Below are 68312 nucleotides of genomic sequence, written 5' to 3'. Positions count from 1 at the left end.
TGCAGCTCCTGCCTGGAATCTGAGCTGTAATGTCATCTGGCGTGCGTCAGCCATCTCCTTCCCATGTTTACGAGGTGCTTTTCCACCGAGTGTGGACCCGGGATGGAGAAGCTTTAAATCACCTTTAACTTGAGGCTCACACTCTCTTTGCTTTGGGGATCTCAGAACAGCAACAGCAGTTAGACGGAGGAATGATCCACGTGCTAACATGTCAGCAGAGGTAGCGGGAGAAGCAGCCTGGGCAACAACAGGGACAAAGGTGTCATGTCACATGGCGTTTAGAGAGAACAGTGGAGCATTCTAAAGGGGATGCATGGATCCAGTTAGCAGAGCAGGGGATGCTGGTCTTTTTCTCACTTAACATTTCCTCCTTCAACAAACACAGGATTGAACAGTCTCTGTGCCTGACACTCTGCAAGCTGCAGGAGGCAGACAAGGAGTGATACTCGCTCGTCAGGCACACTCTGGCCAGTGCCCGTTACAGGGAGGTTGCACAAAGGCGTCTGGCAGATCCCTCAGGAAAATGAAATTATTATAGAAGGTATATGGCCTGTGCGAGATGGACCCCCTCCTGCTGGTTTTTTGGAGGAACAACGAAGAAAAATTTTAGATATTTAAGATGCACAGCACAAATAGTTGTTTTGTGAGTGTACTGTGAAACAATTAGCTTCAGCTAGTGAACACTTCCAGAATCTCTTATGGATGTTGTGTATATAATATGAACAAAAATGTGAATTTTTGAAAGAACAAGACTATGCTATATTTGTCAAAGTATAAACTAAAGGGGAAGACAAGACTCCGTAGTTTAAGATGAGATAAAAAAGCAAGGCAAGAGAAAAACATAAAAGCTGATTGCTGGCGTGCCTTAGCTTGAGCGTGAGCTTGATCCAGTCTTAACCACTTACTTATATACTATTTGCGTAAAGACTATTTTTAAAACATATAATGGTGGCTTTGGAAACTTTACCTCTTCAAAGACTTCTCGTAATGGTGACGGCAAGAAACAGCTAGGGTTTTAGAACCCTCCAATTCTCACCAGAGCCTGTTTGGCCTTAAACCATATTCATCATCAAGGAAACGGATTTCTCGTAACTTCATGGCAAACATCTGCAAGCCCCATGCCCAGCTCTGCCACATCCCACCTTGATCTGCCAGGCTGGAGCATCCATATCTCTCCCCAGGTGGTTATCTAGGATGCTTGAATCTGGATGGCACTCTACAGAAGTTCAGAAGTGGTGCTTTTGTGAGGTGTGAGGAACTGGGGATGACGCGGGATTCAGTGATGGCCCCCAGAACTCCCTCCTGCCCAGAATCATAGGATGGGGTCTTATTGGAGAATGGATTCTTTATAGATAGCAACTATTTAAGTTAAGGACATATTGGATTAGGACAGGCCCTGGTGTCCTTATAAGGTGACCATGAGGAGACACACACACACACACACACACACACACACACGACTAGTAGGTGAAGGTAGCTTTGGAGTGTGATGTTACCACAGTCTCCAGAGCCATAGGAAGTTGGAGAGAAAAGAAGGATTCTTCTCAGCAGGCTTTGAAAGGAATATCACCCTGACTGTAACTTGATGTCAGATTTCTGGGTCCATGAATTGGGAGAGTAAAAAAAAAAATTCAGTTGCTTGTCTGTGATACTTTTCTTATTTTTTAAAGGAGCACAAGGGAACTAATAGACGCAAGAAGGATTGCAGTTTACAAACTAAAAGCAACGAACGTCGGCTGGATAAGGAGAACGGCTGGCATCCGTGAACTGATGCATGGCAGGGTCTGGTTCTGTCTGCCACAGGGAGACACAATGGGCAGGAGAGAGCTGCCTGCACAGGTTGGTAGCTGTGATTTACCTCAGTCCTAGAAGGTTCGAGGGAAGTCTGGTGTTTGCAGCTTCTCTTCTGTTTGCCTCAGGATAGACCCCAGAACTGGCCATCTCCTGGCTGCCACCATCTTCCCAGGCACTCAGCAAGAAGTATGGTTCAAGTGGGCCCATGGTGGCAGTGAACTCCAGGCCAGGGAAGAACAGGTGTCCCGGGCCTATCTGCTGCCCCAAAGCTGGGGCTAGAACAAGTTCTCTGGAGCCTCAAGAAAAAAGTCAAGTTGAAGTCTTGGAAATCACTCTAAAAAAAAATTACAGCACACAGACCTGGGTTGGGGTTCTCAGTCTACTGTAGAAATTACCGCGCAACCTCAAGCATGCAATTATTTACTTCCTGTCTTTCGGTTTTTTGTTTGTTTGTTTTTTGGGGTTTTTTTTTTTTTTTGGCCTGGTTCTCTGCAAATTAGGAACAAAAAAAATAATAAGTTCACACTAACTGAATATTTGCTATAAAATTTGCAAAGAATTTTTTGCTGAATTTGTATTCTAAGTTGCAGAATTAACCATGTATCTCCCTCTGACCCCAGACAATTCATTTTAGATATCGTTAGAGATCACATTTTTCTTGGAGGAAGGGGGATGAGATTTCATTCCGTAACCTAGACTAGGCTTGAAATTGGCATCCTCTTGCATCTACCTCCCAAATTTTGGGATTGCAAGTGTGTCCCACAACACCTGGCTCCAGTGTAGTAATAGTAATAATAAAGAGCTATTCTTTCCACCAAAAAATGGCCTGCCCTACTTGACCACACATAACATGGTCACCCAAACTATCAGGGCATTCCCGGGCACACAACAGAGGAAAACATTCAAGTTTAGACCTGAGCCTGGGCTAGTTTTCTGTAGAAAACACAGAGGTAAGAAGTCAACCATTCTCCCTGGAGGAGGGCACTCTGTGTATCTACCACTAACATACACACACATTATTTTCATTACATTTCATTTCAGGGTAGAGGGAAAATGTCGTCGGTATATGATACTGTAGGAGTTGGGTTTCAAATACAAAATATCCAGTGCTCTGCTTAATAATTAGATGATTGGTTTCCTAATGCTCTACATGATGCAGAAATCCTTGGTATATTATTCCACAGCTGTTCAAGCTGTGCTGTGGTATTTGAGCAAATTGATTGCAATTTTTGGATATGCCTGGAATTCATTATATTTTGTTTTACATTTACAATAATGGAATATAGTCATCCTCATCCCCTCCTCCAACCAAGTCTCTGGCACACTTTCAGGAAAAAGTTGCATTGCGAATGAGAGGTGCTGGCCTTCTTGGATTGTGCAGATGAACTGGAACAGACTGTAGCACACAGTGGGTGCCCTCCCCCTAATGAACATGAAAATGTTATTATATGGCAAGTAGGAGTGTGGGTCCCCAAGCTCAGTGCCCAAGAAGATCACCTTATTTCTATGTCAAGGGGCCATTTAGCCTTGGTGACAGCAATTTAATCGTAGTTAGAGGGAATTCTGGGGTACGCCTGGCACTCCGGGTCTTGGGTGTAGGAGCCCACTGGGTCTTCGGTCACAAGCGCATTTGTGTCACTGCCAAGGTCTTTCTGGTCCCTGAGTGTGTTCCTTCAGGTCTCTGCTGACTCCGTCTGGGGCACAGAAGACTTGCTGCACAGCCAGCTGTGATCTTTGCCTCAACAAGCCATGTTAGTTTTTGAGTGCTGTTGTCACAGAAGGCCACAACCCCAGCTGTTTCCGAGCCACAGATACACTACATTACAGGTCCAGCGATCAGAAGTCCCACATGAGTGGCACAGACTCAAACAAGGTCTCTCTTTGGGAAGCTGTGCAGAAGAATCCATGGGCTTGCTGTTGTCACATTTGGAGGCCATCTGCACTTACTGACTCAGAGCCCCGTCCTGCACCTTCAAAGACCGCAACCAAGCAGCATCTTGCATCCTCCGGGATTATGTTTTACAGCCTCCCACCCAGAAAGAACCTGGACCACACTGGCTCCACCTGGAGACTTAAACACCCCTGCGGTCTCTTTCACTGCATAAAGCCATATAGTCTTGGATCCCAAGGACGGGGATGTGGTATTTGGTGGGACCTTTCAGCACCCTTGCAGATTCCACATGGCTGCTGTTAAGTTTCAAACCCAGGACAAATGGCTGACATGCCTACTTAACATATCAAAGCAGACCTGGCCTCCAGGTTCTCCCAGCATCCCTCAGCCCTTACCCTTTGCCAGGTATGGCTGGCATACCCAGAACTTCCCAGCCCAGGGGCTGGGCTGCCCTTCCCTCAGAGGTTCTTCTTTATAACATCCAGTTACTTCTGTTACCCACCCCTTTATGTACCTTCAGCCTCTTGGCCGCTGCATTTGGTTCCTCTCTCTCCCTTCTCCTCTCTGTCCCCTACATGGCCCAGCTCAGTCTGGCCATGTCCACTCAAGACTCTTCCAGATGCCTCTGCCTTTGACTATGCTCTCCCAGCTGTCTACGATAAAACTTGCTCCTCCACCATACCGAGGGCGGTCATGTCCTTTCCTTTCCTATCCTTTTTATTTAGTTTTCATTCATCTTCTAGTCTCTAGGGCCTCACTTCCCCCACAAGGCTCTCTTGACATCATCACTCAGTCTCCAGTCTGGGGTGCACACGCCTCTCTGCTTTTATATCTTCACATCCCCATTAGCTCTCCCCACCCCAACTTCAGTCCTGGGGGGAGTGAGTATTTCAAGTTTGGATGTGGAAGATATGACTCCTCTCTCTCCTAAACATTTCCCCAAACCTATAATCTTCTAAGTGTTCCCAAATATTTAGGCTTTTGAAACACACACACACACACACACACACACACACACACACACACACACCACACACAAACTAACTTATTGTCTGTTTCTGATTTTTGGTCGGCCACTCCCTCTTCCTGAGATTATAGGCCAGGGCTAACTCATAGACAGAAGGGATGGAAGCAAAGGGTTGATTTGAAGTATGGGAAGAAGAAAAACCTATAAATTGGTATCTTATGTACTAATTTAAATACAGAAACTTTTGAAGCCGAGCATTAAGGCCTTCGGTGGGAACAGGGCATGGGATCTGGCAGTGTAAGCTGGGCTCCCAAACTCCACTTCCCTTTGCTGTCTTCTCACCCTGCTCCCTTTCCCTCCGCACAGGATCAACCCAACTCCTTTCAAACCAGTGCTTAAGATCTACAGAGAAACCCTCATCCACATCCTGCTTTTAGCACGACCAAGACAAGTGGCATTTTCACCAGAAACTGTGCTCCCCAAGACAGACAAAGCTAAGCCAACCCACTTTACAGCCGGGGAAGACTGTCTGGCTTTCTCCCTTCATTCTTATCCCGTCTGCCATTTTTATCTTTGTCCATTACTCCAGATAGGCACCCCATTATTCTCTGACACCGCAAAGAGCCAGGAAACTCCTCTTCTCCCTGGTAACTGTTAGAGCCCACATTGGCAAATCTGCCCATCTGCTCTTCCACTTGACTCCCCCAGCCTGAGGCATCACCCCATTAAGGATAGATGGAAGCACCCAGTCTTCGAACCTTAGGCTGTCTGCCTCCCCACACACAGCATATGAAAAACAATATAAAAGCATTTCAAGAATGTAGTAACTATACAGTTGGGGAGCAGAAAAGTACATTTTTCAATCACACATGTGGAATTTTAATGAAGAAAAGTGCTCTAGTTTGTTGTCTGGTGTTGTGATAAATACCATGACCAAAAGCAACTTGAGAAAGGAAGACTTTATTTTAGTTTCTAGATTATAATTCATAATTGAGAGGAGGCGGGACTAAACTCAAGGCAGGAGTTCGAAACAGAAGCTATGGCGGAACATTGCTTCCTGGTTTGCTCTTGGGTCATCATCCATTTTCAGCTAGCCCTCTTATGAAGTCCAGGTCCCAGATGCTCAGAGATGGCGCCACCCACAGTGGACTGGGTCTTTCTACATTAATTAGCAATTAAGGCATTAATAAGCAATGAATGCCCCACAGGTCAATCTGATGGAGGCAAATCCTTAGTTGAGATTCTCTCTTCCAAGGTATGTCATGTTGACAACCAAGATTAGAGATGATATGGGGCTGGGAATATAGATTATGGAGAGAGTCATTGTTCTGCATGTGTGAGGTCCTAGATTTCAATCCTTAGCTCTGGAAGGAAGGAAAGAAGGAAGGAAGGAAGGAAGGAAGGAAGGGAGGGAGGGAGGGAGGGAGGGAAGGAGGGAGGGAGGGAGGAAGGGAGGAAGGAAGGAAAAAAAGGAGAAGAAGAAATAGGGCAATCTAACTTAGAGGCCTTCAGTAGACATTTGCATATGGCAAACTGTGCATAGAAGTTGCTCAACATTAGCTCAACATTATGTACTGGAAAAGCACAAATCCAAACTTCAAGGAAGTGTATCCCTATAGCTACCAAGATGGTTACTATCCACCGTATACCACATATACAGTAATAGGCATTGCTGAGGACATGGAAACCTGGAGCTTCACATGCACGTAAAATGTAAATGTGCTGGACACCGAAGAATATATTTCAGTAGCTCCTCAAAAGTTAAAAACTGAATTACTATATGACCCAGAAACTCCACCCCTAGGTCAACAGGCAGAAACTCTGAAAAGAGGTTCTCAAATATAATGGCATATGTGCTTACAAACAACGTTGGAAAGAACACTAAAGAGGAAGCAATCTGCATATCCATCAACAGACATTATGATGCATTCATAAATGGAGCTTATCATTTGTAAAAGGACTGGAACATAGCCAAAAGTATTGGCAATAGCCTATAATACTTGGAGGTCTATGTGACTGCATTGGTCACCAACTCAAAAAAGAGGAAACTCATTCCTGATACTTGGGTTTTTATTTGCTAGCATGAGGTGTTTAGTTGGGGTACTGTCCTCCTCCATTGTAGAGCAATTTCATTAAACCTCTTTTTACATATGTATATATTTTAGGAAGGTTCTACAGTAGTAGGTTTCACACGGGCTCTTTTGAAAGGCCGTTAGTGTTAACCGTCCCTTCCATAGTCCCTCATCTGTTACCCCACCCCCTTTCCTACCTTCCCCGTTACATTATTTCCCTTTAGTCCTTTATACTACAGTGTTCTAGCTCCCTTCCCTTGAAGGATCCTCCCAATTCCACAGTCCCTTACTAACTTCCTGACCTCTGAGGGTATCCCAAATGGAGCACATATATCTGAAGACTCAAAGTTAACATCCACAAATGAGACAAAATTTGTAACATTTGTCTTTCTGAATGAATGATCGTTCATTTCTAGATCCATTCATTTACCTGTGAATTTCATAATTTGTTTTTCTTAATATCTAAACAAGGTTCCATTGTCTAAATAGACTACATTTTCATTATCCATTCATCAATTGTTAAATAGTTAGGCTGTTTCCGTTTCCTGGCTATTATGAATAAAGCAAAAATTCTTCTTATTCTAGCTGTTGAAATAATGGTCGCTAAAATATATGCTCAATAAGAAAACCGAGAGCTTCTTTTTTTTACATTTTAAGATCCAAGTTGTGATAAATGTACCTTTCTACTTTGAGCTTGTATATTGCATGATAATGTAGTATATCATTTTGATTTGTGAGTATGCAACATTTAAAAATGTACTCCATGATATCAACTCTCATCAGAAAAGTGGACTTAGGGAAAGAAGATGAAATACACATCACACATTTATGGACAGGTGACAGAAGTGTGAGTCTGCCATATATCCAACAAGCACAAATAACACCTGGATATTTATGATCTATCAGTCTTCCTCCCCAGAGTAATGAGGAAAATATGGGGCAAAGAAACCTGAAAACTTTTAGTTTAAAACATTTAGGATTTATTCTATTGTCCCAAGGGCTTAGTGTTTCATTACCATATTAGTGAAAAAATGTCCCTTCCCCACATCAAGATGATAATTTAGCTTTAAAATATATAATAAATGAAACATCATCAATATGCTAAAGAGTTTAAGAAACATCACTAAAAGATTCTATCTATCACATATCAATTATCTATTACGCATCAATCATCTATCAATCATCTATCTACCTATCTATCATCTATCTATCTACTATCTACTATCATCTATCTATATATCATCTATCTATCTATCTATCTATCTATCATCTATCATCTATCTATCATCTATCTATCTATCTATCTATCTATCTATCTATCTATCTATCATCTATCTATCATCTATCTATCCATCTCTCTCTCCCTTTCTCCCCACCTCCTAATTAAGATCTTTATAGTATGTTTGTGAGACTGATAAATAGCCTTCCCACACCCCCCCGTGTCTAAATTTTATTTTATTTTTTGTATATAGAATCACTATGTAGCTTAGGCTGGCCTCAAAGTTGTTGCATCTCTCCGGACTCTAGTAAAATAGTCTAGAGCTCCCTCTTGACCGTATTTATGAGATTCTATACCTCAGTAACTTGAGTCATATACAGAAAAGAAGCACTGATATTGAACCTGGAGGCATGGTGCAGAGGTTAACAGCACTGGCTACTCTTTCAGAGGTCCCAATTTCAGTTCCCAGCACCCAGGCAGCTCACAACGGCCTGTAACTCAGTTTCAGAGGCTCCAGTGTCCTCTTCTGGCCTCCACAGGCAATTCATTCATATTCACACAGGCAAACATTCATACATATAAAATTAAAAGAAACATTTGCTATTGAACATCCACAGCATGCTAGATTTTGCAGCATGGATGTATGGTGGATAAACATAGTCTGTTGCATATATATAAGTCCTCATTTAATACTCACCCAAATCTCATGAATAAGTACAGCATCTCATTTGTAGAGGTGAGAACCCTGAGGCTGAGAGAGTATACTTATCTAAGGTCCCATAGCTAACAGCTAATCAAGCACAGGGTCTTCAGCCTTCAAGAGCAAGGCTTGAGAATACAAGTCAATGAGTTAATGAAGAACCTAGCATGCCAACAGCAAACCAGACTCCTGTAGGTTGAGGATGGAAAGCAGTCCCAGCCTGGATTTCAGGGATGACTACTAACCTTCTCACAAGAATTTTTCACACATACTCCGAGCTTCGTTCCTGCCTTAACGGAGCTTCCAGTCTAGAGGCTGGCTAAGTCATCCAGCCAGTGATCCAGTGGCTCTGAAATGCTGTGAAAGTGAGTGAAAACATAGTCCAGAAGGACCTTCTGACTTCCAAGTAGACTCTCGAGATGATGGGGAAGAGGTGAAAAGACATCGTTTAACAACAGCCAACAGAATGATTTTAACAAGAGGTCTTTGATGGCTTCCATAGGCATTGACAGGGTGGACACCAGCTCCACCCAAAGCAACAAGCTCTGTTTCATAAGACGTTCCAATGTGCCGTGGCCTATCTTCTGTTTCATAAATAAAAGCATCTCCCAAGAGAAGGTTGCCTTCTGTTAAAAGATCACAGGGCATTCAAAGATTGCATTATTATCTTAAAAGGGACACAGAGATAAGATACCCTTCCATGTAGGGAGCCTGGTTAACTCAAGGGCACAGGGCGGGGTGCTCCATACCAGATTACATATAGGCAAGGACCACAGAATTGGGGCATTCAGGTCGTGTCTCACTCCAATGCATCTAACTGTGGAAACTCAATCAGGTCCAGAAATGAATCAATTTCCTTTGCCTGTGTCCTTAAATTTGATGAATAGAGCCTTTGCTTAGAGCTACTGAAGCTGCTATTCATCTCAGTTAGTTGCTAAATAAAACGTTGTTCTTGGATGTAATTCTGGTGGATATGACTTTGGAGATTTTTTTTTTCGTTTAACTATGTAAGCCCAAATTATTCCCCAAGTGATTCTACACTTGAGCTATTTTTGCTACACACTCTCCATATTTCTTTCCACCTTGGACTAGCAACTCAGAAGACCACATTTTCTTGTTGGATATAAGGGAAAATCTAGCACAAGTACACACTTTTGTGATCAACAGCCAACGTCATCCTTATTGAGAATTACTTTTCTTTCTTACATGTATACATATGTGTGCAGTATGTGTGTGCATACATTATGCGTATATGCAAGCAGCAGTGGTGTGTGTGTGTGTGTGTGTGTGTGTGTGTGTGTGTGTGGTCGATGTTTGCTATCTTCCTATATTCCTCAATTGCTCTCCACCTTGTTTTGAGACAGGGTCTTTCATGGAACCGGAAGCTCGCAGAATCGAGGCAGAGCAGCGGGGCAGAGATTTCCAGAGGTCCGCCCTCTCTCTTCCCTGCCCTCAGCACTTGGGTTACAGATGGGCAAAGCTGTACCTGGCTTTTCCATGGGAGCTAGGAATCCAAACTCAGGCCTGTGAGCCTGCTTAGAAGCATTTGACCCACTGAGCCATCTCCCCAGCCCCTAAGAATCATAAATACTTTTCTAATCAGTGCAGCTTGATAACCTGGGGAAAGTTTCGAGCCTTTAGACGTACACAGCTTCAAGTCACAAAGAAAGATAAAGCTTAAGTAAACATTCTGGCCAGAGAATTAGCAATGTCGAGCTGAAGTAGGGTGGAATGGAACCCTTTTCTCACAAACATCCATACTCTGCTGACTTCCGTGGTGAAAGATGAGCTCAGGCATGGAACTAGTGGATGGTAGGATGTAACTGGGTTGAAAGTATTTTACTCCCCTTTCTTTACGTTTTTAAATAAAATGTTATTTGTAATGTCAGCGAGGCATGTTTACAGCTTAGAAACAAATGTGATGAGTAAAAGCCTCACTACAGGCTCGCTTTCTGTCTTCAAAGAATAGCCTTTGTGAGCCTTTGTGAGCAGTTTCCAGAACTTCTATTTCTTAATCTTTCTAAACCATAGGACTAAGGTTTATAGTAGGTGAAGAATAGGATGATCTGGAGAGTGAGACCCATGTACCCAGAGGTCACACAGTTTCTGGCAACATGTGAGTCCATTTAAATTGGATGTTATCAAGACTGTGCGTGAAGTAAACCATCTTGTTAGTTGCTTATAGTCTTCGTGAATTTTACATGCATGGACGGCTGTACAGTGAATGCTATCCTAGACTTCAGGGGGCAAGCAGTGCAGTGTTGGGTGGAAGATTTCAAAGAAGAAATTCCTGATTCTGCTGGCCTGGAGGTTTCAGTGCGCTTGGCTAAAGAATTTCTGTTGTTTCGTTGAGAGTCACAGAAGCTTAGGCACGTTGCTGGTCACTTAGAGAAATGTAAGATATTCAATTGTTTAATTATTAAAGATATTTTAGGGACTAAAAATGTAGGAATGATAGGTTATGCTTGCCTTGTAGGTGTGAGTCCCTAGTTTTTATCTCCAGAGCTGCCAAGAAAGGAAGCAATGGTATGTTGGTGTGTCTTCTTCTATGTGTGTGTGTATGTGTGTGTGTGTGTGTGTGTGTGTATGTATGTGTTTTAACATAAGAATGCTACCAATAAAAAATAGAGTAACAATCATAAATGACATATAAATAACTTACATAAATATAAATATATGTATTTATATGAGTATAAAGATAAATGTAAGTTGAATCTCTGTTAAGTAAAAATTCAAGAGTTAAAGGGAAAGAAAATCTCAAGTGGAGAGCCCCAAAGAATTTTTGCCTTAAAAATCTTGATTTCTGATGCCTGCATAGGAGACGCCATTTCCTTAGTTCCTCCCATCCCAGGTGTGCACACACTGATGCTAGGCATATCCTCGAAGCTGCCAGGCTGAGATCAGCAGAGAGTCTTAACATCTTCAAGAAATGTTTCTACCTTGACCAAATGCTAGGCATATCCTCGATGCTACCAGGCTGAGATCAGCAGAGAGTTCGAACATCTTCCAGGAACGTTCCTACCTTGACACAATGGTGTCCACAAAACTTGATTCACTGGCTTCACTTCTCCAACCAGCTTGCCTGGTCTTTAGTCGTAGACCTTAATGTTCGTTTCTGCTGGCTTAACCGGCCCTGTCCATTGGCTCTTCAACCCAGGCTCTTTGAATTCTAAAGTCACACCTGCTTTAGTCTCGCTATGGAGCTGAAGGTACAAATGAGGATCAAAAGCTTTGCAGCTGCTCAATCAAACTTGCGCTATGGTGTTCCAACGCGCTTTGCTAAGAGGGATCTCTCCAATGGGTAGAGAGATTCAGGACCATTCTGTATTAGTAATGGTTCTTTCTTACAGGTGACAGACTCCACATCAGCTAGCTTAAGTAACAAATAGCTCATTAGAAGGAATCAGGTACCTTGTAGAATTTCCGGGAAGGCTAGAGAAGTAGATCTGAGACCCCCAAAATCTCTAACTGTGCCCCAAATCTGGGTGCCTCACTCACTGCGCTTAACAGTCTGGCCTCCGTCTGCAGAGCCACCACTCTCTGGCAGCAAGGTTTCTTGGCGACAGGCAGGCTGCATGTGGAGGTTCAGTGCAAGGATGCTGCACTACAACCTTTGGAGCACAAAAAGGAAAAGCGAAAGGGAACCGACATTGTATTGCAGAGCCATTTTTAATATGTGCCATATGCTAAAAAGGGAAGGAGATTCCCGTATTACTCACAGGGCATGACGAACCCCAGCCGTGAATGTGGAAATTTGGAGCCTAGGCAGAAGGAAGCTCCAATGAAATGGAGAAAGAACCTAGCTCAAGTGACAGGGGGCCGGGGCAGCAGGAAAAGAGAACCATGCCAGGAGTCATTGTGAATAACTCAGGCGGCTGTGCAGTGTAGACACAGACTACAGTCACAGGTCAGACTTCTAGGTGTGATTATTATCCCCACTTACTAGTTACAGGACTTGAGGTTTTTTGTTTGTTTGTTTGTTTGTTTTGTGTGTGTGTGTTTGTGCACGCATGTGTGAGTGTGTGTTTTAAATTGAGTTTTGTTTTTGTAAGTCTGAAGGTTAAACCCAGGGCCTCACACATGTCAGTCAAACTTTCTCACTGATCCATATCCATATATATGTATGCATATATAATATAATATATAATTGTCTGTTGATGGCCCAAGAAAAGAACAACTTGAAAATGTGAAGTATTGCATGTATCACCTTTGCACCACAAGAAAATGTTTAAAAATTATCATGTAAGTACAATGTCTTATGAATTGTCCCACTTGTGCCTCATATTTTAAAAATTTCTAGTTACAATATTGTAACTTGATGTATGTGTGTGAGTGTGTGTGTGTGTGTGTGTGTGTGTGTGTGTGTGAGAGAGAGAGAGAGAGAGGAGAGAGAGAGAGAGAGAGAGAGAGAGAGAGAGGAGAGAAGGAATTTACCCTTTATTTCCTGCTTAACTGTTAATCTTGGGACCTCTCAAGCTCTTGCACTAGGATTTAGGATTTATAACAAATCCCAGCTTTAGGCTTTTGGATTCAGACTGAATTATGTACTACCAGCTAACCTGGGGTTCCAACCGACAAAGCGTAAATTGGAAGATTTAGACTCCATAATCACATGAACAGGTTCTTCACATACTTTTTCTTTCAACCTCTCTCCCTCCCTCTCCCTATGTGTGGCTCTCTTTGTCTTACTTAACAAAAATATGTTAATATTTGTATATTAAACCAAAACTCATAAGTTGGAAGGATCTCAGAAAAAAAATGGTTTATATTTTTATAATGATTTTATTGATTTTTTGGGGGGAATTTCATACAAGGTATTTTGATCATATTCACCCCTCCCCCAACTCCTTTCAGAGTCTACCACCTCGCTACTCATCGAACTTTATTTCTCTCTCTCTCTATCTCTCTCTTCCACCAATTCCCCCAAAGGGTTTTGTTGTTGTTTTATTTTTATGTTATTTATCTTTATTTTGTGTATATGATTATTTTTATCTGCATGTATGTGTGTGCACCATACCCATGCAGTGCCCATGGAGGCCAGAAGAGGACTTCAGAGCCCCTTGGAGCTGGAGCTAGAGACAGTAGGTAGCTGCCATGTGGGTTGCCGGAAACAAACCCGGCTCTCTGGAAGGGCTCAGTGCTATCTTTGTGTAGCCTCTTGGGATGAAGCAGTCCCTTAGAAAAAGAAATGGATACCAGGATGGGGTGGGGGGCTGGATCAGGGGGTGATGGCTATTTTGGTACTACATGGGCAAATCTAGAACAGGGGCAGATAAGCATTCAGTGCCTACTGTGATCTGAAGGTGTACCCCCAAAATTCACACATTGACTAGCGTATGGAGACGTGGAGCCATTTCGGTTGGATGGGCCCACAGACCTTATACAAGGGCTGTAGACAGTTGCTGCTTTCTGTCCTCTGAGCCACACAGCAAGAAAGCCACACAGGAAGCCTGCTAGTGACCAGCCTCAAGAACTGTGAGAAATAAATACCTGTCATGCATACATTATCCAGTTTCAAGTATTTTGATGCAGTAGAAGGAATGGAGTAAGAGAGGGCTAACACAGTAATCCAATGGTCCGTTTCCATCTACTCAATAAGGCCAACACACATATCATCATGATTTAGCCTTTCTTGTTGCTTTATAACTTCGGTGTGAAATAATTAAAAGAATTATATAATAGCTGTCTTAAAGTTAAAGGCAGGAATTTATTTTTTACATTTATTTATATATTCATTTCTGTATTGGGGGTCTGTATTTTTGAGGGTTAGACTCAGGTCATCAAGCTTGGTGGCAAGTGCCTTTAGCCACTGAGCCATCCTTCTGGCCCAGGAAGACAGGAAATTTTAATAACGTCTTGGTGATGGACTTAATAACTTAATGTTGTGCCTTTTAAAACTATAATTTAAAAAATTATATAAGAAATTATATAATTGTATAAGAAAATCTTTATAAAGACCTTCTAGCCACCAACTGTTTAAAATTCCCAGATCTATATACGTGCAGAATTTTTTTTTGAGTCCTGTTATTGAGAGTTTTCATGTTCCCATTTTCTGTCATTTCCTGTTCTCAAGGATGGAAACTTAAGAGATTTTTCAGAGTCATCCAATGGATATGTGTGTCCCGAGTGGAAAGGGCAGTCAAGATGCTTCTCTGGTTAAGAACATTCACACATTCGCATTCTTAAACACAGGCTAACTTTGGTTCCCAATGCTAAGCAGTTCTAGAAAGTAACGAGAGGCTCCAGAACCACCTGGGAAGGAAAGTGGGCATTTTTCTCCAGACCCTTGCCTGGCAACAGAGCCAGTCCTGTATGGGTTACTTCACTTCTCTGTGGCTTTATCTGTTGTTATCCAAAAGGCAAGCTAGGCTGGAGCTAGTTCTGCAATGATACAGTTAAGGATAGAGACTAGAAGCAGGGTGGATGCTGCAGGCCAGACCTTTGACATTTTGTGCTGGTTCTGGGGCTGTAGGCCGTGCTCTGTGTATACAGGATCGGTGCAGTAAGGCTTCTACCAAGCCTGGTGCCCCAGGAGCTGGAAGGCAACATTGTTGCCCACCTGAGAAGTGAGGGAGTCCTTCCATTCTTCCCCAGTAAGGTCCTACTATCTTTTCAAGCTCCGTATAGTTCCTATACTTAAAACTACTGTGTGTTGTTTGCAAGCTTTGGAAAAAAAAACTTTCCTTTTGAGCAACTTTGCCATTGCAGGAAAGATGATCTTTAATTTTTTTCACTTAACATCTTCAAAAAACCATGGTTTTTCAGAATTTATACTTCACCATAATAGGTAACCCAAAGCATTGTATTAAGTTAATTATAATAAATTATAATAAAACATTAAATACAAAGTCTGATGAGATTTAGGATAGTAGAAAGAATGAAAAGAAAACAACAAAACATCAGCAGTATCTATTTGGGGCAGGGCAGTGGCGGGGGTAAGTGGTAGGGTGGGGTGGAGATAGAAACATTTCTCCTGTTTGCCTTCCAGAACTAACATGAATTAAACACAATACTACAGACATGCACACCCAAGAGTTACTACAATAGCCCCTCAGCCACAGCGGCATGTTTAAAAAGCAATTAAGATTTTTGTTTCCACTCCTAAAATAATTTATAAGTTTGCAAAGGTTGATGTAAAAACAGTGAGCTGCAGCTCCTCTTACAGTTGACTCCAATTTTATGGCCACGGATTATCCGTATGATAGTGGACGCAGCTGGATTTATGGTGAGCGCCTTTTTCTTCAAGGAAAGTATATTAAACTGACAGTCGAACACCCCAATCACCTCTTCCTGGAAGATCAGTAGCCCTTAACTTACCTTCAAATACGAAGTCAGAAGCAAAGTTAAAAACCCAAAACAACAACAACAGCAGCAGCCACAACAACAAATCAAGAGGAGAAGGCACAGTTTCTGCAACAATTCCAAATATGCACTATCAGCTTGCTTTCTCCAACAGCAGCCTGCACCAGAATCCTAACAGAGACTCACTTATCGCCAGATGGGGTAAAGATACCCCACGAGAAATCCGCAGCCCCTGTCAGCCGGTGGCCAGGACAGAGCACACAAAATGATAAGAATGCCAGTGTTTAAAAGAGCTGTGACTTTCTGAAGCACAGGGGCACATGGACTTTGTCAGCCTGATGTTTTAACGAGGAGACGGATGCCACCCTTTTGGTCCGCCAACTTTTTTCTTGGGGGTGGGGGTGGGGAGGCTTCTGACGATACTAATTATATATGAAGGTGCAACCAAGAGAAATTTGGCCTCTAGATTACTGTCCTGACCAGCAATGGACCTTAGGATTGGGTATTTACTACTACTACTACTACTACTACTACTACTACTACTACTAATAATAATAATAATAATAATAATAAATTTTGTGAAAGTATAGTGCTAGAAGCATTTTACTATTATTTAATACTGATAATTTGAGTTTTCCAAATTCTGATGAAAAAAAGCTATTCAGGAAATTTCTGTGAAGAAGGTGAATAACAAATAGTTTGAAGCAGAATTTCTCTCTTCAACAGCAGTGAGGCTTTTGTTAATAACATGAGAAGACGTTACCATGAGGAGTCGATTTGTATCTTACCTTTTAAATGTAATGAATACTATGATTCAATTCCACAAAACAGGTTTTGAAGTAGATAAATCTGTAATGGTAGCTTCGAGAATGTTCCTTTGACTCGGGATTTATTATTTCTCTGTCTCTGGTGAGGGCACTGCACACGCTTATAAATCTGCGTGGTTTCTTTTTGTGTTTCAGTCCTTCATGTTAATGGACTCTATAACTGTTACATAAAACACTTCTATCAGCAAAGGTTTGGGAACAAACATTTACACCAAGACTGTTTAAAAGTTGGCAGCCTTGGTGAACGGTAAATAACAGTGAATAGGACAGAACATAAATACACAGATCAATTTAATAACAGATTGTCTCCAAAGAATTAAAAACAGGGTTGCCTGGACTGTCAGGGAAGACATTTCTAGGGCTCAGAGCAATGCAGTCAGAGCAAGGAAGCATCATGGCTTCCGAGTACCGGGTCTGGGTTCCTTTATGTAAAAACATTTCCTTTGGTTTTTGGAATAAAATCCACCTCTAATCAGCCTTCCATTTCATGTAAGTTGCAACATGGCTTTCCTTGCCCTTCCCACTTCTTACTTAGCATGCAGAAATCCAACCACACATTCATGTTCCTCAGTGAGCCATTTTGACCACATTCTTGGAAAGTCAGTCATCCATGAAATCTCCATCTGATGTGGGAGTCCCCTCTGTGCGCTGTGATTACCATTAATGAATAAAGAAACTGCTTTGGCCTGTTGATAGGGCAGAACTTAGGTAGGTGGAGAGGACTGGACTGCATGCTGGGAAGAAGAAAGTAAGTCAGAGAGACACCATGGAGTCACCGGAGTCAGACATGCTGAATCTTTGCCAGTAAGCCACTGCCACATGGCAATATACAGATTAATAGAAATGGGTCAAATTAATATAGGAGTTAGCCAATAAGAAGCTAGAGCTAATGGGCCAAGCAGTGTTTTAATTAATACAGTTTCTGTGTGCTTATTTCAGATCTAGGTGGCAGGGACGAACAAGCAGCTCCTCCTACATCCATCACACTTGAACTTCGTAGAAGAACATGAACGTTTCCGATGGACTTCGATTCTTCGTTTTCAGAAGTCCCTAGCAATAATTCTTTCCTTTCTCATGGTTTTTCTGGGAAGCATATGCAATGTGTGTGCCTTGCATGCAGCGGGCATTCCACAAAAGCTAAATACCTCCCACTTTGTGCTCTTTGGGTTATTCACTGGCAAACTGCTTTTTAATGCTGTCCGCACATGCCAGTTTTGAAATACCTTTGACATCCTGCATCTGCTCTGGCTGGTGGCTGAGAGAGCTCAGATGTGTACACTTCTGGGAAACAATAAGACTGCTAAGAGCTGGACTATGTAATCAAACATGGTGTCCTGCTATTATAGTATGTGAGCTGTTATGTTATTACAGTATATGAGCTGGGGATTGTCAGGACTTTTTTTTCTTTCTAGACTCAGTCAACACATTTAATCATAAGCCCATGTCAGAGTTTTTATTGCTGTGAAGCAACACCATGACCATAGCAACTCTTACAAAGAAAACATTTAATTGGTAGCTCGATTACAGTTTCAGAGTTCAGTCCACTATCATCAGGACAGGGAGTATGGCAGGGTGCAGACAGACGTGGTGCTGGAGTTGAGAGTGTTACATCTTCAAGGGAACAGGAAATGGCCTGAGACACTGGGCGGTATCCTGAGCATAGGAAACCTCAAAGCCTGCCCCAACAGTGCCACACTTCCTCTAACAAGGTCATACATTCCTACTCCAACAAAGTCACACCTCCTAATAGTGCTGCTCTTTGTGAGATTATAGGGGATAATTAAACTACCATAGACCCCCAAAGATTACTGTTATCCATGGCTCCTGTCCTTAATCCATGTTTTCCCATCTATGTCCAGTTAATATGTTCTTGTCCTTTGCTATATATAACTCTCGAGTCTTTCCTTGCAAAGTTCCCTTCTCACCAATGCAGCCCCATTGTAGGAGGAGGGCCCGCTTGTTTGTCCTGGCTGCCTGGCTGGCTTAGACCCAAAATAATCACACAGAAAACTGTATTAATTAAATCACTGCTTGGTCCATTAGTTCTAGTTTCTTATTGGCTAACTCTTACATATTAATTTACCCATTTCTGTTAATCTGTACATCATCACAAGGTTGTGGCCTACTAGCAAATTTCCAGCACATCTATCTTCAGTGGTGGATCCATGGCATCTCCCTGACTCCACCCTTCTTCTTCCCAGCATTCAGTTCCATCTTCCTTGCCTACCTAAGTTCTGCCCTATCAACAGGCCAAGGCAGCTTCTTTATTCATTAACCAATAAAAGCAACACACAGACAGAAGGATCTCCCACACCACCCAACTCCTTCACTATTTCTGGACTTTCAACTCTTTCCTATTCTTGTCTGTAATGTCAAGATGAAAAATAATTACAAACATAATCTGAAAAAAGGAGGTGCCAAAGGAAGACTCAGTCAATAAACTGTTTGCCACAGGAGATTGAGGACCTGGGTTCGAATCTCCAGCTCACTCATGAATAATCAGGAGCAGCAGCTTATTCCTGAATATTTTTCAACAGTTTCCTGGGCAGAGCATTCAAGGGGGTGGGGAAAATAAATAAAGTTTAAAAAAGAAACAATATTATAGTCCTACCCATCTATAAAACCATATAAAAATATTTTATGCAATTTTGTATTAATAATTTAAATATAAACTGAAATGCTCCTTAAAAATACTCCTTGTAGAAATTGAGAGTAGAAAATTTAGATGATTCTTCAACTCACTTCTTACAAATACATATTTGGAACTTTTTAATAAATTAAGCCAGGAGCCCAGGGACTGGCTTCTCAGGAGCATTTGAAGGAGACATGGGAACCCTACCCATACCTCTAAACTACAGCACTGCTGACTGCATGGGCCACCCACAGCAAGGTGCCAGAGTAACCATGCTACAAAAACTCACAGGAAACCCCAGGAAAAGAACATTTATGAATTCATAAATTCAGATGCAAAGTCATAAAAATAAGATTAATAGATTTGGATATTAACATCAAAAGGGCAAGGGGATAATCAGTGTAGTCTAAATGGAAAAGCCAGAATCATACTTTCTTGTGTTCATCCTGAACCTCAAGGTAAAAGACATTTCTTTTTCCCATGTTCTTAGTAAGTTTGTTTGTTAATCAAAAAAAAAATCAGCAAACCACATCTACTATTATGTAAAAAAAGCTAATATTACACATGTTGGGTGCATTTACCCAGAAATCAAAATTTGGTAACAATTTGAAAATCAACATAATTCATCACATTATCAGAATAAGGGAAACTCAATTGGTCGCTTCAGTTGATTTTAATACATGATGCCAATAAAATTCAAACCAAGTCCAGGAGCAAAACAACAAAAACCAAATAATAATAATAATAATAATAATAATAATTAGGGTTAGAAAGTAATTTTGTTAATCTTATAAAAAAAGATGTACCTTGAAAGAATCTTTAGCAAATAGTATAGTTAATGGGGAAACACAAAAGCTTTCTGTGTTTGGAGCCAAGACAAGATGTGTATTTCCTAGACCTGGATGACAACGTAACCCAAGTTGGGTCCATTAAACAAGAGAACTAAATGGCCTCACAGCCCTGGAGGTTAGAGTCTGGAATCCCAATGCCCCCAGAAGGGCTCTAGGTTCTTCCTTGCCTCTTAGGTTTAGTGGGTATCAGCCGACTCTGGTGTTTCTTGCCTTATAGAGAGTCAAGATTCCAGTCTTCACTTCCATCCTCACTGCATTCTTCCTTGAGGCCTGTGTTTCTCCTCTTTTCATAAGGACAATCACATGACAGCAGGTACAGTCTACTCACCATGACCTTACCTTAATATTGATTACACTGGCAAAGTTATTCCCAAGTAAAGTCATGTCCAGAAACACTTGGAACTTTGATGCATCATTTTTGCTTTACATTGTATTTAATTCTTTTATTTATGGGGGGGCACACAAATGCCACACCCCATGTTGCACATACTCACAAAGAGATCCACACATATACATAGTTTAAGAATAAAAACAGAAATTTTTAAAAGAATGAGTTATCCCCACTTGGCACTTGGCAGCAAAATAACTTGCTAAAACACTGATGAATTTCACAAAAATCGAAGCAAAAAAAAAAGGTATACTATAAGACCCACTGATACAAAATTGAAACTAAACTGTAAAAAGTTTAGTTTTTTAAAAAAAAGTTTAGTTAGTGTAAGAAATCAAGACTGCAACAAGTTTCGAGAGGAAAAAAGTGTTAATAAAAGAAAAGAGGTGCATGAGGGGTTTCTAAAGAGCCGATGGCTTTTCTAGAGAGCATTTCTTTGCCTGGGGGTGGTAGGGTCATGGCAGAGAAATAGTCACACCAATCACCTCACAAACATCAGTCAATATTCATCATTCTGTTCTAGGCAGAGGGCTAGACCTGAGTCATCAGGGGGAATAGGATTTCTGCGGTGTCTGCTTCAGATAAGAGAGACAGTGATAAACACATAATAAATATATACAGTCACCCAACAGGGTCCGTCTCAGACAGGTAGTCTTGTTCCTCAGTGGGGATTCCTTCTTGGGGTGGGGCAAGAAAGAAAATACCTAGGTGGTTCTCAATGGACTCAATGGGAAAAATGATTCCATGGTGTTCTGCTTCACCTTAAAAAGCAGCAGCTACATCTCCTGTCTATAAGAAATCCTTCCAGTGTCTTTAGATATACTCTTAGATTCCCAGGGGCTTATCAAAGACAGTCCAGGTTTGTAATCCATGGCATTAGCCCTAAATTTGGCGGCGGGGGGGGGGGGGTGAGGCATACTAGTAATTTAAATTTAATTTTAGTGATATATTAGACTAAAATGTTCTTCTGAACTTATATTTCAAAATGCAGTGTTTTATTCTTATTTATTTGTTTGTTTATTCTGATCTATCTATCTATCTATCTATCTATCTATCTATCTATCTATCTATCTATCTATCTATCTTTCTATCTATCTATCTATTTTGAGACAGGGTTTCTCTGTATAATAGAACTTGCTTTGTAGACCAGGCAGGCTGGCCTCGAACTCACAGAAATCTACCTGCCTCCCGAATGCTGGGATCAAAAGCATGCATAACCATGCCCAGCCAAAATATAGTGCTTTAAAATAACCCTTTCTCCAGGCCATGAAATATGTATATCCTCATTGGGGAACGTCTGAGAACTAAGAAGACTACAGAGAAAACAAAGACGTATATTTCTATCACCACCGCTATTGTAACTGTCTCTGTCTCGTGTAGCCCAGTCTGGCCTGGAACATGCTAAGTCTCCAAGAATGATGTGAGTAAACTTGAATTTCTGACACGCTAGCCTCTGCCTCTCAAGTGCTGAGATTACAGGCTTCGCTGCCCCACCCAGTTTATGCTGTACTAGGGATCCGGTCCACAGATTCCTGTCTGCCAGGCAAGCACTATGCCAGCTGAGCCACACACCCAGCCCTCTCACTGCCATTTTTAAAGTGCTGTGTTTATATTTATTTTCAGAGTTATGATCAGACTTTCAATGTAATTTTGCAACTTGAATTTTTTTATTTAAAAAATGCATTGAGACTTTCTCCACGTCATTAATTTTCCTAAATGTAATTCGTAAGATTGTAATAATAATAACAACAACAACAATAATCCTACAACTACTCCTCAAAGCCCAGTTTGAGTACTTTGTTTTCTCAGAGAAGAACTCTTTCGGGCCTGTGTAAGGACTGCTCAGAAAACTGTGGATGAGACCACGGAGTCAACGCCCGCACAAAATGCCTCTGTCTTGCTAAGTTTTTCCAGAAGATTGAATCCAGCGACTCCAAAAGATCTTCAGAGACAAATGACTCTGCCAAAGGTTGCAGCCCTCCCAGAAACCCACGAAGGACGGAGAGGTGATCGGGTCTTCCAGGTTCCAAAGGAGTCGCGTTAGTAGCTGGCTCTTTGCGGGGCTCCATGGGCCCTGCGGCCCTGCCCAGCTCTCTTTGCCCGTGGCGTCCCCCACCAAGTCGCGCCCTCCGAGACCCCAATTCCGGCCACGGGTTTGAACTTGGGAGGAGCGCACCCCGGGTTCCCGCCCTGCCCGGATCCACCACCCTCCCTACCCGACCCGCGCAGGCGCAGGCGCTCCAGAATCCGGCCACAGTCCGGGAGCCCAAGGTTGCGCCCGTGCCACCGCAGCCACTTCCACCGCTCACTATGATTCTGGGTTCCCGTCTGCTGCTGGCCACGGTGCTCTGCCTGGGGCTCGGCGCGCTCGTGTCTTCTTCTGGGTCTTCAGGCGTCCGAAAGCGAGGTCCCTCCGTGACGGCCAAGGTGATCTTGCGGCTATTGCAACTTCCCCTCCTGCGGTCCAGGCACCAGGGCGCTTAGGCGACCGGACCGCTGTGGCAGGGCTGGAGAGGAGGGGCCCCCGGCCGGGAATTGCGGGGGACTTGGGGAAGAGGATACTGTCTGGGGCTGGAGGGAACTCGGGGTTAGGGACTAGAGAAAGGACTACCTGGGATTCGAGGCTGGCTGGGACTGGAGGAGGTTGGAGGTGGCCACGCGTCAAGCGGGAGGGGGACGTCTAATGGTGCACTTGGGCCACTCGGGCTACAGGGCCAACTCCCACAGTCCCTGCTGCCGGTTTTCTGAACTTGTCATTCGGTCGGGTTCAACGTGAGCAGCCGGGACAAGTTCCCTTTTTGCTAGAAGGGAAGTTGTTGGAGTACTTCCTTAGAACGGCCTGGGTGTGGAACAAAGCTGGAAGAATTTGAAGGGAGGGGACAGGCTGAGGAGGAGAGGCCGGGCTCTGGGCCGACCTAGGACGTCACTCTGACGCTGGGGAGAGACTGGGTCCTGGCTCAGATGAGACCAGTCCTTTTCCCCTATTTCCAACTGTCACCCTCCAAGAGAAAAGTGTAGTTTTAAACTTTGTGGTAGGCCTGGATTGAGCCCTGGGCCGGCGTGACAAGGCAATAGTTGAATCTTAAGGGAATGGCGAGAAATTTAGTCCATACAGTGTCCACTGCTGAAGTTCCACTTCAGTCTGTTTTACCAGAGTATAGAAGATAAAGAAAAGGTGCTCGGAGAAAGGGAGGGAGGGGCTGCAGTGGTGGAGTAATGACCATGTCCAGGAAAAACCCTAGCATTGTTGGAATGGGGTGGGACCAGCAGAAAGTGGTCTTAATGACCGGCCCGGTTTGCCACTGAAAATGATACCCCAGGACTAGAAGGTTTAAATCTTCCATGGCAGACCCAACCAAAGAACCAGCAAGGAGAGAGAAGTAAGTCCAGCATCCAGTGCCACTCCCCTGAGACCCGAAAGCCAGCATGATTAGAGTAACATCCATCCTCAGGCAGCCCCTTGATCTGTTAGGTCTCTACACTGGAAAGCTGATGTGTGCAAGCCACACACACAGCTAGTGCAGATTTATTCGGTCTGCAGATACTATTTCAGATAAAACCGCAAACATAAAATACATATGAACTATGAAATGTTGAAGGGAGTGAACCTAATATAGGTTGGACACTATATTAAAAACGCCTGATTGGTGAAGAAAAACCAATCTGGCAAAGGTTGAGGTGCCAACGGGAATTGCTTGTGCAAAGGTCTCCGAGTGGGAAATCCTTTCTTGGCTCAGTGCATGCCTAAAGGACACTTTGTTTTGGGGGGTGGGGCTGGGGGCAAAATGACCTGATGATGAGGCTGGATGAGAGAGTAAGAGAAAGGCTATCAATAGCCTGAGAAGGAATGACTTTGTGTGACCGTTGATCATGGTCATCATCCACAGGACTCAGGTCTTACTCTAGGGCAGTGGTTCTCAACCTTCCTAATGCTGCTACCCTTTAACACAGGTCCTCATGCTGGGGTGACCTCCACCCATAAAATTAATTTTGTTGCAACTTTGTAACTGTAATTTTGCTACTGTTATGAATTGTAATGTAAATATCTGACATGCAACCCCTGTGAGAATGTCATTTGACCCCCCCCCCCCCCAGGGGTACCGATCCACAGGTTTCAAATCACTGCTCTATTAGGCGGGGATTGCACACGGAAATGACACAATTGCGTATATGCTCTTAAATTTCTATGATCACTTCAGAGGGAGAACAGAGACGCCATTCGGGGCTCCGTGCTAGACTCCAGATGGTGGATCAGGGTGATGATCTTGGGAATGGGGAACAAGGAGCTTGAAGTAGGTATGGGAGACATAATTAACAGGAGTCACTGAAAGCTTAGATGAAAATGGGCGTAGGGTAGTGAGGTAAGGAGCATGATGCCCAAGTAGATGTGAGCTTCCGATTAACAAGGGATGATTGTCCAGTGTACGTCTCTGGCGACGCTGGAAGCATTTCACCCAGAGAGCCACTCAGAGCAAGGCCACGGCAGTCTTTGCGGCGGTGCCTGGCCACTTTGACATCTCCTGGGCAGCCTGTGGTGCAGCCAGTGGAATAGAAGAAAGCCTGCACAAGACAAACAAAAAAAACAAAAACCATGGCTGCAGGGCAGGGGTGGGACATCCTGACACCTGCGGCGGCACTGTCACTGGGACTTGGGCTCACTTTCAGGACGGTCACCTGTTTTCTTCTTTTTCACCAAGCTTCCTGAGCTCTGACGGACAGAGGTGTATGTAGGCGAACCTCACACTGTTCTACATTGGTCGGGACTCTTGAGCTCTTTTTTGAATGTCTTAGAACGATTCAGTATAATAGAAAATAGAGACATTAGAAAAGAAATGTAGGCTAGCAGGCTGTGACTGCCCTATGTTGTTTCGCCCACGGTCCTTTCTCTCACTGTGACTTTATTTAAAGCTAGGAATCTGTAAATGAGAGGCATAAGGTGCTCCCCCACCCACAACACACACAGTGGGAATTGTGCCTCCATTTCGGTCCTTGCAGTCTCTTGTCTTGATGGTGCTCTGGTGTGGCTCTGGATTGTCCACTCAGAATACACTTTCCAGTGGATGCCGTGGGGTTTCTGCACATGACAGCGCAGGGTGTATAAAAAATGACACCACCCTCTTTCCCACTTTTAATCATGTTGGGAAGTAGTGGCCATGGGGTGCTGGTCAAGGCACTTTGGGCAAGTTATCTATCGTCTGAGACTTTGTTTCTTCTTCTGTAGAAAGTATACGGAAATGATAACTCTTTGTTATTATGTGTATATTTGGAGGGTGTGTATGTCTCTGCATATAATATGGACTTTTGCAAAGGAAGTGTGATAAGTGTTTAGTTTGTGGTCCCTCATTTGTGAGGTCACTTTTTAGTGTTGTTCATCCCTGAATCCTAGTGCGACAGCCTAAGCTTGAAAGCAATTGTCACCCATCTAATAGAGGAGGTATACAGCTCAATTTTAACTTACTGAAGGTCCCATGGCCATTTAGTAGCGGAATTGGGTTTAACCATTTCGAACTTGGTGTCTTCTTGGGTGAATCTGAAAGTAGATCTATACAGGATTGATCCTACAGAGACTTGGTCAGGCTTTGGGGGCACCCCATTCCTCCTCAAACCATCAGTGTCCCATAATTTTCAAATGACTTTCAGGGCAGCACCCAGGAATCAGAAGTGTCTGAGGTGCCTACCCACTAAGTATGGCGTGGAAACCAAGTGCCATCTTTTCCAAGGAGCCCACTCCAGTCCCTGCCCCGCCACCAACCTTCATCCTTTCCTGTGACACTTCATCTGATTTGCCTTATAAAGACCAGTTTCCTATTTATAAACATAACAAGACAAAAAAACACATCATTTCTATGTGTGTTTTCTCTTTCATGGGGAGAAGGAGCTTGGTAGTTCTCCCTCGTCCAGCTTGGATTGTATTCCTAAGGGACTTTAGCAAAGTCAGAGACAAGGCCCGTGGAAGGAGAGGTTTGTCTGCCTGGCACCTACCTCCCCTCCTGTGTGGTGACACTGAGCCATCCAGTGGTCTCTGCTTGTCTGCTTTCTGTTGGCATTGTACTGAGAGCTGAGAATCAGAAAGGACAGTTTCTATTCTGTAGGTGCTCTAACGAGAGGTCACAGATTAATAAGAGGGGACCTTGGTTTGAACTCCTAATGCTCACACTCCTAGCTGCAGAGCCCAGGCCAATCAGCCTCCCTCTTCCCCACTGTCCTCATCTGTGAATTAGTGGTAACCACTTCCTGCTTCGCTCAGGTGGGCTGGGGATTAATTACATGATGTGGTAAAGCACGTGGAGATGCCATATGAGCCAGCTTTTTGGTTCCAGAGACCCTTATTCTTGAGCTGCTATGGAGTGTCCAGATTCTCTTTGGGCTCCATGCTGGGCCCCTTCCCAAAGCCTCACTCAGGCAAAGCAGGAACCCCTGAGAGAAGCATCTGTCCCCTGCCCCTCACGGAAATGGCAGCAGCTCCCTGCCCCAACCATCAGAAAGGCTGCCCTGAAGCTCGGCCAGGTCTTGCCTGGCTGTCCTGGTTCCAGGAAGGAGTGTCAGCTGAGGTATATGCCCAGTCTTGTCCCTAAGCCCACTGCCCTCCTTCCATGCTTTTCTCCCCCCTCCTCTGTGGTGCCCTCTCTCAACCCGTCCTGCCCTCCAGAACTTCATAGACAGTGTTCTTGGGCATCGCTCATATGCTGTCTTGTGCCAACTGTGGTCATTTTTTTTTTAACTTTTCTTTTTAAAATTTTTATTTTGTGACCTGGCACTTGCTGGCCTCAACCTCACACAGATCTCTGCCTCCGCCTCCCACTGCACTGAGTATCCCGTTTCTTAGAAGCTGCGTTAGGACAGTGTGCAGGGACTGCCTTGCAGGGAGGTATTTAATAGCTATTTGTTGGCTAGACAAGCTTGGAATCCACCATTTCCATTAAAGTTGGGAACACTCGGATGTGATTCCTTATAGTGTCCTCATGGAGTCGAAGGGCAGGACAATTGGGAGAAAAAAATTAAGAGACATATGAACTGGACCGTGTGTGAAAATGGGATTCTCATTGCAGATATGGGTAATGGGTTCTTCATCCCCTGCAGCTGCCTTCCTTGTTGCTTTCTAAGAATTTGGTCCTGTATTTTAAAAGTCCAGAAGGCTTTGCAAGCCTCTTTCTGGTTGTCTCTTCAAAATTACACCCCTTGATCTCTGGCAGAGCTGTTCTGTGACCGCCCACATTCCTTTCTCACCGGGGCAGGGAAACCCCTTGGAGAAGCCACTTCTCAATGCCAGACTCACCTGTGCTGAGGCGGCCTTTTGTTCCCAAGCCACACGGGTGGTTCTCTTCTGCCATACCTCACACGAAGAGCCAAGTCTTCAATGCTTTCAGGAAAGCTCTTGTATATAAATATAATAAAATGGTGGCTGTTTTGGCCACGTGGAAATGTCAATGCCACACAAAGCACTAAATATCACATCAGCCCGTGACAGGCCTTCTGATATATTGGCAGGAACCCTCGCCTTGAGCTGTGTTTGACAGTCTTTACCTAGTGATTTTTCTAGATTTGCAAGGCGTCTTTTTTCTTTGACAACTCTTCTTATATTTTTTTAAAAGCCATCCCTTGAATGTCTTTTTTTACCCATTCAAACAGTAAATTGGCTCGTATAATCTAAACTTGCTAATGGGATGCCCTTTGACTCCGTGGCCTTTTCAAGCCTTCTGTCTCTGAGTCATCCGAACATAGTGATTTGTGAAGCGAAGTGTGTATAATTTCCTTCCAGGTGAAACGGTTTTGAAAAAGAACTCCAAGAGAACTTCTAAGGTTTAATCTGAAAAAAATGTGACGTGTGCTTCTAGCTGTGTTATCTTCCTTTTGTTCTAAGATGACAGAGGAAGAACAAATTCTACTTGGGTGACCACGGGAACCAGACACCTGAATCCAGTGTTGAAGTTTACAGGACAGTAGCTTTGTAGGTTACCTGTCCTGCTGGGGACCCTTGCTGTTCTTGCATGTAAGTGGCAAGCCTGCCAAAGGATTGCTGCTATTTCATGGTCTTTGGCCATTCCCTTAACAGCAGATGTCTACTAAGAACTCATCAGTGTTCAAAATGACAAAAGATAAATTTGGATAGCTAGGCTTCAGCTCCTCTCAGTGTGTTTTTTTTTCTCCTGCCAAGAATAAAGAGAAGAGCAATATTCTCTGTTCTAATCTTCATCCACAAAGCAGGAAGTGGGGAAAGCAGAGCTGTGCTTTGCTAAGGGGAAATGTTGAGGGGACTAATGGCGTGAAGACTTTACAAGCTAACTCTGGCCATACTGAATCAAGCTTTCTCAGTACTTAACTCATGCTCGACTGGTAGGTGGTGCTTGGTAAATGTTTGTTGAGTGAATCTTTGGGAATGACCTGCTTGCACAGTGTTGTGTCCACACTGCTAACTGGCCACAGGCTTCGTGACTCTCACAAGACACTGACGGGCAGGCTTTCCTATAGGGACCAATTTTCAGATTTAATTTTGACTTAGCTCAGACTTCTGTCTTTTTCATGTGGTGACCTTCTACTCTGCATCTCAATTTCCCACAGGTCTTCTTTGATGTGAAGATTGGAGACAAAGATGTGGGTAGAATTGTGATTGGCCTCTTTGGAAAAGTGGTACCCAAGACGGTGGAGAACTTTGTGGCTCTGGCAACAGGAGAGGTCTGTCCCAGCCTTATTGACAGTAACTGAGCACAAGTGTGGATCTTCCTTAAGACAAGATTGCAAAGATGCCTTCTAGAAAAATAAGAATTAATATATCAGATGAGTGTGTGACGCCTTAGACTTTTTCTTATAATTACTCAACCACTCAGTGTCCTTAGGCTTCTAGAAAACGAGAGTAGAAAACACCAAGTTAAAAGAACCGACTGCTCTTTTTCTACTTATTCCCATTAGTAGTTGATTCCCATAGTTCAGTTATTTTGGACAGCTAATGATAAACTTTCCCTTGTATATAATTGCTAGAACAGAGGCAAGTTCTGTAGATGGTTTGCTCAAGTCTTTTCATTTTCAGATACGCATTCTTCATCTTTGAATACGGGTTATTTCTACTTGTGTATTCAGTTGCAACCATCTCTTTAGAAAGGCTACGGGTATAAAGGAAGCATCTTCCATCGCGTCATCAAGGACTTCATGATTCAAGGCGGGGACTTCACGGCTAGAGATGGCACTGGAGGTAACGCCATCTTTGTCTTTCTCCTTTCTCCTTTGCCAAGCTGAAACCTAAGCATTAGAGCCTCACAATTATGGTACGAAAACACAAGCCCATTCCAGTTCTTTCTTTTCTTTCTTTCTTCTTTGCTTGTTTTTGTTTTGTTCTGTTTTGGGGATAGGGTTTCTCTGTGTAGCCCTGGCTTTCCTGGAATGGACTCTGTAGACCAGGCTGGCCTCCAACTCAGAGATCTGCCTGTCTCTGCCTCTTGAGTGCTAGGATTGAAGGCGTGCGCCACCGTGCCTGAATCCCACTCCTGTTCTTTAAGGAGGAGGGACTTGTAGAGCCCTAGCACCAGAATCCTAGCAGATATGAACAAGGGAGGTGCTCTTGAGGCTGAGCAGGATGACTTGATTTTCATGGTCTTTACACAGTAGAGAGACAGTCATTTAGCAGGATACTTTGCAGGCATTAAAAAGATCTTTCTCTCAGTATAGAGGATAGACAAATGTTTGCCACAGAGAGGGAGAACTAAAGCAAAGGTGTGCCTGCACTGGTGTGGCAGCCAGCAGCCAGTGTAGGTATGGAGGCGAAGGGGCCAGAAGGTCAGCCTTGGCATGTGGGCGGCAGATTGTGGTGAATTTCTGCCTCTTCTATCAAAATTGCTTTCTTTTATTGTTGGTCCTTTTAAGAATAAAAGAAATGTTGAAGTCATAGCTGAGCCATCAACAAATATAATACAAACTAAGTTTTAAAAGCAAAGTTCAATAAAAGACAAATACTTCTGTTTCTAGTTTCAAACTATACTGTTATCTCTCGAAGGGCCATCATTGCCCCATTACAGGGAGTGTTTTCCCTTAAGGGAGCACATCCATCCATGCAACTAGACAGAACTTAAATCTACTTCAGAATTAAATGCTGGATTTGGTAGATATTAGTGGATAACGTTTCAAAGAAGCATTTAGGCTATTTTCAGGTATTATTTTGAACTTTACTTTTTTTTTGCAATGGCTTATTTATTTTTTTAAAAAAGTATTGCCGTTTAACTCTTTGATTTGCCATACACATTTAGAAGGTTGGGCTTTAGTTACTGTAAAAATACAAAGGCTAGGGATGTAGCTCAGTGGTAGAGCACTTGCCTGGCATGCACGAGGCCTCAAGTTCAGTCAATCTCCAGCATCACAAAAGAAGAAAAGAAACCTTATCAAATTGGCACAGGATGTGACGCGCACTCAGGTTCCTCCAGGATAAGATCTGCTGAGAACCATGCCAAGGAGCAACCCAGCTGCTGCAACACCTGCTGGCGGGCAGCTCCGCAGCTGGCTCCAACACCGGTGCTCCCACTCCGTACCTGCCTCTGACTAGCGGTCATCAGGATCAGTGACCTTCTTTTCTATCTTATTCTAGTCTTTGTTTTCCCTGCACGTGTGTGTGTGTGTGTGTGGGGGGGGGGGTGTCTTAGATTAAAATTTTCTGAGTTTGGAAGAGAGGAAATTTTGGACCATTGAGCCTAGGCATCTCTGTGGGCAGAGCTATCTTCAAGGCTTCTCCTATATCCTAGCCAATCAGCTTTAAAATTCTCGGTTTTAATTCCACCTGTTTCTTCTAGCTGAGGCAGGATTTTGAGGTTGACAGCTACTGAACGAACAGACCGTTGAAAGAAACGGTAGGCAGGACAGGCCCTTGGGTGACTGAGACACGGGGAGGGTAGTTCTCACAGTCCACACTGCTGTGGTGGGAACAGGGCTCTTGCTGTGGCTGCTGCTTTGCAGGAGCTCCAGGAGGTGGATACTCCTAGTCTGATCATTCTGTGTCCTATGGCCTCTGAAGTCACCCCTGTCACTTACAGACTAGCTGCTACTGCCCTTGGTGCTGGAACAAGGAAAAGCAGTCGGCTTAGAGTCGGAGAGCCAGATGTCGCAATTCTGTTCTGCTATTTTTTTTCTTTCCCAGCAAAAACTGGGCCTGAGGAAGGCCTGTTCTGTGGGGCTGTTGTGGGATTAAACCAACGGATGCACTCAGTGCTTAGTTACCTGGTTGACTGCAGAGATGGGAGTGACCTACAACTATGGGCATACAGCAGTGGCAGAGCCACAAAGATGGCTCAGCCACCTTTCTACCCTGCTTTCAGATGCCATCTTCCCTTCAAAATGAAATCATTGACTTTGGTCAAATTTTGGCTTGAGGCCCTGGGTACTTTCATCTTTTGCCATATAAAGGGCCTCCTTTGGTTGAGTTCAGACCCTGGTGCCTATTTCCTTAATAGGTCGCTTTTACCCTACCCATTCACTTCATAGGCTTGACTATCCTCATTCCTATCACCTGTGGGATGCCATTAACTGATTACACGAAAGACCTAAGTTCCTCTGAAGGGTTTGCTTCTAATATTTGCTTTTGTCCCTCCTTGCTTGGCCTCCCCCAGGGGTGAGCATCTATGGTGAGACGTTTCCTGATGAGAACTTCAAACTGAAGCACTATGGAATTGGGTGGGTCAGCATGGCCAATGCTGGCCCCGACACCAATGGCTCCCAGTTCTTCATCACCTTGACTAAGCCCACCTGGTTGGATGGCAAACATGTTGTATTTGGAAAAGTTCTGGATGGGATGGTAATTTGATAATATACCTTTTTCCTCTCTTATAAAGCTTTATATTTAAATATGAGGAGACCTTCAGTAATTCATTGAATTTTCAAGTGTGTTATTAGATAGCCTTTTATGGTGACTAGAGTTTTTTGTTGTTGTTGGTTTTTTATTGTTGCTCTTTTTTGGGGAATGAGGCTCAGGACAGGGTATTTCTGTGTAGACTTGGCTATCCTGGAACTCTCTCTGAAGACCAGGCTGGCCTCGAACTCACAGAGATCCACCTGCCTCTGCTTCCTGAGTGCTGGGATTAAAGGCGTGCACCACCCACTGCCCGGCTGTGACTAGAGTTTTTGAAGGTGAACAAATTACATATAGCATTGAGTTTTAATTGCTAGAGGCATTAAAGCAGACAGTGATGAAGTTAGGTACTTTCGTTAATTTAAGAAATGCAACCAAATAAACCCGGGACCAAATATGCATCCAATGAAATATTATTTGATATTAAAAAGAACATTTAAATGCATGCTATAACACAACCATATTTATATATATGTGATCTACTGTCTGTTAGTCTATCTATCTATTCACACACAATTTGAAACCTATCAGTTACAAAAAGACAAATAGTGTATGAGTTTAATTATATGAGATATTTATAGTAGTCAAGTCTATAGGAATATAAAAAAATTGACAGTTGTCAGGGGTGGGGAAAGAGAGGTATTTAATGAATACAGAATCCAGTTTTGCAAGTTGATGAAACTTCTGGCTGCATGCATATAACCACTACTAGGCTATGTTTTCATTTTGGGACTTTTCTTGGAAAGATATGGACAAACATATGTTCACTCTAGATAGATCACTGATGACCAATGAAGTGACTCTACCAAAGTCCAACTTGGTGAACCAATGAGTTTATTGGGGTTTCTTATAGCAGTCTAGGGGAGAGGTTACTTACAGGAACATGGTTGGTGCAAAGGCAGCTCCATCACTGAAAAATTCATCCCAGCATGGATGGCTACGTAAAAAAGCTACAACCTTGGAGTTCTATGCATGCCTCTCAGCAATTCAACTGCCCCTTTGCCCATGGAAATCTTTATTCCTTATATAACTTGGGGGAGGTACCTTGTGAATTTTGTAAATTTCATGGACTTTCTGAGAGTTGTGAATTGTTTATTCCTGGATCTTAAGACACCTACCTTTAGAATGGAAATGTTTTGATATAGACTATACTGCTACACAATAGTCCTTAAAAAGGGATTGATGGCAAATTTTTGTTACATGTTTCTTACTACAATTAAAGTATTAGCCTGCAGGTGGTGCACAACTTTAATCCCAGTACTGAAGAGGCAGAGGCAAGCAGATCTCTGAAATTGAGGCCATCCTGGTCTACATAGTGAATCCCAGGTCAGACAGAGAGATACATAGTGAGAACCTGTCTCAGAAATTAAATTAAATTAAAATATTACAGTCAAGTGTAATGGTGCATGACTGTAATCCCAATACTTAAGAGGAGAGGCAGGAAGATTGTGATTTCAAGACTAGCTGTGCTAGAAAGAAAGTCCTAAGCCAGCCTGGGTTAAAAGCAAGACTTGGCTCAATAATAAGTAAATGAAGAAATATTTTAAAAATAATCCTGAGCCATGTGGTTGTGGCACATGCATTTTAATCCCAGCACTCCAGAGGCAGAGGATCTCTGGATTTGAGTGAGTTCCAGGACAGTCAAGGCTAGAGAAACTCTGTCTTGAAAAAAAAAAGTTCCTGAACTCATGATTCTGTCCACATACTAAGTCACATACATAAAGACATAGGTTATAATAACCAGAAATTATTAAGAGGACCCATATCTACATTGCTCGTTATTCACTGAAAAATAGCAAGGAGACCAATTCCTAACCCATTTCTGAAGACCCTCACTCTTCACATCTCTCAGGATTTCTCCTACAGCTGCCCAGAGCTGCTCTCTCAGGCTCTGCCAAATGTCCGGGTATCCTGGTTAGCTTCCCTGTTGCTGAGATAGAACACTGACGAAAAGCAACTTGGGGAGGAAAGGGTTTGTCTTACTTAGGGTTTGTTTTGCTGAAACACCATGAACAAAAACAAGTTTGGGGTGGAAAGGGTTATTTGCCTTACACGTGCCCATCACCGTTTATCACTGCAGGAACCTGGAGGCAGGAGCTGATGCAGAAACCATGAGAGGTGCTGCTTACTGGCTTGCTCCCCATGGCTTGCACAGCCTGCTTTTTTTTTTTTTTATAAAACCTACAAACACCAACCCAGGGATAGCACCACCCATAACGGGCTGGGCCCTCCCCCATCAATCACCACTTAAGGAAATACACCAAAGCCAGATGTTATGGAGGCATTTTCTCAACTGAAGCCCTCCCCTTCCGTGACTCTAGCTTGTGTCAAGTTGGCAAAAAACTAACACAGAATTCATCAGGCTTCCAAGTTATAGTCCATCATTACTGGCTTGCTCCCCATAGCTTGCTCAGCCTGCTTTCTTATACATCCAGGATCACCTGCCCGGAGTGGTCCTACCCATAGTGAGCTCAGCCCTCCCACATCAACCGTCAACAAAGAAAAGGTCCCACAGACATGCCTACCAATACCCGCCCGCACTTCCTCTGTTGAGGTTTCCTTTTCCCAGGAGACTCGTTTGTGTCAAGTTGAAACACAAAGTAACACACCAACTGACCCTGGCTTCCCTTAGCCCTTTGCTTTGCTTCCCTGGGTGCTTTGTGTCATCTGAGTGTGCAGAGTGCCTCCCTAGCTGTGGTTCTCACACTTCCATTGCTGTCCTGATTCCACCCAACCCAAAGCTGAGGACTGAGCCGCCCGCTGGAGAACTCATCAGAAATGACTTTCTTGGTCACAGTGTCCTCCTTCCTTCAGTGTGCTCTTAGGCTCATGGGCTTGAGAGGCCCTCCAGGGCCCCTACAATTTGGGATTAAATTACATCCATGGCAAATTCAACCATTAGACAAATGGATTAGGTCACCTCTAAATAAGTAAAGTCAGAGCCTAGGCTACTTTCACAAATACTTTATGGCCTGCATTGGCAAGCCTAGATGAGAGTTGGGGTAGAGCTGAAACCAACCCCCGATGCCATGCTAATAATTATAATGGATTGTAGCAGTTAAATAGAAATATCTTTTACTAGAGTTATGGATTTACAAGACTAGCTAAGTCAAATGTAACATGTTTATTATTTAAAAAAATGGGGAAATAGATATGATCTGAGTTTCTGAGAAACAAGTGCCTTAATCTCTCTGAGTAGACTGATAGAGCATATATAATGTGCGCATATATGTGTGTGCATATACATATATAACATATCATATAGAACACATATGTACATATAACACATATATCTTATACACATGTACACATATTTAATACATGCAACACACATATATATTATGGCATATATATGTAAAATCTGAGAATTATTTCCTAGGTGCTTCACGCACAGTGACACTGTTTTGAAGAATGATAGTAGCAGATAAGGAGAATGCTGGAGTTATTTGCAAAGCAGCACTCCTCAGCTTGCATGGTTTTAGAATAATAACACATATGTCCCAGGGCTGGGGATGTGGCTCAGTTGCTAGAGTACTTACTGAACATATAGGAAGGGCTGGGTTTGACCCATTGTACCTCTTCAACCTGTTATGGTGGTGCTCATTAGTTATCCCAGCATTTGGGAGGTGGAAGCAGGACTATCAAAAGATCAAGGTCACCCTCAACTATGACCTGAGCTCTAGGCCAGCCTTATAGTTGAGACCCTGTCTCAAAAGAGCAATAGCAACAAACATCTCCCATTCGTACTTCTGGATTTGGACTGGTTATTCCTGTGAATTGTCATAGCCGCTGACCCCAGATGAGCCACAGCTCTGTTTTTCTCTTGCCAGACTGTGGTACACTCCATAGAACTTCAAGCCACGGATGACCATGACCGCCCACTCACTGACTGCACCATCGTGAACAGTGGCAAGATAGACGTGAAGACGCCCTTTGTGGTCGAGGTTCCTGACTGGTGACAGAATGCTGGAAAACAGTGAACACACTCTGGCTGGTCCGTGTGTGCACCTGCTCTCTACTACCTGTCTTTTGACTCTTTGGTTACTTAAAGTTGTGCTCTTTAACCTCCCAGTTCAGATTGCAACAAAAATTTAAAAATCAACCACACGGCCAGATGTCCTGGCAAACACCTGTAATCCCAGCATTTGGGAGGTGGAGGCAGGAGGATTAGAGATTCAGGGCCAGTCTTTGCTAAATGGTGAGTTTGAAGCTAGTCTAGTCTAGTTCTGCTTCAAAAAACGATGCCAACAGCTACAAAAAAATCAACCAAAGTTTATTGTGCATGGATTTTGGCATCTCATCCACTCAGGTGCTTTAAACTGAAACAACATATCCTTCTTTTCCAATGGTGCTGTGCTTAAATCAAAAAACTTTGTGTTGGCTATTTATTTTTCAGAACACGGTCGCTTGTTTGTTTAGTTCCACTCAGTTCCTTGTAATCTCCATGTTCAGTGATCCGGAAGGTTTGTTTGAGAAAGGTAGCTACAGTGTGGCTTAGCATTCTTCGTTCAAATAATTCTTGACAGGTAAAGGGAAACTTGAGGAATATCACATGTTGTATGTCATCAGCATTTTTGTGCTGTGATGTTCTTTATATTTAATGCTTTTTATATGAATTGGCTCTTTTGTAAGACTTTTATTTTGTTTTTCAATTTTTTTATATGATGGATGTGTTGTCTGCATGTGTGTCTGTGCAGCATGTGTATGCAGTACCAGTGAAGTCTAGAAGAGGATACTAGATCCCCTGCCTGGTGCTGGAGTTATAGACAGTTATAGAGCCTGCCTGAGCTGCCATATGTGTGCTAGAAATTGAACCTGGGTCCTTTGGAAGAGCACTAGAGATGGAGCACAGAACCTACATCCCAAACACAGACGCTAATCATTCACTAATTTTCACTTAACATTTAGGCCAGTGGTTCTCAGTCTTCCTAATGCTGCAACCCTTTAATACAGTTCCTCATGTTGTAGTGACCCCCAACCATAACATTGCTAAAAAAAAAACCTGTAGTTTTGCTACTGTTATGAATCATAATGTAAATATCTGGCAAATGACCCTCCTGTGGGAGGTCACAGCCTAAAGGTTGAAAAAACATAGGTTTAGACTTGTCTAGAGTCCAGTTGCTATGGAATCTTAGTTGGTAGTGTGAGTCTAGATTCAGGCTGTATTTAATGAAATTAGACAGTACAGTCTTAGGTCTGTGTGATGTCTGAGGCCAAGCTCTGGTTAGATAGAAACAGAATCCTGTCAGGCAGTGAGGAGCCAAAGAAGTCTCATCATCTCAGCAAAAGATAGAAGTCGGGGGACTGGAGAGATGGCTCAGAAGTTGAGAACACTTATTCTTACCAAGAACCCCGGTTTGAGTTCCAGCTTACATGACTGTTCACAACTGTCTGTAACTCCAGTTCCAGGGCCTCCAACACCCTCTTCTGACCTCTATATGCTCCAGGCATGAATACGGTATACATACATGCATGTAGGCAAAACATACATAAAGAAATCTTAAAACAACAGGGATTTTAAAAAGTTCTGAAGAATCAGAAGAAGGTACCCTTGATGCTGCTGCAGGTGGTATTGTTACATCTATGATATGCTTGGGGAATGGTTTGCTCATATTTTTTACAAAAAATAATTATTGTGGGGTTTTGCTGTAACAGACCATGTCAGATCTTAGTTTGACCTTTGGGATAGTGACAATGGACAAAGAGGGATGGTCTCATGCAGTTGCCATTCTAGTGGAGAAGATAGAAGGTCAACAGCATGGAGAGAGATGAGGGAGATGAAGGTGATATGTGTGTTGCTAGGGTTGGGTGGGAAATCCCCTTAGATCTGCCTCCTGTGAATCCCTAGAGGAATCAAGTTAGCACAGACAGGTGAAGAAAGAGTGGGAGGTAACGAAGAAAGATGGACCTTATATTGGGTTCTTTTCTAGTGCTGATAAAACAACACAGCCAAGGCAACTTAAAGAAGGAAGGGTTTATTTGGGCTTATGTTTCCAGAGAGATAAGAGTCTATCAGCATCACATCAGGGAAGTGTGAAGCAGAAAAACAAGCAACTGGAGCAGCAAGATGAGAGCTCGCATAATAAACTACAAGCAGGAAGAAGAGAAAGTGAGCTGGGATTGGCGCCTGGCTTTTAAACCTCAAAGCCTACATCCTCCATGACCTATTTCCTCCATCAAGCCCCGCCCCCAAGGAAAATGCACCACAATCTGGGGACCAAGTATCCAAATATCTGAACCTACTGGGGCCATTCTCATCCAAACCACTGTAGACCCGGGGGAAAAAGAAAATACAGAGGCCTGCAAGGAGGCGGAGTGGATTTCAGGCAGGAGAGAAAGTCAGCATTTGGTGGTCTGGTATGAAGGGTGTTGCAGGGGGCTGTTTGTTCGTCCTGGCTGCCCAGAACTGAAATAATCACACAGAAACTCTATTATTTAAATCACTGCTTGGCTCATTAGCTTTAGCTTCTTATTGGCTAACTCTTACATATTAATTTAACCCATCTCCATTAATCTGTGCATCACCACGAGGTTGTGGCCTACCAGCAAAGTTTCAGCACATCTGTCTCCAGCAGCAGCTCCATGGCTTCCCCTGACTCCACCTCCTTTCTCCCAGCATTCAGTTTAGTTTTCCCCACCTAGCTCTGTTCCCTTATAGCTCTGCTATAGGCCCAAAGAAGTTCCTTTATCAATGGTAATCACAGCATACAGAGGGAAATCCCACATCAGAAGGGATGAGGTGAGGCAAAACAATACTGAGCAACTTGGACATGGGTGTTGGGGGGGAATTTGTTGATTCCCAGTATAATGGAACTGTAAGGTTTGTGGAAAGGGAAATGATGGAATATGCATTTCAGGAAAATTATTTTGTCTACTATAGGATTAAAGGGGAAATGGGAAGAAATAAGTATCAAGAAACTAAAACATACACATGCTATGTGTTCTCTCTTCTGAGATTTGACATCAAAAGCAATCTTAGTCATAATGGACCCCACTATTTTAGTCAGCCCAGCATCCTTGCTCCTTGTAGCAATGGCCGCCCAATTTCTTATTTTCTTTCCTTTTGGGAACTGCACTGTTCTTCAGATGGGTTAACCCTACAGATGGGTATACACCTGCCTAGCAATGTCTTTCATCATTAAGTACAAGAAAGACCTATTTTAAAAAAGTTCTCTTGGCCAGTGGTTCTCAGCCTGTGGGTTGAAACCCCCTTGGAGGTCACACATCAGATATCCTGCATAGCAGATATTTACAATATGACTCCTAACTAGCAAAATTACCAGTTATGAAGTAGCAACAAAAATAATTTTATGGTTTGGGTCACCACAATATAAAGGGTTGCAGGATTAGGAAGGCTGAGACATACCACATGAATATACAGCAGGTCATCAGGCATCAATATGTCTGTGACAGAAAACAGAGAGGAAGGTGGGAAGTGAACATGGAATGCAGGCTGGTTGGGATCAACATGAGTGGGGACTGAAGACAGTGATGGGGGAACACACCAGTAGGGACAGAGGGGTCAAGCAGTGTCAGTGTCCCCCAGTGAAGGACAAGCAGATGGGTCTAATAAATATCACAGGCTGCAACGTAGTACCCAGTAGCTTGGTACTTGCCCTGACTAGTTTCAGGTCAATTTGACCAAAGCTAGAACCATCAGAGAGGAGGGAGCCTCAACTGAGAAGATGCCTCAATAAGACTGGTCTATAGGCAGGCCCTGGGGGAGGGTCCAGCACATTGTGGGTGGTGCTGTCCGTGGGTTGGTAGTCCTGGGTTCTGTAAGAAAGCAGGCTGAGGCTCCAAAGCCACAGAGAAACCCTGTCTCGAAAAACCAAAAAAAAAAAAAAGAAAGAAAGCAGGCTGAGCAAAGTCAAGAGAAGCAAGACAGGAAGCAGCACCCGCCATGGCCTCTGCATCCGTTACTGCCTCCAGGTTCCTGTCTCGCTTGAGCTCCTGTTCTGACTTTGGATGACAGTGCTGTGGAAGTGTAAAGTCATACAAACCCTTTCCTCCCCAAGATGCTTTGGTCATGGTGTTTTGTCAAAGCAATAGAAACCCTAAGACAGTGCTGTCCCTAAGCCTGGCCCAATGGACGCTTCATGTCTGGGGTTTGACCTCAGTTGTACTGACAGTACAAACTGTTAGTTTGACCTCAGTTGTACTGATCAGTCTCCACCACGGGACATCAGCTGGAGTGTGACTAGAGCAGCTGCCTTTGTGCAACGGATGCAATGGAGTAAGACTGAGAATAAAATTATCACGGAAAGGCTGGTCCAAGGGAAAAAAGATGAATTCCTAAATGCAACATGAAAGCAAAAGGAGGGATTGTGCGGGGTGGAGGAAGAGCAGGGGACAAAGGCAATGAAGGGGAAATAAAAACAGTATAATTATGTGTGTGTATATACATAAACAATATAATTATGTATGTATAATTATATTGTGTATGTATGTATAGGGTATATGGAAATGGGACAATGAAACCCGTTACTTTGTATGCTAAATTTAAAGCGTTAGTGAAGAAAATGAGAAAACACAAGTTCTTGAAGACATCACTTAGCTTCTGTGTCCAGTTATGCTTGAATTTAATTCATCCCTTGCTTTTTGCCACCAAGTCAATACATCTCCTTTTCCCCTTAAGTCAAAGTAAATTGATTTCCTTTGACATATAACCTGAACTCTTTGTCTAATAGAGAGACAGCAAAAACATTTTATGCACAAAAGCTTAGCAGTAACTAAAGGAAAAACCTGGAAGGAACTTTAATGCCAAAATCTTTATAAGGTATATAGCACATAACAAAATAATATCATTCATTAAGACTGGAATTAAAGGTGGGTTTATTACTTTATTTATTTATTTTTGAGATAAGATACCATGCATCTTAGGCTAGCCTTGAAATCTCCTACATAGCTGAGGATGGCCTCGAACTTCTGATCTTCCTGCCTCCACCTCCCACATGTTGTGATTATAGATCTTTATCAGTTTATGTAGTGCAGGGGATTAAACCCCAGGCTTACGGAACATTAGGCAAACACTCTGTCAATTAAGTTACATCTCTGGCCCCGTACTGAGGGTTTTCAAAGCAGAACTCCTGGCTGGCAAGATGGTTCTGTGGATACAGGCTAGTCTTGGAGACTGAGTTCAATCTTCTTCGACCTACACAATGGAAGAAGAGAACTGACCTTCAAAGGTTATCCTTCGACCTCCAGAAGTGTGCCGTCGCATGTGTCTCCTTTCTGCTCCACACAGCAAATCAGCAACTGTGATGAAAAGTAGAAATTCTGAATGTGGTAGGACCCCCAGTCATGTAAAGACAACTGCTTAAAGCAAACAGAACAAGGTGCTGCTTCTCAAGGTGGATGCCAATGGTGGAAGGTTGTTACTCTCTTCTGCTGTACACTTTCTACTCTTCAGGCTCCCAAGAATTCCCAGGGGTACATTTAATGCTAGTAACAACAACAGCAAAACCCTACAACAAACAAACAAACAAAAACCAACCCCTATGTGTTAAATAAAGGCAACAAAGAAATTGGAAACAGCCGGGCGGCGGTGGCTCACGCCTTTAATCCCAGCACTCGGGAGGCAGAGGCAGGCGGATCTCTGTGAGTTCGAGACCAGCCTGGTCTACAAGAGCTAGTTCCAGGACAGGCTCCAAAGCTACAGAGAAACCCTGTCTCGAAAAACCAAAAAAAAAAAAAAAAAAAAAAAAAAGAAAGAAATTGGAAACAAATGAACTTGTATGGGCAAAAGTGCTTGTGGCCACTCGTGTCAGAAAGCACAAAACTACCATGAACCCATGCATAAGGACATGCAACTTGGACCATAGCTGCTATCTAGGTTTTACTCTGCATGAGAGGAAGCAACCCCTCACCAGCGACACGGGGAAAGGTAGTTCATCTTAGAAGTGATGAAATTCTGAGAGCACTAAATGAACACATCTTTGACTTTGACAGATGGACCAATGAGCTAATGACGCCAAGCCCTACCCAAAAGAACTCATTGTATGTGGAGGGCCAGACTTCATCCTGAAACACAAGCAAGCTAAACACTATGAAAGTAGGAATTGTGGGTTTTTTGAGCAAATTGTGTGTGTGTGTGTGTGTGTGTGTGTGTGTGTGTGATAAATCTTGGGAGCAGTTTTCTCCTTTCATTGTGTGTGTTCTGCACATGGAACGCAATCATCTCACTAGCTCCAGCTGTTGCTTTTTCTAGTCTAGCATGTTCTGCAACAGTTTTTGAAGTAAACACCTCACTATTTTACTGATCCTGATGATAAAAGGGCACATGTATAAGCTGTGGGTGGATATGAACTCAGACGAAAATTACACTGGACACTATCACCAAGTCCAAGTTATTACAATTTAGTCTAGAATCACTTTCATAAACAATTTAAAACATTTTGGCATTCTTAGCCATAATCTGTTTTATTCTCCCCCAAGTGCTAGTTAGTAATTTTCTGGACCGTCAACTAAGTGCTCAGTAAAATTTATCCTTGGTTCACATTAGTTGGAATGATAGTTTAAGAATTATCAATTACTTCATTTTTGATGAATTCTTAGATTTTTTTTGAATAAAACTCAACCAACTTCAGTTCTCAGTTCAGCCGTTTTGAATTACAAAAAGGCAAAAACATGGCAAGGCTTTTACAAGAGGATTGGCTTTGTTTTTCAACATTCTTATAATTCAGACAGGCAAAAAAAAATCTTTGATCTAGAAGGTTTGGAAATTCAAATACCCCTTAAGGCATTTTTGTGTTTTTCAACTTAAGGAAGAGTGAAAACAGTATTTGTAATGGAAAATTTCGTGCCACTAAGTACATAACAGTTTTTACTTGATTCTGTAACTCAGCCCACAGATTTAAGATTTTGGCCAACAGAAGCTGTAGCTATGATATATAACATAGTCCCAAATGTGAGTTTTTGGGAGCAGTAAAACCCCAGATCCTGAATTTCTTGTAATCCCCTGATCTGAGTGCCTACAGCTGCTCTGAGCACAAGACCTTCAGGAGTTCCTGATGGCAGGAGAGTGGTTTCTGGTGGGTTTGGCTGAGGTGTGGCTATCTCTATATAATCTGCCCCTGAACACAATAAAGGGGGCATTCTTGGGGAATTCAAGGATGACCCGTGTGGTTGTCTCTCTGTCTGTGTGTGTCTGTGTATTTTAACCTCCTGCCCCTTGCCCGAATCTCATGAACTGGGTGCCAGCGCACCGAACGCAGACACGGGGGCACGGTGCCTGGCATGAGTGATATCCCAGAGTGAAGGAAAAACAGCTGTAACTAACCCAGAATCGGGGTGGCTGGGCAGAGGAATAGTGGCAGGACAATGTCCATGTGACAAATGTCAGAAGACAAAGCAAGGTGAATCTCAGAACCTGTTACCAGCAGGTTAGTCCTGGTGTTGTTGCAACGAGGATGCGTGAGAGACATAAGTGTGTAGGACCCCAAATGTCTAGCACACAAACAGCCCTGCAGTACCTACTTTGGGGGGAACAATTTCATAATTGCACTTGACACTCCCATGGCTAGTTCTCATCCATGCCAAGAGTGTGTACATTTGACAGGGACATGAGTTACCGAAGTTCAGAGCTTTTTATCTGCAGTCCTGTCCACAGTATGTTTTTCAGACAAGTACATGGATTTGACCTAGATGGGGTGTTCTTTGGTCCAGAAAACCTTTCTGAGGCTGGTACCAAGGGACGCATTTGCAGTCTCCTGCTCCTAGACAGCAAATGCCTGATCTGAGAGTTGGAAGGAATGTTTCTTGAAGTCCACTCCCCAGATACACTTGCGAATGTAGATTGGTGTAGCACTGGCTTACCTCCTTGGTAGTAAAATGACCCTTTCCCTCTACACTGCCCTATTCTTTTTTCACTGCCCTATTTTTAAGGTGAGTCATTCTGCCCAGCTCAAGCTAGGTGGGGATACGTGGAGTTTGAGGAAGGATATGCACCCAATAAGATGTGGTAGTACATCCTGTAACCACAGATATTGCAACACTGGAGAGGCAGAGGTGGAAGGGCCACAGTTTCAAGGCCAGATGGGATTACATAGCAAGAACTGGTCTCCACAGAACACACACCGAACCCAGAGTTCTAACCCTGCAAACAGAAGGTTGACTGGAGAGTGAACCAGCCTGAGCTCTGCAGAAGAAAGCTTCAAATCCTGTTGCCCCGTGTAAACTGGTGGCCCAAGGCAAGCTTTTCCTCCTCTAGCTTGACTTTCTCATGGTGGCATGGGACAGTAACACATGACTCAGCACAGATGTGGGGAGGCTGCGTTTGTAACTAGGACTTACTCAGAAACTTCCAACCCCAAGGGGAAGCTCAGATTAGCTACTTTTCACTAATTTGAATCTCTGCTTTTCAACTATTGCTATGTGTAGCAAGACCCTGTCTACTCAATGGAGTAAGCATGCAAAACTCTAGTCCCACAACTTACATGGGAGAAGTTATGGAGCGTTCAAGTGGAAATCAAGCTATGATGGAAATGGACACCATAGCTGGAAATAAAACAGATATCACAGAGATCACTGGGAGACAAGAAGCCAGGAAGTGGTTCACAATTTCACATCAGATTTATGAGCACATTTTCACGTTGTTTTTTTTTTTTTACTAAGTTAACTCTATCTCAATAGCTCTATAGTTGCTATGTTCTCCACCTTTTCACGCAAAAATACGTCCTGCTTCACCATCAAAATTCTGGCTGCCACAATGTACCTTCATTAATAGAAAACAAATCCTATTTATATTTTAGTTTGGAACTAATGGCTACTATTTCCCTGAGTTTCTCTGCTCAACTGAAAATGTACAGTTATCACCAAGGACGAAAGCCAAAACAGAGCCAAGATAATGCTGACTTCCAGAAAGAAAGACAGACAGATTGAACTTTATTCCCTAAGTCAGCACAGTAGAAGGAAAAAACTCCTTAGTAAGTGGTTGACAATTTGAGAAACAAGGGATTGTATTTTATTCTTTAGAGAGTTAGTACAGTGGCTTAACGTATTAGAGGAACTCAAATGTACTTCACTGAATGAATGAATAAACAAGCAAATACAGAATTTCCCCACAGTGCATAACCACACATTGAATGAGAATGTTCCTCCAACCTGTCAATCACCCTTGGTATATTTTCAGCTTCTTCGTGCGACCACATATAATATCCTGACTTGAATAGGTGTGGTTTTGGATAGTGGGTTCTGAAGGAGTTATTAAAATAAATTTATCAATTTATTAGCCAGGTGCAATGATAGGTGCCTGCAATCCTAGCTACTCAAAAGCCGGAGGCAGGAGGATCACTTGAGCCCCGGAGGTTGAGGCCAACCAAGGCAACACAGTAGTTTAATCTCAAAGACACACAGAGAGAGTGGAGAGAGAGTTTGAGGTACAGGGAGAAAGAAAAGAAGAGACAAGGGAAGAGAAATCCCTCAAGATGCTAAACTGACTGATCAGAAGGCCCCAGGGTGCCCCCCAAACAACACAGGTTGTGGCTATCACTCACCACAAACTGGTCAAAAAGCCCATGGCTCAGATCACAGGCCCATGGGGACAACCTATTATCATTTTTCTAAATGGATATGTTGTCAAACTGCCTTCTAAATATTTACGATTATACCCATAGATTTATGCTGCTCTCAACCTTTGTCAAAGAAACTTCTGTTTGCAGTTGACAGTGGTTAACACAGAGGCTCATAACTGGCCAAAGTGCTGAGAAGAAATGACTATTGAGTGCTCAGCTCTAAATGGGACATTTATATTAACCCCTACTCACCCAAAGCTCACAGATATCATGAAAGAGAGGACAGAATGTGTGGGAGCCCACAGAAGTGGGTCTGTTCCACCTTGACTGAAGTTCAGAGAATCAGGCCTATTCTTGTGCCTTCAGGGATATGACAGGAGGTTTGACCCAAGGAGTGGCTGTCTACGGGATGCTTGGTCTAAGGTGTGGTTGCTGCATGTCCTGCCTAACAACAGAAAGCTTAACTCAGGATATAGTGACTTGATGTTTCAGGTACTGCAGCAGGTAATTGCTCTGTTTGTTCTCTGTGTCATGTTAAAGCAGTCTTTTGCCTTCTTCCCCATTTTTGGATTGGGATTTATAAGCATATGGAAAATAAACATGGGTGAATTCAGTATTCACTGGATTGTCTTCCTGGGTCTATTCTGTGTCTCTGTTCCTTTTCTTTTGTGTCTCTGCTCGTCCCATTTAATTTTCTAATTTTTATGCCTCTACCTTGGAATGTGCAAACCCTGTCGAGATTGGATCCCGACAGACTGCACCCCAATATGGGGCCCCGACAGATGTTGCCCCAATGTGGGGCTTCAAAAAGAAATAATATGTTTTCTGGATGTGACATGGCCATTAGACTTACGAACTTAGAAAAGTCTATATACGAACCTACACAAAGTCTATATAAGATCAAGCCAGTCAACCCTCCAACGAGAGTTCACCTCTAGATGAGAAGGAGTCAGCAACTGCTAACTGCTGAAAGGAGAAGAGTTACTTTTCTTTGGAGTTGTGGCTTCTGCTGTGTTGCTCGTGGTATGGTAGATGGTCCCTATCCTGCTTTGCTTTCTATTGCTGTGAAAAAGGCCACGACTTTTACAACTTTGGGAGGCAAGGATTTATTTGGCTTACACATTCCCATCACAATCTATCACAAGTCAAGGCAGGAACTCAAGCAGAGTAGAAGGTGAAGCAGAGACCACAGAAGGAGTTTCCTGGATTGCCTGTCATAGTTCACTTAAAACTGTCTTTCTTATTCAACCCAGGACCGCCTACCCAGGACTGGCACTGCCCACAGTGGGGTGAACCATCTCACACCCATCATTAATTGAGAAAATGCCTCACAGACATTCCCACAGTACAATCTGATGGAGGCAATTTCTAAGTGAGCTTCCTCCTTCCCAGGAGACTCTAGTTTGTGTAAAGCTGGCAAACCAACCAGCAGAGCTTCAGACACTTTCATTCAGACAGCATTAACTAGACTCAGTGAGCTTTTAAAGAGAGCACGAATGTAGGAGGCCCTAGACCTCCTCAGCACTGGATGGATCTGGGTTATATACACTAATGATACATTGCATAGTGCATGAAACTGTCAATGAATAAAGTATTTATTTTTACTTTTTAATTTTATTTTTTTGGTTGTCGAGACAGGTTTCCCTGGGTAGCTTTGGTGCCTGTCCTGGAACTAGCTCTTGTAGACCAGAGCTGGCCTCGAAATCACAGAGATCGGCCTGCCTCTGCCTCCCGAGTGCTGGGATTAAAGGCGTGTGCCACCACTGCCTGGCTAATAAAAAGTATTTTAAAGAGATGCTAGAGGTGATTTACAGTCTCTTACAGTGGTTCCTACCAGTGTGTCCGTCAGCTGTGTGCTTCTAACACTTCAGGTGCAATGGTCCAGGCTGACTCAGAATCTTAAATGGTTCATAATTGGTTCCAGTTGACAACCTTAGAATTCTGAATCCAGTTTGAATCTGAGAAATTTCCAGGGCCATGAGAGCAGCAACAGTGCATGTGACAAAAATCCTGCACCCACGGCAGAGGGCACCAATGGGGTGCTCTGTTCTTACTCACAGAGCTCCATGTGACCCAAATCACCCCCGTCAGGCTGTTTCCCATTGAGGTGAAAGACATACATGATACCAGTCATCTGGATCATTTTTAGTGGTGTGTGTTGAGCCCATCCACATTGTTCATTGCCCATCTCCAGAACTGTCATCTTCTCCAAAGACACCCATGCAATTCTAATTCCTCATGGCCCCTCCTGCAGTTCCGGGCATACCCTCCACATTTTGTATCTGGAAATCTCACTAAATAGTGTGTGTGTGTGTCTAATATATGTGGGGATATACATACATACATATATATGTGTGTGTGTGTCTAATATATGTGGGGATATACATACATACATATATGTGTGTGTGTCTATTATATGTGGGGATATACATACATACATATATGTGTGTGTATGTGTCTAATATATGTGGGGATATACATACATACATATATATATGTGTGTGTATGTGTCTAATATATGTGGGGATATACATACATACATATATATATGTGCGTGTGTATGTGTCTAATATATGTGGGGATATACATACATACATATATATGTGTGTGTATGTGTCTAATACATGTGGGAATATACATACATACATATATATGTGTGTGTATGTGTCTAATATATGTGGGGATATACATACATACATATATATGTGTGTGTGTATGTGTCTAATATATGTGGGGATATACATATATATATATGTGTGTGTGTGTGTGTGTGTGTGTGTGTATTCACCATAAATGAATATATAGAGATACCATATATAAACGGAGCCACCCACCCAGTATTTGTCCCTTCATGACAGTTTTATTCAACTCATGTCTTCAAGGTTCATCCAACAGCACATACCAGAATTCACTTGCTTTTTGTTCATTCCTCCGCTGATGGGCATTAAGGTTGTTTCTCCTCTGGGCTACTGTACACTCTGTGAACACAGATATCCGAATACCATCTTCAGCTGCTGCCCTTACTTCCAGAGTCACTGAGTCATATGGAAACTCTGCCAGAATCCACAAAGTGCTAAGCAGCCATTGTCCATCGATCAAAGTTAACAAGAGAGGCGGAAGTCCTTTGTCAATTTTGAACTGTGATCATTTCTCCTAACTGTGACTTTGGGATTTCCACACTCTCCAAAGGGAGCTTATAAAGGCAAGGTTTGCCAGGCAGCAGTGAGCTCGGTGCCAAGAGGCACGGACACCTGGGTGACTTGGAACACGGAAAGAAAGGACACCAAGCCTGGAGCAGCTAGCATGCAAATGAGCAGGGCAGAGGTGAGGTTGGAGAGCAGCTCCGCACAGAACAAGCACCAGGGAGACAAGTGCGCAGGATGTCGAAGGGCTTTGTGGATGGGGCAGTGGGGCTACCCTACATCCTGGAGCAAGTAGCACTAGGACATTTCTTTTCCCTCTTATTTCTGTGCTCGGCCCCTGTACTTCTCTGTTGTTCATGAATATAAGCTTCAAATGGATCGGCTTTTTATTACATCCTCAAGTGCAGGGCCTCGGGCATGGCTCAATGTACCATTCACATTGATTCGCTTGTGTATGGCATGGTGTGGTCTTGTATAGTGCACATGCATAGCAACACAACTATGCACAATGGAACCCGAATGAAATACTGTAAGTGTATTTACACATGCCCAACAGAACCCAATAATAAAATATTTTAAGTGTGCATCTACACATGGGTTTTCGTATGAAAGTTTTGCTGTGGCCATCATTTTTTGAAACTTATTATTAATATTAATGTGTGTAGATACACATGTATACAAAGTTGACTTTGGTATTTTCTTTAAAGATTTGTTTATTATGTATGTAGTGTTCTGCCTGCATGTATCCTTGCAGCCAGAAGAGTGTACCAGATCTCATCACAGATGGTTGTGAGTCACGATGAAGTTGCTGGGAATTGAACTCAGGATGTCTGAAAGAGCAGGCGGCGCTCTTAACTCCTGAGCCATCTCTCCAGCCCTATCTATGGTATTTTTAGACTAGAAAGAATGTCAACATATTCACAAAAATTACACTGGTTGCACAAATTGTAGCAGAGGTATACAACTGTAAAGAGAAACATACTCCGTCTACTAATGTAGACTGTTAATATGTGTCATTACATAAAAATATGTATAACAGATGAGTATTGTAGGTTACCATGTCTGTAAAAAGGGGAAAACAGGATGTATCAACATTAGATGATGAGGCTGGAGAAATGGTTTAGGGGTTTAAAGCACTTGTTGCTCTTGGAGAGGACCTGGGTTCAGTTCCTGGCACCCACACGGTGGCTCACAACCACCTGGAACTCCACTCTGATACTCTGAGGGCATCAAGCAAGTATGTTTATACTATACATACATCCATACAGGCAACATACTCATGCACATAACATAATCTAAAAAATCAAGTCAAGAAAAATAATAAACAATATATTCTTGCCTATGGAAGAATTCTCTCTCAAAGGACTATATAGAAAAATTCAGTACCGTGGCTGCTCATAGGAGGAGACTAGGGTATTCAAGAGATGGGATGGGAGGTGGGTTTCTTTAGACATTCTTTTGTATTTTTGTATTTCTAATCACAGAAATATATGCCATCCACGGGGGAGAGGAAAGGGGCTTCGTCCTGCCTCAAGGAGGTGATGGGACAGACTTAGTTGACTTCCCAGGAAAGGCCTTACCTTCACTGAGGAGCGGATTGGGGGGTGGGGAGAGAAGGGAGGTAAAACTGGGATTGGCATGCAATAAATCGAAGGAAGAAAGGAAGGAAGGAAGGAAGGAAGGAAGGAAGGAAGGAAGGAAGGAAGGAAGGAAGGAAGGTAGGTTATCATCCTCCATTGTGTCCTGAGATGTGTTGATCAAAAGGCTACCAGGTTCCTCTCAGATTCCATTGCTGGGGGAATGACACCACACTGCTATATGTTGGTTATATGTAGATGGTCAACGGAGTGGAAAACATTGGGGGCTGTGGGATAAATGCCAGTTTCCTATTTCTCTGAACCGTGGATACGGGCTAGCAAATCATGGGTTTGTTTAGTTTTGAATTTTGGTTTGTATGTGTTCATGTGTCTACGTGTGCATGCATGTGGAAGCCAAAGGTTGACATTGGGTGTTTTCCTCAGTGGTTCTCGTTTTGTTTTTGTTTGTTTTTTGAAACAAGGCCTTTCAATGATGATGGAAGTTACCAAGTCAACTAGACTGGCTAGCCACTCAGCCTCATAGATCCTTTGCCTCCACCTCGCCAGGGTTGGGATTACAGGAGTATGTTGTCAGGCCTACGGTGGGTGCTGGGGAACTGATTCAGGTCTTTTCAGCTTCAGACATACAACTCTTTAAGCTCAAAAGACCTCTAGTGGTTTATAGTTCCTATAAGACCCCAAGTAAAAAGATTATATACTAAAGATTTATTTTTGTATTTTATGTATATGGATGTTTTGTCTGCATGTATCCACACCAGAAGACAGAGAGCATCAGAACTCATGAGAGTACAGTAGAGGGTTCAGACACTTGCGAGCCACCATGTGGGTGCTGGGAATTGAACTCAAGACCTCTGAAAGAGCAGTCAATGCTCTTAAGCTGTTTTTAACCACTGAGTCATCCCTCCAGTCCATATACTATTTTTTTTAAATTTATTTACTTATTATGTATACAGCATTCTGCCTGCATGCACACCAGAAGAGGTCACCAGATCTCATTGCAGAGGGTTGTGAGCTGCCAGGTGGGTGCTGGGAATTGAACTCAGGACCTCTGGAAGAACAGCCAGTGCTCTTAACCTCTGAGCCACCTCTCCAGCCCCCATATACTAATTTTTTAAATGAATAATAAAAAGGTCATTGATAAGATGTAATTTAATTCCCCCCTAAAAAGAGAATGATTCTGATTTAAGGTCTTACTATATATCCCTGGCTGGCCTGGAACTAGTTCTCTAAATCAGGCTGACTTCAATCAAACTTACAGTGATCCTCCTGCTTCTGCCTCACAGGTGCTGGGATCACAGGTGTGAGCCACCATTATCAGCGCAAAGATTTCTTGAGTAACATACCACCATATATGTTTGGTCTTTATTTATTTAAAAAGATTTGAATTTGGTAAATCAAAGTATTTAATGAACAACAATCATCTTAATAATGGATGAGGTAATTTACCACCCCATCAGGTTAGAAATATATGTCTTATGAAATGTGAGAGTGGTTGAATTTGTGTTTTGTGCATATGTAGAAAGAGACAAAATCTGTGTCTCCAGGAATTCTGGGAAAAACACAAATTCAAATACTTTTGTTCATTTTTATTTAACTCAAAATAGCTAGTAACATAAAAACATTTTAAAAATCATCTCTAATACTTCACCATTTAGCTATTTTTCGCTGACGACACTTGATTACTTTATTTCTAACATGTAATTACACAATCAATCGTAAAAACGTATCTTCAAAAGTTCGCAGCAGGCTTTCAATCTGTGGGGTTAGATGCTCATAAAAATTCATGACATGATACTTTCAACTGTACACATTTTCTCCAACATTTAAATTTATGAAAATTTATAACCATAAGTAGGTTATGTTCATCAGTACATACACACAGGTAGGACATACATTCTACAAAAGATGACCATCTGTTTGACACCCAGTAGAGAAGACGTCATCAAACATCTAACTCACATTAATCCATACATGATGCCAGCGAAGAGGAACCTGTAAGAATAGCCACACAAAAGCCTGTGGCAACACCATGACTGTACACCGTGGAGGACACCCAGACACAAACAGTACGTCTGTGCCTGCTGCTACCAGTGTCAACTCACATCTGACTCCCACTGGGACAAGAACTTTGTAGTGTGAGGCTAGTGTTTAAAGTGTGTTCTTCCTACAGGAAAGGGCTCCTGGGACTTCACTGGGGTGCCAGCTGGCCTTCAGAGGGGCACTCATACTTTCCAATACTAGAGGAAAAAAATGTGAGGCTAGACTTTCGGTATAGTGTCTTCCTAGGGGACTCTCAAGCATTGCACCAACACCCCATTTCATCTCAAGCACTGATGCTGGAAGCCAACCTGTAGGTGGGAGGCAACGCCCCTGAAGTGGGAACTAAAAGCATCCTGTTCTTCAGTGCACTCTACTGTCAGTATAACTGGATTTCCAGGCTGGCTTTTTCCTCACACTTAGCAGTGGGTTCCAGGGCCCTCTTCTGGTGCCAGCACCCCTGGATACGGTTTCCCCCACTGAGACAAATCTCATGACGTAAAGATGAGTGTTGTCAAGGTCCAAACAAAAGGCCACCAAAGTCGCTCAGTGTCAGCAGGACTCAGGAGATGATTTCCAATTAGCAAATGGTGCAGGTGAAGCAGAGGTGGCCCTGTTTGGTGACACTCGGTGCCCCCAGTAATCCATTGCGGCTTCCTTGTCCTGACTTCCCATGTTGGAATCTCCTTTTTACTCCAACAATTGGCCATAAGCTGCTGCCCTGGTTCAGTTTCTAATTTTAAAAGCACCATTCTAATATAAATGTCCCTGTTCTGAAGGAAGCGAGGACTGAATTTTCCCACTAGCTAGAGCTATTGTGTCATGGAGTTTCAGTTAAGTTGGTCGAGCTATTGATGTTCTTGCCATTGACACTGAAACTTGCTTCAGCTTCTTCCAGTCAGGTAGGGCTTCTACCTGGGCTGCAGATGAGAATAAAATATTCCATGAAGAACTCCTTCGATGACCACATTGGGAAAATCTGAAAAAGAAAAAGAAAGCTGCTTTTCTTAACATGCACCAACGACATATAATTGTGTTTATGGAAGAAGGGTCAGAACCACTACATCTCTCTGGAGTCCACATGACCAAGCTATTCACCCTTGGTCAGGAAAGAAGATCAGAGATCAAGTGTCAGAGGCCAGGGCTGCTACTTGGGCCTATTTACCCACAGCAAGGAGTGCTACTATTTGTGCTTGCCAACCGGAGGCCATTTTGGATCCCACCAGGTGCTGCGGGATTGCAGGGCCAGATATGTAGTGTTATAGATTCAGGGGCTCTTTATCTGGATGCTTCCTCACAAGGAAGATGGATTGTGCTGGCAATTCAATTTCTAACAAAAATCTCAATACATTTGAAGGAATTCCAAGATTTCTACTGGGACTACTTGGCTGCGGTTTTTCCACTGAGGCTTACGGAGCCACTTCGTCCAAGTTGTGCGTGTACTTGTGGGCACACTTCTGGAGAAGAGAAATAGGGAGTCTGTCTTTTAACTCCGAAGGGCAAAATTCTAACAAAAGTCATCCTGTCCAACTTGAAACAGCAGCCTCACTTGCGCAGAAGGCAATGCAGAGGTACGCAAAGCATGTTGAGCCAGTTTCTAGTGTGAGAGCAGGTATAGTGGAATGCAGGGGGATCAATCTTCTTCCCATGGCTCAGATGTTCAGGTTGAAGTGTCAATCTGTACACAATTACATCAGGAGCTAGGTGAAAGCTGGGCACTCTGGGGAGTTATTATGCAAATGGACTACCATCTTGATACTTCTTTTCATCCATCCATGCCCTATAAAGCAGCTACCTTATCAAGTCATGTGCAAGGGAACTGAGCTTCATCAGAGAAGGTAGGAAGGCTTCAGGGGCAATGAGGGGACAATACAGTCTATGGCAAGGGAGCCCAGGGGATTCAGAGTCATCACTGGAAGTGAGGCAGTGAGGGGGCTGGTGCTCAGGAGGACAGAGGTAACAGGTCAGACCTATGAAGATCTCACGGGAATATATCAGAGATGTGCTGAGGGTATTGAGGGATTTTAAGTGAAGCAAGACATGAACTTTTGAAAGATGACTGACTGTCACGCCGAGAATGGACTGAAGCGAGTGTGAGGTGGATACAGATCAGCTTGGTTACTGCAACAGTGCAGAGGAAGATGCTGATGCAGGACACAGAAAAGCGATGGGTTCTAGAGAAACAAAGAATGTGACCTGCTGACAGATACAAGTGACTAGGAAATAAAAGGGAGGAGTCAAGGATTAAGCTGGCTGGGGTGGTGTGCGCTTGTAATCCCAGGAATTGAAAACTGAGGCAGGACCTTGAGTTCAAGGACAACCTAGATTGTATAGTGAGACTCTGTCTCACAGAAAGGCTGGGAGAAAGGAGAAGGAAGATGGAGGAGGAGAGAGAGGGGGTAGTCGGCGAAGGAAAATTTAATAATAATTGAAGTCATCACAGGAGCTCCTTGGGTTTCTGTTTTAGCAAGCCAGGGGGTTGTGGGAGAAGCTGAGGAATGAGAGGGAATTAGAAGCCAATCATTTCAGTTTGGGATCCGCTGAGTTTGAGACACCTTTGAGTCTAGTCAAGGGCGAAGTCAAGTACATAGCTGGATATCTGACTGATTTCCCTTAGCAAACGTTCACTGAAATGGCTCTGCATCCTGGGTAGTCACCTCCCAGCTCTATGAACACAGATGACTTGTTTTAACAGTGGTGAAGGATTTCACACCAAGACCTTCCTTACCGGTTATTGACAAGTTGGCGAGTGAAACCAAGTTCATGGCTTGGGCCTGGCACACTGTATATACTTGGTCATTACCACATGCCATATACACCTCTAATTACCAGAAATAAAAATTACAGTCTCTGTCCAGGCCATGAAACAGGTGCCAGTAAGCAAATGATACAAATAAATGTTTAAACAAATCTCTCTACTACATGATTAATGAGCTTTCTCTCTGGCTAATGACACTGGCTTCCCGAGTGTATACCTTTCTGCTACACCACACACACACACACACACACACACACACACACACACACACACATAATTTTCATAGATCACAGCTTTAAAAGCCTTCAGTAGGCTATAAATCTGTGTATTTGAAGAAATGGTCTAGATAATTCTAATTTTAAATTTATTTCTCATACAGATATTAATAAAGTGAATCACTGATTAATTTTCAATAAAATATCCAAACATATTTCACATGGGTGGCATATTGTTATCCTTTGCCATCTGAAATCTGAAAATCTACTTAAATACAGTTAATTTACACTATGAACATATTTAACTTAAGAGGATTCAACAAAGTCCCATAAAACAATGAAAACCCCCTTCATTATGTCAGCGATGGGATAAGTGGTATTGCGCCTGACCCCACTCACTTGTTCCGCTGCCCTTTAGACTGTAGATGCAGGCTTCCCCATGGCTCTGACCGAATACAACGTCCATTCCTGTTTGACATACTCAGGGAACTGCTCTTTCCTTGGTCTCCCATTGGGATGAGAGGGGAAGGAACACAACCTGGGATACACTTCTTGCTATTTTTACTGACATGCCTCTATCTAACAATATTCACCGTGAGCAACAAAAACAGAACAAAGCTGTACAGAGGCTGCTTTAGAGAGAGAGGGGAAGTAAAAGCTGCGAAGCTATGACATTCAACATGAGGCCTGGGAGCTGGCAGGCCCACCAAGCATGCAGACCGGAAGATTCAAGGAGGAAGCAGCAGGTGTTGGGGGAGGGGGTTGGCAAGGCAAATGCTCTACAGGTGGAGCCAGCAGGGCTGGCAGGGTCAGTAGGATGGGCAGGGCAGGTGTCCTGGGGGAGAGGGTTAACAGGGTGGGTCCACTTGAGGCCCAGGATGAATCACAGCTTAGCTGGAACCAAGTAGGGTACGCGAGGAGAGATGATGTGGAATAGACCACAGAGTTCTTGTGAGCCACAGCAGGAGTCTGTGTTGGAAATACAATACCACCTCTCAGCTGCACGGATGGGGTAGTTCAAGGCCACAAGCAGATTATTTAAGGAAAAGCTCAGTAAGCAGCGTCCAGTCTTTGATGGGAAAGCCAAGGGTGAGACAGCATTTGAAGGGAGAGGATGTGGCCAGCACACAGAAAGCTAATGAAAGGGCAAGCAAGACAAAGAAGAGCATTGTCCAGAATGTTCAGCCATGTTGACGATGCCTACCTGGGTCCTTGGAAAGGGCTATTTTGTATTTTCCAGAAAACTTAAGACAAAGGCCAGAACACGCACTTTTGAGGCTGTCAAGAGAATTCTCTCTGGAGGCCAGAGATGGCTCACGGGTTAAGAGCACTGGCTGCTGATGCAGAGGACTTGGTTTGGTTCCTAGCACCTACACGGGGGTTCACAAACACTGACAGCTCCTGTTTCAGGGACCTCTGCAGGTCCACAGAGAGTTCATATACATACACGCAGCAAGACACTCATGCACATAGAACAGAAATAAATAAATCTTTAAAACTGAGGGTATTCTCTTGACTTTTGCTTCTGACATTTGCCCTGATGCTGCTTCCCAGAAGGCCCCTCGGTCTCCACTGTCAAAGTGTATACTAAGTGGTAGGTGCTGCTTAAAAGCTTAAAAAATCAGATTTAAGGATCACAAACTATACCCCCTGCCCCCTCTCACTTCCATCAAGCCCCTGGCTATTCCGGGCCAGTCATTACTGTTTTCCCCACTGCTGCAGGAACTCTCGACAGGTGCATGAAATGTCTGAGTAGAGACAATTCCAGAACAATTATGTATGGAATCATTTTACAAGATAATGGCTGTTTAATCTAGACTGGGTTGTGCTGTATTTACTAAACACAATATTTTTAATATAACACTGGCTAATATGTTAATTAATTAATATAAGTATTTTAGGTATAGGAAGCAGTCCTTAAAAGGGGTAACTGTTCCTCACTGAGAAGACATGCACAAAAAGTCACCGTGAAACCATATTCTTTAGAGCTGAGGCGACTCTCTGAGCAGGGTCAGAGGGGTCTCAGAGTGAACTGTGCCTGCATCCTGGTCATCTTTCCTTTACCGGCAGGCAAGCGGATGACCCAACTACAAGCCCCGTGCTACACAGCAGTCTCCTCTCCAGCTCGTAGGAAGGTTTAGTTGACAGAAACAATGGATCCTTCATCTATGCTTTCTTGTGACTTGATACTTGTCATTCTCAGACTGGAGACCTGATATGCTAAATGCTAAGAAGGAAAACCTGGGCCTCAGACGGTCCACCTGAGTCTGGCAAGCCACCAACATCCCCAAGTTGGAATTTTCCCCGTTAGCCAATCATATTACCTGCTGAGCCTATTTTATAAGGCTGCCTGCAAATTAAATGAGATGATGCCTGAGAATGTCCTCCAGGAACATTGCATAGGAGAACACTTTGAGAGGGACTCTAGGGAACTGGAACCGAAAAAGGACGCATGCTGAAATATCGATTATGGTTGCACTTAAATCAATTAGCTGTATTTAAAATCCACAACTTAAAAAACATATAGTCTATCATTCAAGACACTGAAGCCTAAATGGAAACGCAGGTATAGCTGCAATGCATGCACACAGCTTTGGGAAGGAAGCATTTTTAAAGAAAGACTAGAACCTTTAACCTGAACTCTGACCTCTAGATTAAAAACAAGCAGCAGTCTGAAAAACATCACAAAAAAGAAGAAAAATAAATACCTTTATCCCTTCTTTTCTCTAATTCAAAATAGGCTAGGAAGAGAGAAAGAAAAATTACATTTCCTCCTGAAAGGCTGGCCCCAATTAAAATTCTAAATGTCTCTTACACCAAGAGCACTGGTTTATTGGCAGATGATTAAGCCCTGGACCGATGTCACTCTGTTAGACCCGTATTACAAACGTGGTTTATGTGGTGCAGGGGCAAATCAGTAAAGAGCTGTTAGCAGATGACAGGTTTGATTACCGCTGGCTGCAGGCAAGACGTATGGATCCCCGAGGAACAGCAGCACCGGCTGGTGGGACAGCTTGCTGGAAAGGTCGAAAACAGGCATGTCAGCATCAGGGGACGACGGTAAACAGAAAACACTACAAACTAGCTTTGAGGGGATCAAACTGCTGTGTGGGATGTCTCTAGGTCTCTGCATCTCCCTGCGTGGGTGAATAACAGCGCACACACAGAGGAAGGAAGTCATGGCAGCTCACTTGCTTCCCAATATTTCTCTTTGGGATGTGAGACAGATGCTCATCTGTGCAGTGAATACCACTGCCGGGAAGTACTTTCTGAAACTCTGGGGTTTGAGCACAAGTACAACAGTACTCTTACTACTTGCATGAAGCCATGTGGGGCTCTTAATTAACCCCTGTCATGCCGAGTTACAAGTAATTAGCCCTGCAAATTCCTATCAAATACTTATCATCTTCAAACCAATATCCAACATAGGTTTTCAAGAGGAACACAACTTTAAACAAGCGTACCATGGGTAGTTAGACATTGAACAAACTCATCTCTAGTACTGATCTCTGTAACCAACTCCTCGTTGATCGACATCAGTTCTTACCTTGACTCTTCAGATTCTGTCTCATCAAAAGATCTGAAATTTTTATAAAAGAAAAAAAAACAATTAAGTTGGACCAATATTTATGGCAACAAAACAAAGGTTAGTACCCTCAGCAGTGAAATAGGAAACAAGCAGAAAGGTTGAGAGTGTGTACTGAGCCAAAGTACAGCTGACAACTAATCCTAAGAAATCATCAGCCTGGGAGATTCTGGGCATTTCAAAATTTCCTTAAGATCATTTAAAAATCGTATGGCCTTATTACTGTTTGGGGCTTGGAATAGAAATAAAAAGACCTCATTCCCTGTAATTGTTAAGGTTTCTGTGCAAAACTCAAGAGCCTTCATGAACCTGCTCTCATAGGAAACATGAATGCACAGGTTGGGACAGAGCACACTGGCCACATAGAGCACTTGGTGAGTATGAAAGATAATTCAGGCTCTGGGGTGAGCAGAAAGGGGCCACAGTGCTGAGGAGGCGCGGTGAAAGGTGTCTACTGCCCTGCACTCCGGAGACATCTCAGGTTTAACTTGATCTCAGGAAAAGGCTGGGGTCGGAGGGGAAGAACGGGCAGAGCCCCTTCCTCTGATGGATTTGTGCTGCCTTATGTCTCTGTGGATCAACACTGGGCAGGGGTGTTGCTGAGCTTTCAGAGGCTATCTCAGAATTCATTCTTTAGAACTTTCTCTAGTTGCTGGTGATGCTGTATCCCTAGTTCCATGGTTAACAGGGACTGGGAACTACAGCTCATCAGTTACGAGTTCCTGAGGGAGAAGCAGTGGTCAGAGAAGACAGCAGCCCCCGTGGAAGGTCTGGGTTCTGCCACATACATGGCTTGGGAAAAGCACTTAAATACTGTGTCTCTGACCAACAACCAAATGAGGGGAGTTGGAACAATAATCTCTAAAGTCTTCTATAGCTTTAAAACTATATGAACATGGGAACTGGAGGGATGGCTCGGTGGTTAAGATGCTTGCTGCTCTTCCAGAGGGTCTGAGTTTGGACTCCAGCACCCATGTTGGGCAACAACACATAACTGCCTGTAACTCCAGCTCTGGTGGATCTGACGCCCTCTTCTGGATTCCACAGGCACCCCCTTCACATACATGGCACACACAGACACAAGCATACACTCAAATAATAAAAGTATATGTTTAAAAAGCTACACGAATATGTATACTTGGCACAAGTCAAGGACAGTCTGGATTCATAATTACCATCTGTGGCACTATGTGACACCATCATTTAAGAGGGTAGTTCCTTCTGCCTAAGCATAAGTTTGCCTGGACCATTTGCTGCAGGATGGAGGTGAAGACTTGGGAGGGATTCCCCTCACTATAAGCAAAGGGATATGAGAGAGAATGATGCCTCGGCTCAGAGCTTAGATGTGGCCAGCTTGCCCTGTGGCACCACTCTGGGACATGTGTTAGGACAATCAGTTATTGAAGAGTTACTTAAGATGCACACCCATAATGTAAGCAGCGGTTCTTACCCACAACTTTCTGCCTTTGGTAGAGAGGGCAAGTGTCTGACATTGAGGAAATCAAGGAAGAGTTTGGGAAGTTCTTCGTTCTCCAAAATGACAGCCTGTGAAAGCAGAAAATGGAATTAGAGCCGGGAGGGAAGTCTGTTAGACCATCAATCAAAGGAACTCCATCAAAAAGGCATAAGTGTCTATCAAAGTCATAGCCAGCAACATTCCCCAGGGTTGATACGAGGAGTGGATTCAGCCTGGCACACACTACACACCCTGCACTTTACCCACCGATTCTCGGGAGATCTACAGAAGGGTCTCCTACCTTCAGACGTTCCCTAACAGACAAGACATTGCAGAAGCACCGGACATGGTTCATGCCTTCACAGAGACTCTGATCCATCCTGAACAGTCCAACCCCAGGCACATCAGATACACAAATCAAATTTCCCCTATTGAGTGATAAAGTATTTACATTTCCATAACAGGCTGCTACTCCTAGGAAATACTGCAGGTTTTCCATCTGGAAGATTTAGTCTAAGCCCTTAGTTATCACCTGCCCCTGTACTAGGACCAGCTGACATTTATTGCCATCTGGACAGCTCCACTTAAAGGGTCAGTGACAACTTTACCGCTAAGTGTAAATCAGGGCATATATTGAAAAAAAATCTATAAACTTCTTCCACTTAAAGAGCTCTTCTAAAGAGCTGGCATAATGGCATAAACGTGTCAGCACACCGAGACCCAAATTATGCAAAATGTGGAGGAGAAATCTGATGGAGGCTATGGGGTACATTTTCATATTTATGCATTTTTAAAAGAATCTGCCAACGTGTGTTAACAGATTACACATTTGCTACCTGGTCCTCTCTCTCCACTAAAGAGTGAGGGAAAGGCACCAAAGACTACGCAACTGCTCTTTTGCTTGTCTTTTGAAAGAAGGGTCTACAATCTAGTCCAGGCTGGTCCCAAATTCACAATAGTCCCCTTGCCTCGGCCTCTTCAGTGTTGGAATTATAGTTAGGAGTGGCTCTTAAGGGTCTAGTTAAATAACATACCATGGGTAATCTCCCCCTCCCACCAATAAGTGTATGCTATCTAAAGAATAATGGAAATTAGTTAAATATTGTCCGACAGAATCCTAGAAAAAGCCATATAACTGATAAAGAAGACACAGGACAAACAAAAAAGGATCAAATTCTAAGCAATATGGGCATACCACCATTTCCATATTGAGTTGCCACATTTCTCACAGGTGAGGGATCCTACTGTCCATTGCAGATCACATACATGGATTAGGGCTACACAGGCTGTCAGCAATTTCTCCTGCTAGTCAGGTCCCAGAGACAGCCCATCTAGAAAGGTTAAGTGTCTGGGCTGTCCCCATCCCTCCCAGAGCCCACTATACCAGAAAGATGTTAAGGACTAAAAGGAGAAGATAGAAGAGTGAAGGGGACTTCTCCTCTAGTCGTTAAATAAATCTGCCTGGGTACTTGATAGAGCGGGTGCTGGCACACAGCAGCAAATAGAGCGGGTTTCGGGGGAGGACGGGATAAAGAAATAAGCGCACACACAACTCAACCAAGAGCACAGCGACGAGGTTAAGATCCTGCACAGCACCCTCTGAACACATTCACTCCCACTGATCCATCCATGCACACATGTTGGGAGCAGTGAGACCCCAGATCCTGAGTTTCTTGTAATCCCCTGATCCGAGTGCCTACAGCTGCTCTGAGCACGAGACCTTCAGGAGTTCCTGATGGCAGGAGAGTGGTTTCTGGTGGGTTTGGCTGGGGCGTGGCTATCTCTATATAATCTGCCCCTGAACACAATAAAGGGGGCATTCTTGGGGAATTCAAGGACGACCCGTGTCGCTGTCTCTCTGTCTGTGTGTGTCTGTGTATTTTAACCTCCAGCCCCCTTGCCTGAAGCTTGGTAACAGGGTAAAAGTGCATCGAATGCAGACACGGGGGCGCAGTCCCCTCTGTCATCTCAGATCTCATATTTTTTTTTCCTAGTTATGCAAGCAGAAAAACAAACACTTGAGAAAGCCAAGGAGGAAGGAGGCTCTCTGCCCACAGACAGAACCTCCGACATTTCAGTTCGCTTCTTTCCAATTGTTTGACATTTATCTCAAGCCCTACCTATTCACTAGAGTTTCTGAATATCCAGAGAGTATTGCTTTGGTAGTCTGAGACGTTCTAGAAGTTTGTGTCATGACAAAGACTAGAAGGACCACTAAGATATTTCTAGGTGTCTGCTTAACAGGGCAGCCTAATACTCACTTGAAAAATGATTTAATGTTGTGTTAAGTATAGAAGAAATTGCCCCAGAAAATTTTTTTAACTATTTGTATAGGTGGTAGCCTTTAGATTTAAAAAAAAAAATAAAAAAAAAAAAACAGGGGCGGGTGCCACATTCTTATCTTCACCCCTACCTTTTTAAAAACAAATTAAATCAATAAGAAGTGCGGGACACTTTTAATGACCCGAACTACTTAATTTCCAGGCTCTTTAGACATATCATCCATCACTGCACTATGGGGGAAGACATCTCTTGAGTGTTCAGGGGGCTCCTTTGGTTTTATTAATGCAAGATTTAGGGAATTTTAACAAGGTGAATTGTTTATTTGCCTTGACAGATTGGCTTACAATGCACTGGCTACATCCACAGCATGATCATTAATGACAAAAGACAGGCAAAAAGCTGTTTACACTGCACACAGGGACAGGAATTAATCCTGCTCCCTCTCCCTGGAGCTCTCCAAACAGATGACCACATTGTTTTAGGTAAGACATCCTGGCAGACAGAAACACAGAAAACTCTAGAAACTTACAGGCATCTATTTTTGTTCCTGGAATATTCTCAATTAATATTTTCCAGAAAACAATGGTCAAGCTACTCTTTAGGGCTCAGTGTTATAAAGAAAGCAGTACCCCGAGTGTATAGGGAGTGTTGCTAAGGCTTTCAGCTATGTGGTCAGGAATGTTTCCTGAGCTTTGTTAGAAAACCTCACACACACACAAAAAGAATTAATACTCTAGTCCGAACAAAGATGAAAAAATTTACCTAATTTAATATAATATGTACAAATGAAACAACTGTTATTAATTAGTACAGAGATGCCAAATAGGAATTAAATTAGTTCAACTCAGTCTTTTGGGCCATAAACACATGATCTCATGCAGGAGACTGAACAGGAAGTGGGGCCTCCCGGCTGTTCCACTTCCATCTTCGTTCCTTGAAATGCTCGTCTCCAGGAGCAACCATGCCTCTCCAGGGCCACACCCTGACACATCGCGCATCTTCGGAACCCATCTGGTTCACATCACCCAACTTTATTCCCCAGATAAGTTCCTAATTGTATAGAAAAATCACATTTTTAAATATGAAATCATGTTCCCACTGGTTTAGACTGCTGGTCTTTGTTAGTTTTTTGGTGGTATTCATTTTTAGTCTCAAGGCAGTGTGGTGCACAAGGCATATGGGTTTGATTGTCAGACTTGGTCTCCATCCTTTCTCCTTGTACTTATGAGGTTCTCGTGAGGATTCAAGGAGACATCCCCAAGAGTATCTGGCATACAATTAGCATGTGAGAGATTTCACTCTCGTGTGTGTGTGTGTGTGTCTTGATTTCCAACTCATTTTTACCCACTTGAAAAGAAGTTTGGATGATTATCTCTATAGTGACTAGATGTTAGCCACACATGATCTGTGGATCCTCTTGAAAACGGGATAAAACTCAGTCGTTGTCCCCCACCTCTCTCTCTCCCCCCTTTTCTCTCTCTCTCTCTCTCTCTCTCTCTCTCACACACACACACACACACGGAGGAGAGGGAGGTGCAGATCCCTGACAGCTCAGCAGAGGACACCTTCCTTCAGCTAGGCTGTGGAAGTCATATTGCTGAGCACTTGAGTACACTTGGCCTGGAACCCGACACGCCAACCACTGCTGTTCACAAGCCTCCCCCAAAAGATGCCCTGGCTTCCTGTGTGGGGTCTACCTCTCTGTCAAAACTTGCTGGAGTGTGTGCTTACTTCACATCAGGGTCTTCAACTTTAGACTATGGTTAAAAAATATTTGTCCAGGGGCTGGAGAGAGGGCTCAGTGGTTAAGAGCACTGGCTGTTCTTCCAAGGGACCTGGGTTCAACTCCCAGCACCCACATGGCAGCTCATAACTGTCTGTAACTCTGAGATCTGACAGCCTCACACAGACATACATGCAGGCAAAACACCAATGCACATAAAATAAAAGTAAATTTAAAAAAATCTTTGTCTAAGTGGTGAAGGCATCATGGTAAAGAATTCATCCTGGCGGACAAAAATCTACGATTCCCTAGTTTTAGAAAGCATTCTAGTTCACTGTTTCTGTGTTCTGTATCTTCTACATAAAACTCAAAAGTATAACAATTAGTGGTGCCTAGGATTCCCCAACACAAGGAACCAGTAGGGAAAATATGATTTGAAACCTTTTGACCCATAGCTGGTAAAGCCTAGACTCCACACATATCCGGTAAGGAGTATTTTGGTGATGGAATGGTGCAAAGTCTCAGGCCCAGAGCTGTCTTATTGAGATCCTAAAGTCCCTGGTGGTAGAGTTCCCATGCTGCTCGCCCATTCTTGCAAAGCTGGCATGTGAGGCCTGGCAAATAATTTACAAAGTAAGAGATTGTAACTCAAAATGAAATGGCCAAATTAGAGAAAAGACTAGAAATAAATCCCATTGCATTTTACAGGTATAAGCATTGAGTAAAATATAGTAAGAGGTACAATTAATCACAGATCCAAGACAGAGAGTAGCTGCTTCCACACAAGTGCTGTGGTCTCCAGTGGCAGGTCAGCGTGAAGGGTTTCTGCTACCCGCTGTCAACAGAGCTGAGTCATCCTCCCAACCCGCTTAGCGCATTTGCCTCACCCCCAACAATCCAAGAAAGAGAAAGAATACAGGGAGGAAGAGCCAGAGGCAACAAGGACAATAACTAAAAAATAAAATAAAAAAAAAAATCACACTTTCCACATAAGTAGGCTGCTCAAACAAGGAGAGGACCACGGGAGAGAGGGGAGCTCTTTCACTGCAAGGGCTAACTGGCCACCCGTGGTAATATACACTCAGCATGTTCAAAGCAAGTCTGTGCCAGTAGGGGCAGAAGAAGTTTACCTCCAACTGAACCCTGTTCAGTGAAGCTAGAAGAACAGCCCACGGGTGGGAAAAGAAACACCAAGGGGCTTCTAATCGATGAGGTCCCTTTAACACGCACGCAGCGGGAGACCCTCCAGACGAGCTGAAGATGCACCCCTGGGCGCTCACTCATCCAGTTTCTCACTTAGGGATATGTGTGGGACACACGCATGTGAAGACGACGACTATGGGACTGGCATTCAGTCAAGGGACTGTACCGAGTGTGTTTGTACTGTGACACACCTGGATATCACTGCATCTAGCAAATATTAAAAATGAAAACTTCAATGAATGTTAATGCTAAGCAACAAAATAGGTTTTGTAAAACTTTACTAATTTTTCTCTACATGGTGTTAATAAGCGTTTGTGTGGGGGAGGGGATCTCATACTCTATAAAATCATTGACAAAAAACTTGTCTGAATGGGAGAGAAAGACAACAGCATTGGTGTGGCGGCGTCGCCAGCCCGGTGTTTACTCCAGAAATGTCGTTTTTATTGAAAAGGTGCAATTATCATCATGTAACACAAATCACAAAGCCCTGATTTTTTTTCTACCCTATCAGCTTTATAAAATCACGGTCCCAAAGGGTGCCATTGATCAGTTGCACATGTTCTTTCTGTGGCACCCCAAATACTTAATTGTCAGTTATCCTTTCTTCTGCAGCCAGTAAAATGTGGTCACAAAATTACAGAGGGACCTGTTCTGCCTTAACCTCTGCAAGATGCCATCATGCGGCAGAAAACACTGGTAAAATATCACAGGATCACACCGTCCGACAAGGGAGACGTATAAACACTGTAATGATTTCCCACGAGTTTCCATTTTAGAAAATTGTCACTAAAGCCAGCATAAATGGTGACACGTCTCCGCTGAGGACACGGCGAAATCGAACGCTGGCATTCTAGTTAGGGCCAAACCTACCCAGCAGCCAATTATAACAGGAAGGGAACATCTTGAAAGCTCGGATGAGCCCGCTCGGCTAACCTTCCGTGATCACTGCGGAACACTTTTGTTTTCACGTTTGATCTTTTCATTACCAACTCTAAATATTAAACATACGTGCACATGCATGCATGCAGACATACACAGCGTGTATATTACTCCCTATGAGGTTGCTGTGAACTGCAGGCACGCTCTGCCTACAAGGCTGCTATGGACTTGCAGGGGACCTCTTTGTTACAGAAGTCAGGAGGTTTCACGAGTCCTGTAAGTGCTTCCAGTCCATCTAGTTTGGCTTGAAATGTCTGATTTGGGGAGTGACAAAGTTCACCACGACAGTTTTTCTTCTCTTGCCCACAAAAGCGGCTTCCTACCATACCTACTTCAGAGGAGTCGCTGAGAACAGGGAGGGAGAAAAATCAATACCTCCACACAGCAGTAAGCGGGCCTCGGTGTCACCGTCCTCTGGGACCCAAGCCTGTGGAAGCTCTGTGGTCCTCAGTCTCCCACTTAGTCACCTCCTGGCACTTGGTCCCAATTCACACAACGAGCCACAGTAAGACTCACAAAGTCATTTTTAAAAACACCATGCAGTACACAGATCTCAGGAAGACTGCAGCCATCTAAAAACTAAAAAGCAGGTGTGCAGCTGAAGAACCCATGGCCCCGTGCATTCTTTGTTTTGATGTGACTCCATCCCCAAGGTGCATTGAGCTTGTGCTTTGGCAAAACTTGTGCTCCTTATAGAATTCAAACATCTGTCTGCTAAGGTTTCCCAGAGCTTTGTAGACTATCTTATTAAAAAAAAAAAATTTAAGGACCTACATGGAAAGTTGAATGCTAAGAAGGGCCTTTAAGAAATGAAGAATCTGTAAAGAAAGACTGGGATTTGGCTTAAGAAAATTTGAAAAGAAATCCTTAAAATTTTTTCATTAAAAATATATTACATTTTGTGTGTGTGTGTGTGTGTGTGTGTGTGTGTGTGTGTGTGTGAATGGAACGCAGAGGACAAAGTCCAGGAGCCATCTGTGAGCCCCTGAGATGGAACTCATGTCAAGACTGGTGGCAGGTTGTTTACCTGAGCTAATGGGAGCTCCCCAACTCTGGCCAGACAGGGAAGGAACCAGCATAGGACCAAAGTAGACCCTCTGAATGTGTGTGACAGTTGTATGGCTGGGGCAGACTGAGTGGCCACACCAGGATTTATCCCTACTGCTTGTCCTGGCTTTTTGGAACCCATTCTCTTTGGATGGATACCTTGCTCAGCCTAGATATAGTAGGGAGGGCCTTGGACCCTCTACTAAGCAATGTGCCTGACCCTCTCTGAGGAGTATATGAGGGACTGGGAGTAAGGGAGAGGGAATGGGATGAGGAGAGGGAGTGTGAACTGGGATTGGTATGTAAAATGAAAAAAGATTGTTTTCTTTTTTTAAAAAAAAAA

The 68312-nt window shown here is 43.3% G+C and overlaps 2 protein-coding genes across 5 annotated transcripts in view; one reads left to right on the top strand and one right to left on the bottom strand.

Annotated features, from left to right (window-relative positions):
- Nucleotides 1–22893: 22893 nt before the first annotated feature.
- Ppic (peptidylprolyl isomerase C) lies at nucleotides 22894–37083 on the top strand. The gene is made up of 5 exons (XM_038332145.2): nucleotides 22894–23070; nucleotides 29203–29316; nucleotides 29737–29830; nucleotides 32229–32413; nucleotides 36298–37083. Exons 1-5 carry the CDS (start codon nucleotides 22954–22956, stop codon nucleotides 36424–36426), a joined length of 639 nt encoding a protein of 212 aa, XP_038188073.1. The 5' UTR covers nucleotides 22894–22953; the 3' UTR covers nucleotides 36427–37083.
- Nucleotides 37084–52293: 15210 nt separating this feature from the next.
- Nucleotides 52294–68312, bottom strand: part of Snx24 (sorting nexin 24) — a 145124-nt gene continuing 129105 nt past the window's right edge. For 3 of the 4 annotated variants that reach the window (XM_038331807.2, XM_038331804.2, XM_038331806.2), the window contains 5 exons: nucleotides 60769–60863; nucleotides 59280–59312; nucleotides 58685–58749; nucleotides 58441–58473; nucleotides 52294–53738 (listed from right to left, as the gene is read on the bottom strand). In XM_038331807.2, coding sequence (XP_038187735.1) covers nucleotides 53671–53738; nucleotides 58441–58473; nucleotides 58685–58749; nucleotides 59280–59312; nucleotides 60769–60863 — 294 coding nt within the window. In that variant the 3' untranslated portion in view covers nucleotides 52294–53670. The remainder of the gene's footprint in view (nucleotides 53739–58440; nucleotides 58474–58684; nucleotides 58750–59279; nucleotides 59313–60768; nucleotides 60864–68312) is intronic. The other variant, XM_038331805.2, reaches the window with a different exon arrangement.

Source organism: Arvicola amphibius, chromosome 5 (genome assembly GCF_903992535.2).
Source record: "Arvicola amphibius chromosome 5, mArvAmp1.2, whole genome shotgun sequence".
NCBI classification, from domain to species: domain Eukaryota; kingdom Metazoa; phylum Chordata; class Mammalia; order Rodentia; family Cricetidae; genus Arvicola; species Arvicola amphibius.
The sequence above is the reverse complement of the archived record's forward strand: the minus strand, read 5'-3'. Positions and strand labels throughout refer to the sequence as shown.

Coding starts and splice junctions, on each gene's coding strand:
- Ppic (XM_038332145.2), top strand. CDS start 22,954: ATGATTCTGGGTTCCCGTCTGCTGCTGGCCACGGTGCTCTGCCTGGGG. Junction 29,317..29,736: donor TGGCTCTGGCAACAGGAGAG/GTCTGTCCCAGC, acceptor CCATCTCTTTAG/AAAGGCTACGGGTATAAAGG. Junction 29,831..32,228: donor GGCTAGAGATGGCACTGGAG/GTAACGCCATCT, acceptor GGCCTCCCCCAG/GGGTGAGCATCTATGGTGAG.